Source organism: Cricetulus griseus, chromosome 3 (genome assembly GCF_003668045.3).
Source record: "Cricetulus griseus strain 17A/GY chromosome 3, alternate assembly CriGri-PICRH-1.0, whole genome shotgun sequence".
Taxonomy (NCBI): Eukaryota; Metazoa; Chordata; class Mammalia; order Rodentia; family Cricetidae; genus Cricetulus; species Cricetulus griseus.
The window spans coordinates 48,027,453-48,082,913 of record NC_048596.1 but is presented as its reverse complement, the minus strand read 5'-3'; the positions used below and the strand labels follow the sequence as shown (position 1 = coordinate 48,082,913).

General features: G+C 41.8%; 3 protein-coding genes and 1 long non-coding RNA gene across 17 annotated transcripts; 2 read left to right on the top strand and 2 right to left on the bottom strand.

The window, feature by feature from the left end:
* Positions 1-8,763: 8,763 nt before the first annotated feature.
* LOC113831595 (protein FAM111A-like) lies at positions 8,764-14,099 on the bottom strand. Of its 4 annotated transcripts, none has more exons than XM_027406625.2 (4): positions 13,944-14,099; positions 12,655-12,777; positions 11,320-11,494; positions 8,764-10,788 (listed from the first exon to the last, which is right to left on the bottom strand). In XM_027406625.2, the coding sequence occupies exons 3-4, from the start codon at positions 11,455-11,457 to the stop codon at positions 8,995-8,997; spliced, it is 1,932 nt and encodes a 643-aa protein (XP_027262426.1). In that variant the 5' UTR covers positions 11,458-11,494; positions 12,655-12,777; positions 13,944-14,099; the 3' UTR covers positions 8,764-8,994. The 4 variants fall into 4 exon arrangements, with proteins under 4 accessions (XP_027262426.1, XP_027262427.1, XP_027262428.1 ...); XM_027406626.2 differs by having other exon boundaries at positions 11,320-11,430; XM_027406627.2 differs by having other exon boundaries at positions 11,320-11,430; positions 12,663-12,777.
* Positions 14,100-14,140: 41 nt separating this feature from the next.
* LOC113831597 lies at positions 14,141-16,757 on the top strand. Its single transcript, XR_003483566.2, has 2 exons — positions 14,141-14,472; positions 15,877-16,757. It is a non-coding gene; the product is annotated as an uncharacterized LOC113831597 (long non-coding RNA).
* Positions 16,758-17,387: 630 nt separating this feature from the next.
* On the bottom strand, positions 17,388-41,722 carry LOC100768487 (protein FAM111A). Of its 11 annotated transcripts, XM_035441965.1 has the most exons (7): positions 31,332-32,476; positions 25,403-25,514; positions 24,910-25,018; positions 24,015-24,098; positions 22,539-22,606; positions 19,100-20,024; positions 17,388-17,817 (listed from the first exon to the last, which is right to left on the bottom strand). In XM_035441965.1, the coding sequence occupies exons 5-7, from the start codon at positions 22,563-22,565 to the stop codon at positions 17,798-17,800; spliced, it is 972 nt and encodes a 323-aa protein (XP_035297856.1). In that variant the 5' UTR covers positions 22,566-22,606; positions 24,015-24,098; positions 24,910-25,018; positions 25,403-25,514; positions 31,332-32,476; the 3' UTR covers positions 17,388-17,797. The 11 variants fall into 11 exon arrangements, with proteins under 11 accessions (XP_035297856.1, XP_035297854.1, XP_027262421.1 ...); XM_035441963.1 differs by lacking the exons at positions 24,910-25,018; positions 25,403-25,514 and adding an exon at positions 32,523-32,668 and having other exon boundaries at positions 17,388-20,024; positions 31,332-31,435; XM_027406620.2 differs by lacking the exons at positions 24,910-25,018; positions 25,403-25,514 and adding an exon at positions 32,502-32,665 and having other exon boundaries at positions 17,388-20,024; positions 31,332-31,435.
* A 3,631-nt stretch (positions 41,723-45,353) lies between these two features.
* On the top strand, positions 45,354-52,091 carry LOC100768019 (protein FAM111A). Its single transcript, XM_027406612.2, is given in 3 exon segments — positions 45,354-45,483; positions 46,502-46,612; positions 49,184-52,091. Coding segments are annotated over 3 exon segments (1,875 nt in total). The 5' UTR covers positions 45,354-45,474; the 3' UTR covers positions 50,939-52,091.
* Positions 52,092-55,461: the final 3,370 nt, after the last annotated feature.

Sequence of the window (55,461 nt, the reverse complement as noted above, 5' to 3'; positions counted from 1 at the left end):
AGATAGACAAACCTCTATCCAAACTAACCAAAAGGCAGAGCGTGAGCATGCTAATTAATAAAATCAGAAATGAAAAGGGGGATATAACAATGGACACTGGGAAAATCCAGAGAATCATCAGGTCATACTTTGAAAATTTGTATTACACAAAATTCAAAAATCTACAGGAAATGGACACTTTTCTGGATAGATATCATTTACCAAAATTAAATCAAGAATAGATAAGCAACTTAAATTGACCTATAACCCTAAGGAAATAGAAGCAGTCATCAAAAGTCTACCAAGCAAAAAAGCCCAGGGCCAGGTGGCCTCACTGCATAATTCTACCAGAAATTCAAACAAGAGCTAATACCAGTACTCCTCAAATTTTTCCACATAATATAAGCAGAAGGGGCATTGCCAAACTCTTTCTATGTGGCTACAATTGCCTTGATACCCAAGCCACACAAAGACACAACTAAAAAAGAGAACTACAGACCAATATCCCTCCTGAACATTGATGCAAAAATACTCAACAAAATACTGGCAAACTGAATCCAAGAATACATCAGAGAAATCATACACCATGATCAAGTAGTCTTCATCAGATGAGTGCAAGGATGGTTCAACATACGAAAATCCATCAATGTAATCCACGATATAAACAGACTGAGAAAGAAAAACCACATGATCATCTCACTAGATGCTGAAAAAGCCTTTGACAAAATCCAACACCTCTTCATGATAAAGGTCTTGGAGAGAACAGGAATAACAGGAGCATACCTAACTATGATAAAAGCAATATACAACAAACCAACAGCCAACATCAAACTAAATGGAGAGAAACTCAAAGCAATACCTCTAAAATCAGGAACAAACAAGACTGTCCAATCTCTCCATACCTCTTCAATATTGTTCTTGAAATTCTAGCTAGAGCAATAAGAATACAAAAGGAGATCAAGGGGGTACAAATTGGCAAGGAAGAAGTCAAACTTTCACTATATGATAGTCTACATAACTGACCTGAAAAACTCTACTAAGGAACAACTACAGGTAATAAACACCTTCAGCAAAGTGGAAGGATACAAGATTAACTAAAAAAAAATCAGTAGTCCTACTATATTCAGATGATAAATGAATGAGAAAGAAATCAGAGAAACATCACCCTTCACAATAGCCACAAACAACATTAAATATCTTGGGACAATGCTAACTAAAAAGGTTAAAGACCTGTACAGTAAGAACTTTGAGTCTTTAGAGAAAGAAATTAAAGAAGATACCAGAAAATGGAAGGATCTCCCATGTTCCAGGATAGGTAAGAACAACAGTAAAAATGGCAATCTTGCCAAAAACAATCTACAGATTCAATACAATCCCAAAAATCCAACACCCCTTCATGATAAAGGTCTTGGAAAGATCAGGGATAACAGGAACATACCTAAATATAATAAAAGCAATACACAGCAAACCAACAGCCAACATCAAATTAAATGGAGAAAAACTCAATGAGATTCTTCTAAAATCAGGAACAAGACAAGGCTGTCCACTCTCTCCATATCTCTTCAATATGGTACTTGAAGTTCTAGCTAGAGCCATAAGACAGCAAAAGGAGATCAAGGGGATACAAGTTGGAAAGGAACAAGTCACATTTTCACTCTTTGTAGATGATATGATAGTTTACATGAATGACCTGAAAAATTCTACCAGGGAACTCCTACAGCTGAAAAACACCTTCAGCAAAGTGGCAGGATACAAGATTAAATAAAAAAATCAGTAGCCCTGCTGTACAGATTCTAAATGGGCTGTGAAAGCAATCAGAGAAACATCACCCTTAACAATAGCCACAAACAACATAAAATATTTTGAGGGAACTCTAACCAAACATGGGAAAGACCTGTATAACAAGAACTTTGAGTCTTTAAAGAAAGAAATTAAAGAAGATACCAGAAAATGGAAAGATCTCCCATGCTCTTGGATAGGTAGGGTCAACATAGTAAAAATGCAATTTTTTATTTTTTAATCTTTTTTAAAGATTTTATTTATCTATTAAGTATACAATTACTGCATGCATGCTTGCACACCAGAAAAGGGCACCAGATCTCATTACAGATGGTTGTGAGCCACCATGTGGTGGCTGGGAATCGATCTCAGGACCTCTGGAAGAACAGTCAGTGCTCTTATCCTCTGAGCCATCTCTCCAGCACAAAAATGGCAATCTTGCCAAAAGCAATCTACAGATTCAATGCAATCCCCATCAAAATCCCTGCACAATTCTTCACAGATCTTGAAAGAACAATACTCAACTTTATATGGAAAAACAAAAGACCCAGGATAGCCAAAACCACCCTGTACAATAAAGGAACTTCTGCAGGCATCACCATCCCTGACTTCAAGCTCTATTACAGAGCTATAATCCTGAAAACAGTTTGGTATTAGCACAAAAATAGACAGGTAGATCAATGGAATAGTGTTGAAAACCCTGATATTAACCCACACAGCTACGAACACCTGATTTTTGACAAAGAAGCTAAATTTATATGATGGAAAAAAGAAATAATCTTCAACAAATGGTGCTGGCATAACTGGATTCAGACATGTAGAAGACTGCAGATAGATCCATATCACTCATCATGCACAAAACTTAAGTCAAAATGGATCAAAGACCTCAACATAAATCCAGCCACACTGAACCTCTTAGAAGAGAAAGTGGGAGCTACCCTTGAATGAATTGGTACAGGAGACTACTTCCTGAACATAACACCAGTAGCACAGACACTGAGATCAACAATTAATAAATGGGACCTCCTGAAACTGAGAAGCTTCTGTAATGCAAAGGATACAGTCAGCAGGACAAAACGACAGCCCACAGACTGGGAAAAGATATTCACCAACCCCACATCTGACAGAGGACTGATCTCCTAAATATACAAAGAACACAAGAAGCTATTCTCCAAAACACCTAATAATCCAATTAAAAATGGGGTACAGATCTAAATAGAGAATTCTCAATAGAGGAATCTCAAATGACCAAAAGATACTTAAGGAGTTGCTCAACATCCTTAGCCACCCGGGAAATGCAAATCAAAACAACTCTGATATGCCATCTTGCACCTGTAAGAATGGCTAAAATCAAAAACACCAACTACAGTTTATGCTGGAGAGGATGTCAGTAAAGGGGAACAGTCTTTCATTGCTGGTGGGAGTGCAAACTTGTACGACCACTTTGGAAATCAGTATGGCAGTTTTTCAGGAAAATGGGCATCAGTCTACCTCAAGACCCAGCAATTCTACCTCAGGATTCCAGCATATACCCAAAGGATGCACCTACATACAACAAGAATATCTGTTCCACTATGTTCATAGCAGCACTATTGCAATAGTCAGAATCTGAAAGCAACCTAGATTCCCCTCAGCTGAAGAAAGGATAAAGAAAATGTGGTGCATTTACACAATGGAGTACTGCTCAGCTGAAAAAAAAAAACAATAGAATTTCCAAGGCAAATAGATGGAACTAGAAGAAACCATCCTTAATGAGGTACCCCAGTCACAAAAAACAATCATGGTATGTACTCACTCATATATGGATATTAGATATAGTGCAAAGGATTACCCGTCTACAATCCACACCTCCAGAGAAGCCAGGAAACAAGGAGGACCCTAAGAGTGACATACATGATCCCTGGAGAAGGGGAAAAGGACAAGATCTCTTGAGCAATTTGGGAGCATGGGGGGAGGGGAGAGGGAGTTAGGAGATAGAGATGGGTAGAAGAGGAGTGGGGAGGAGGACACAAGAGAGCAAGAAGATTGAGTCAGGGGAAGAATAGAGGAGAGCAAGAAAAGAGATACCGTAATAGAGGGAGCCATTACAGGTTTAAAGAGAAATCTAACGCTAGGGAAATGTCCAGAGATCTACAAGGATGACCCCAACTAGGAATGTAAGCAATAGTGGAGAGGCTACCTTTAATGCCCTTCCCCTATAATGAGATTGATGACTATGTTACATGCCATCTTAGTGCCTTCATCCAGTAGCTGATGGAAGCAGAAGCCGACACTCACAGCTAAGCAGTGAGCTGAACTCCTGGAATCCAGTAGTAGAGTGGGAGGTGTGATGAGCAAAGGGGTCAAGACCTGGCTGAGGAATCCACAGAAACAGCTTACCTGAACAAGGGAAGATTATGGTCCCCAGTCTGACAGCTGGGAAACCAGTGTTGGCTTAATTTGGCCCCCTGAATGTGGGGATCAGTTAGGAGGCCTGAGCAGTCTTTGGGGCCTCTGGTAGTGAAACAGTATTCATCCCTAGTGTCTGAATGGACTTTGGGAGCGTATTCCACAAAGTAGGATACTCTCTCAGCCTAGACATACGGGGGAGGGCCTAGGCCATCCCCCAAATGATGTAGTAGACTTTAAGATCCCCCATGGAAAGCCTCACCCTCCCAGGGGAGCAGAAGGGGGATGGGGTTTTGGTTGGGGGCATGGTAGTATGTGAGGGCTAGAGAACTGGGATTGACATGTAAAATAAGATTGTTTCTGATTTAAACAAAAAATCTAGAGAAAAAAAGAATATAGTAGAAGCTATGAGAAGTAGGAAGGAAGGATATTGTTTGGTAATATTACTAGGTTTATATGTATATGTAAGCACAAATACACATATGAAGACAATGGGTGGAAATATCAAATATTCTATTTTGAAGCAGTATGAAAATATCATCAAACCTAATAAAATTACTTTTCCCTGGTCTCAAAAAAAATAAATAAATAAAAAGGAAAGGAAAGCATTAGGATGCTCAGAGCAGGATTTAGGAGGCAACAATGGTATCTCTGGGTCCACGAACACATAAAGAAGACAGGAAGCTGCATTAGGGAATGGCTGCCATCACTGTAGCTCTTTACAACATCAAAAAATGCCAGATACTGAAACCCTGACTTGCTGCTGCTACAGCTCAAGGCACCTACAAAACTTATGGCCACACACCAACACAAAGGGAATCCACACTGTGAGTTCTACATGTTTCTGTGACTAGGGTTGTTTGGAGATAGAGCAGGAGAAAGCTGGCCTGTATTTTATTTCCATGGTTCTCTCTCTCTCTCTCTCTCTCTCTCTCTCTCTCTCTCTCTCTCTCTCACACACACACACACACACACACACACACACACACACACTCACACCCCTATTTGCATGGATGAATATGTAACAATAATAATTCAGGGAGGAGAGATCACAAAATTTGGGATGGAATATTGGGGAACCCAACAATAGTTGAGGGATGAAGAGGGAGGCATAAAAATTATGTAAGTTGAGTACTTGTATATAAAATTCTCAAAAATAAAATATTAAAATTTAAAAAAGGAACAAGGGTAGGAAGAATGATTACTAAAATACCAAAAACTGAAAGCATCTAATTCAAGTGTTTGAAGGTGTCACTTTTGTATATAGTATTCATGATGGCAAGGATGCCAAGAGGTATGCTACCACTCTCTAGAAATACCACTCTCTAGAAATACCACTCTCTAGAAATACCACTCTCTAGAAATAATAACAATAATGATGGAGCATGGTGAAGACTAAGCCTGTTGTCATTGTATGACACTGCAAAACATGATTGGCATCTAATATGTTAAAGCTCTTTTTGAAAAAAGTTCACTAATATCTATGTTTAAAAAGAACATAATATAATTCAAATTTATTTGTCTGTGCATAGAAACTCTCAAAATGCATCTCTTTGGAGAACATGCTGTCCTAACATCCTTGTCACATCCCACTGGAATACTGTAGTCAAATTCCAACTATGTAAACAATTCTGAGGCAGTGTTCTAATTTGATATCTGTTGTGATAAATATCATAACCAAAAGCTACTTGGAGGTGAAAAAGGTATATTTCGTCTTATAGCTGACAGCCCATGATGAAGGGAAGCCAGGACAGGAACTCAAGGCAGTAATCTGGAATAGAGACCACAGAAGAAGGCTCCCCAGGCGTATGGTCAGCTAGCTTTCTTACATACTCTAGGCCATTCTGCCCAGGAATAAAACATCCCTAGGTGGGCTGGATCCTCTTATATCAATCATCAAGACAATTCCTCACAGATAGGCCCACAGGCCAGTCTGATCTGGACAATTCCCCAGTTGAGACTCCCTTGGATAACTTTGGAGGATGTCAGTATGATGGTTGAAACTAAGTAGGACAGGCGAAAATACAAAAGTTTTCAATTCTTTTGTTGTGTTTGTTCTTTGAAACACTATGTAGGCGCTAGGTGTTGGTGGCACACACCTTTAATCCCAGCACTCTGGAGGCAGAGGCAGGCAGATCTCTGTGAGTTCGAGGCCAGCCTGGTCTCCAGAGAGAGTGACAGGATAGGCTCCAAAGCTACATGGAGAAACCCTGTCTAGAAAAAAACAAAACAAAACAAAACAAAACACTGTGTAAGCCGGATAGATAGGCTTTGGGAAACTTGCAGTTTTCCCTACTCTGCCTCTGGAGGGCTAGGAGTATGGCATGTGTTGCTTCTGAATGCACAGGGAAGGAGTAGGTGTGGTTATTAGGGTTCTTTGTGGTGAAATAGGGACACAGATAAGCAGATCGAGGCTAACCGTGGATTTCCCAACCTTCTCCTGATCTGATCACCCCGCCTATGCTTCCTGCCTGGCTATTAGCCAAACATTGTTTTATTCATCAACCAATAAGAGAAACATATATACAGAAGGACATCCCCCCTCACACACATATATACTACATTATATGTATTATATATCAGATATATAATACATATAAACACATACATACATACATACATACATACATACATACATACATACATTAGAAGCAAGGTAAATCAAAGTTTATTCCAGGTAAAAGAGATTCAGAAGGGACCAGGTGCTGAAAATTCCTGGGATGGTAAAAGCAGTAAGTCCAGGAGATAGCATTGGAATACCGATGCCAAGCAGTGACACTCTCAGATGCAATTCAGGAGTCCCTACCACAACAGTCTCCTTGCAGGATCAGAGCAAATACCAAGTGCTGCAGGCCTGATTGACTTACTGCTGTAGGTCTGGCTATCCATGAAGCTGGTGGCTGCACACACCACTGGGGGTCACCAACAGTTGCAAGCAAGAAGGCAGGTACGTGATGTTGGTATAGCAAAAGTTACATTTTACTGTGCAGGGATTTATATGCTAATTTCCTAACTATGAACTTAAGGCATTCTCCCAAAGGCTGTTCAGCCATGTGATGTATTTTAGCAGTCTAGTCTCTAACAGTAGGCTCTTATTTGAGGGTCAGGATCGTAGAGAAGACTCTCCAGTTACAGGGCAAGTCAAGATGGCATCTCTCCAGTATCTTCAACAGTCCTGAAGATATGCTGAGTAGAGCATTGCTCTTGGTCTCTGCTTTTATACTGTCCTTCGGGTGCCATGGAGCACTGTGTTTATCTTGAGTAAATTATGTCACTAGGTTTAGGCTATTAGATGCAGATTTGGATGTACTGGGGTTCCTGACTATAGTATTTTAACATGTCTAAGAGGCCCTTTTCACTATGTTGGTCACACCAACACTGTGATTTTCACACACTAGCTTTTCTCTGGTCATTTATGTCAGAAGATGAAGAAGAAAGATGGCCCCCCATTCTTTCTATCTCTGAAAGTTCACTTGGTGCGGGAGTTCCTGCAACATTTACTAACGGCAGAGAAACAGCAAGAGGCAAGAAGGAAATCCAGTTTGGCAAAACTGAGCTATTCTGTCTGGTTCAAACTTCTGTTTTTTGTTTGTTTGTTTTGCTAATTTTTTCTACTTTTATTATTAGAAAGAAGATTATTTTATATGTCAATCCCAGGTCCCTCACCCTCCCTTCCTCCCCTGCCCCCAAACCAACTAACGCCCTACCCATCCCATACCCTTTCTACTCTCCAAGGAGGGTGAGGCCTTCCATATTCAAATCTGTCATATTCTTTGGGATAGGGCCTAGGCCAACCCCCTGTGTCTAGGCTCAGGAGTATCCCTCCATGTGTGATGTGCTCCTAAAGACCATTCCTATGTTAGCGATAAGTACTGATCCACTACAAGAAGCCCCATAGATTTCCAATGTCTCCTCACTGACACCCACATTCAGGGGATCTGGATCAGTCTCATGCTGGTTTCCCAGCTATCAGTCTGGGGACCAAGAGTTTTCCTTTGTTCAGATCAGCTGTTTCTGTGGGTTTCACTAGTCTGGTATGGATCCCTTTGCTCATCAGTCCTTCTCTGCATCTGGATTTCAGTTCAGTTCAAGGTTTAGCTGTGGTGTCTGCTTCTACTTCCATCAGCTGCTGGATGAAGGCTATAATATGGCATATGAATTAGTCATCAATCTCATTATCAGGAGAGGGCATTTAAGGTAGCCTCTCCTCTATGCTTGGATTGTTAGTTGGTGTCATCTTTGTATCTCTCCAGACATTTTCCTAGTGTCTGATTTCTATTTGAACTAATAATGTCTCCCCTATTATATTATCTCTTATCTTGCAAGCTTCTGGAGTCTGACTCCAAGCAGGTTATTTTTTTTTTTTTACATATTTAAACATAGTACAACTTTAGAAAAATGTTATTCTTGCTTTTATTTATTTTTATTTTAGAAACACTCTTATTAACATATCAATACCAGTTCCCTCTCCTCCCATCCTCCCATGCCTCCCCCTCAATCCCCCCAGTAACCCCCCACCCACTCCCCAAGGAAAGTGAGGCCTTCCACAGGGGATCATCAAAGTCTGTCACATCTTTTGGGGGAGGGCCTAGACCCTCTTTGGTGTATCTGGGCTGCCAATAGTATCCCTCCATAGGGAATGGGCTCCCAAAGTCAATTTGTGCACTAGAGATAAACACTGGCTCCACTGTTAGAGGTCCCATAGATTGCCCAGGCCTCCTAACTGGCACCCACATTCAGAGACTAAGAATGGTCAGGATAATGGAGATTCGCTTGAGACCTGGCTTTACCTTATGTAGCATTGCTGTAGAAAACCTAATTCAAAAAGGAATAAATTTTCTCCAGCCTTCAAAACTCTTCACTACACATTTCTACATCTTGTTCATTTATATAGACTTCATCGCACATTTCTATGTCCTGATTTGCAAAAACTTCATTATACCATATTTTATGTTTTTTTTTAATATCATCAAGGATGGATTCCATCATTGTGCCAAACTCAATGATATTATAAACTCCGTTTTCATGCTCACAAATGAAGCCAGCAGTGTGCATGGCCACCAAAGAACCTTTACAGTCAAATACTGGCGATCCAGAAGAGTCACAATAAAAAGTATTATAGGTAAAGTCATTAGGTTTTTCACTCATTTTGGGGAAACTTCTGTTAGTATGCAAAAGGAGGAGGTGCTTCAAAGAATAGTTATGATCTGCTGCTTCTGCTCCATGAACACATTGTCGATTTTTCTCTTTTAGTTTACCTTGAGGGATCACTGTACAACGATCAATAACCCTTTGTCCATTTTCATAGCCAATCATAAATGCCAACTCACTGGGATGTGAAAGAGCTATTCCATTATACAGTCCGGCAGGCACTTGTTGACCATTTTCCTTCAGTTTCAGGACAGCATAGTCAAGAGTTACATCAGATATGATAAACGAGGGTTCAATGCAAAAACAACTGTTGAAGTTTGAGTTTGGCTCTTTACAATATTCCTCATCAAATGTCACCCTTACACATTGGCTAATTAGATCTACACACTCAAGTGGCTCTTTTCCTTCTCCCACAATGTCATTTAGCACATGTCGACAAATGAAAATGTACAGCCCTCTAAAAACAAAGCAAGTGGCACTACCCCTGTTTCCATTATTGTCCCAAACTATGAGCCCAGTGGAATCAAGGAACTGTGAAAGAAGTTTGACCATTTTATCTGGAATAGAGCTTTTTGTCAGTTCCCTGAACTTTCTCTTATGGGCTTTGAAAAAAGATTGTTCTTTACTATTTTCTCTTTCTTCCTTGATAAATGCTCTCATTTTCTCACGTTCTCTTTTCAATGTGGGGTACAAATTCACAATGTATCCTTTTAACTCACTGAAGTTTCTGTCCTCTAACTCAGATTTCTGAGCTGCCATGGCCACCCAAGGGCTCTCCTTTCTCTCCACATCAATCTGAAACAGCTTGCCCTGTAACACATCAACTGGCTGGGTGTTTGCTATGGTGGTGTCATTGTTAATGAGTCGCCAATGGGCACTCTCCACAAAGGAATCAAACCTGCCATCCTTCCTCAGAGTGCTCTTGATGGTCTCTCCTTTGAAGCCATAAACACAGAGTTTGGTCCCCTCCTTGTGAAGTTTCCTGCACCTCAGAATTCTTTGCTCCCTATTCCCGACTGCATGTATGTAAAATACAACACACTCAGCAGGTGACTGGTCAAAGCGACCACACACTTCATTATTTTCTTTCTCCTCACTTTCAGTTTTGGAAAATGTAATGAGGACATGGCTGCCATCTGGAAAACAACGGAGGGGCATACCAAGGTTTATGAACCCTTCTATTCCTTCTATGCCACATACCAGCATTTCTTTGCCTGGGTGTCTTTCTATCTCTCTTTTGACAGGGTCAAGGATGTTCAGTGCCTCATATAAGCTAGCTGTCTCCTCCTGGATAAAACAGGGCATACATGTCTTGGCATTTACCCCCAAGGTGATGTTGATTTTTTTAGTTAGGGGAGTGGTCGGATCTTGTGGAGTTTTCTTAGAAGAACAGAGTCCTTGCTCTTGTGTGTTAGGTATCTCATTTGTTCTTTTTCGGGATCCCATTTGCATTTGCAACATCTTGGGATCATTCTGTTCTTCTTGAAGGACCTAAAAAGAAATGACAGATACTTTAAAATTTGGATTCCAATTCTAATCTTTAGTTTCTTGCATTAGTATGTAATTAAAGAAACAGTGAATATGCTTAAACCATGATTTAACTCAAGATCCAAAATACAAGTCTAGCCCCCACTAGGTTATCTATCAGATAATCTCTTCCTATTGCATATGGCCCCTTTCTCAAACAAATGGGCAGTAAGAAACACAATTGTTTTCAAGAAATTACCTGTCTATCAGCTTCCATAAATCCTTTTTCAAGTATTTTATTTTCAGCAATGCAATTTTTTATCTTTGCCAAACATAGCAAACGATGGTATAGCAGCTCACAACTGTCTATAACTCCAGCTCTAGGGCATTGGATGCAATCTTCCAGCTTCTACAGTCACACACATTTCTATGAATGTAATATTCCCAATACTAACAAGAGCCATTCTTAGCAGGAAGATTATGTGGCCTAGGATCTAGCCAGATATAGTCTAGTATGAAGACATCCCACAAATACACAAATGTTTACAGACATACCCGAGGCTGATGGTACTTGATTTTCATGTTTTTCCTTAAATCATGATGGAAATCCTGAGACCTGGGCTTGCTATAGCTCATGGTGGCTTGGAGATGAAACAGATGCTCCAACTGAAACAGTATTTTCAAAAAGTTCATATTACAGTAGTATCTTCCCAGCCATCACATAGTGTATCTAGGGGGAAAAATGCCTGAAGTTCCAAATCATATCTTTCTTCTTCAATTTTCATGCTCCAGGAAGGTGTTAGCATCAGGTAGTTTATCGACCAAGCATAATGAGCCAAATAGTAAAAGCAAAGCACTGTATGTCAGGCATTATACCAAAATATCAAAATCTTAATAGAAATGGTCTCTAATGGTTGACCAACAGAACTATCACGGAACACAGGTTCCATTCGGATGTTTTTGTTTGTTTCAGACGGAGTACTCTGGAAAAGAAGGTGAAGTGCCCTAGTCCAAATCTTGAAACACAGAGGACACAAAAACATACTAATTATTTAAGGAATTCTGGTCTTCATTGAAGATAGAGATGGAAAGGGATAACAAATTGTAGGAGAACAGGAAAGGGAAAACTGGATAGTACCCAGAAAAGAAATGAAATTTAGCAAGAGTTATCAAAAATCAGAAAAATGCAAAGAAAATGGTATTTAGGAGCCTTAGTTACTGCTTTCGTTTTCTTTTTCTTTTTTTGTCTGATTGTTAATTCAGAGACAGGGTTTCTCTACGTAGCCTTGGCTGTCCTGGAACTCACTCTAAAGACCAGGCTGGCCTTGAATTTAGAGATCCACCTGCTTCTACATCTCAAGTGCTGGAATTAAAGAAATGTGCCATTTGCTTTAAAAAGTCCCCCCCCCAACTATTTTTCTGTTGGTGTCCCCTCCCAAATAACGAACAGTTTAAATAAAATATTGGTTATTTTCTTTCCCCTGCCAACCTGGAAGGCCTTTCTAACCTGAGCACTCCTCAGTTATTCAGAAAGAATGATGTCCTGGACTCTCTGGTATCTCTAGAAGGGAGCATTCCCCCTCTGTGGTCAGCTTCATAGCACACACAGTCAGCCTGAGTATCAGATTCTCAAGAGCCCATGTCTGCTCTCAGTGTACTTGTTTTACTCAAGGATAAAACCAACCAAACCAAACCACAAAAAAAAAAAAAAAAGGACAGATACAAACTACAGTATTGCTACTTACAGGTAGATTTTGGGGAGGCCAAACCTAAAAGCTTTTCAACAACTGATTATATAATCACAAAGGTTCCTAAACTGTTATTTTTACGAGTAGAAATAAAAATATACACAAACCACAGCAGAAGCAAAATGACTAATACAGTATTTACTTTCTTGCCTCTGAAACCAAGAGTGACCGCAAGGGAAGGCTGAGGTGACTTCACTACAGAACACACAGGAACTGTGGATGTTGACTTCCTAGGTCCTTGGGGGGGGGGGGGTCTCCCAGAATCCTGTTGATAAAACAAATCTTGGATTACTGCTCTTGGGGTAATGAGAGCAAGCACTTCACAGTCCTAGCAGTACTGAGAGAGAACACAGTCAGGCTGAGACGAGTGTAGGCCTGTGGGACTTTGTGCCCTTGTTTAACTCGGGCTTTAATGCGGGGTGGGTGGGTGGGGTGGTGGTGGTTAGGATTGGACAACAGATTCGGATTGGTGTCTATACCAAACCTAGGATTTAGACCAGGATTAAAAACTTGTGATGTAAATTGTTCTTTGATGTCTTCTATGAAGAGTGACTGGATATTTGTGCATACTAGTGGAATAAATGATAATTACATTTGCAACTTTTTGTAGTTCCCTGGCAGAACACTCCTCAACATTAATGATGATTTAAAGAGCAGGAGACTAAGTCAGGTTACTGTAGTACCCTGCTACAAAGAACCAATGGCACTACTCTACAAACTGAGCATGCCTAAGAACGAAATCGGCTATTGTCACTTACATCTTGTATCCTTATTCTAGCCAGAGACCCACTCAAGAAAATGTATTTGCGGGTATTTGCTACACACACATTTAGACCCTGAGAAATTAATTTTAGGGACATTTCCTGAAGTGAGTCACCTGGTTTACAGACCCTTTTTTTTTTTTTCTATTTTTATTTAGATTAGAAACCAGATTGTTTTACACATCAATCCCAGTTCCCTCTCCCTCCCCTACTCCCCTGCCCCCCACTAACTCCCTATCCCATCCCCTTTGTGCTCCCCAGGGAAGGTGAGGCCGTCCATGGGGGAACTTCAAAGTCCGTCATATCATTTGGAGCAGGGCCTAGGCCTCCCCGGTGTGTCTAGGCCAAGAGAGTATCTATCTTTCTATGCGGAATGGGTAACATATAAAGGGAGAACAAACGCCAGGTTTTAACACCAGAATGTGTTCTTCCTTGAGCCCTGGTGTTATTTTAGTCCCCCAAAACTGCAGACAGATTTAAGTGGTGCCGCGCTCGATGGCCTCTTCGGGACCCACAGCATGCAAGTGCACTGCTTTTCCTCCCTGATGCCCGTCTGAATGCTATTTTCTTTCTTTTTTTTTTTTTTCTTCTTCTTCTTTTTTTTTTTTTTTTTTTTTTTGCATTATTCCAACCCCAGATCTAAGTCAGCCCGAAACTAAGAGTAACTCACCTAAGCAAAGAGTTCTCTCCAAATCGGACTGTTTGACGAGGACTCCCGAGGCTGTCTGCCACAGCGGGGCTCCGAGGACGTCTGTCACAGTACGGCCTCAGCTCGAGGAAGGCGAGAAAGGCGCGCCAAAGCACGGTAATTAGCATAAGAGAACGACAGCTCCTATTGGCTACGCTTGTGCCGTCTGATGATGGCGGGAAAGGAGTGGCGTACTCGGCGGCGAGAGCCTTCCTGGCCAGTCGCAGCCGGTTAGAACTGATTAGAACAGGCCTTTCCTCTGCCAGGTTCCTCTTTATTCGTGAGTATTTGAACATCCCCGCGGTCGGTAGAAGACCAGATGTAGATCTGATCGTGGAGCTAAGGGGAGGAGCCAGGGTGCAAGGGTTCCCGCCTTGCCTCTACCCGGGCACACAAGGTGCCACAGGCAGGAACTTGGTCCGCGGGCGTCTTGAAGTCCTGGCTAGAGAAAAGATGGGGACCCAGGTCCTGCAAGTACATTTGCTGCAGATTCACTAATCCCTGTGGCCAGGTAAGTGAGTGAGTTCCGGGGAGGAGAGAGCCACAGCCCCTGTAGGTGGCAGCTGAAGGCTTTGAGAGTCAGGAAGAAGCTACAGGTGCCTTCAGAGAAAATTGACTTACCATGAATCTGTTTCCCAAAGGCACCCGAGTGCCTACTGCGGTTTTCGGTCCTAATGAAGATCATGGTGCCCATTCCAGAACCACAGATGGCAAATGTGCTGTTAAGCATTTGTCATGTCTCGGTATTAACTGAGACATGATATAAATATAAAAATAGACCACTATACGAAAGGGAACTTGGTACGAAAAACATGAGATATCCAAACACATGTAGTTAATATGCATTGAAATCATAAGGTTTTGCAATTGAGTTAAATAAATTATAGAACAAAGAAAGTAAGAGGAGCAGGAAGGAGGAGGCATTTCTCTTTTTTGCTCTTACCCCTGGGTGATGCACGACTGTGCTGAGTAGAAGTTAGTTTCTTCCTTCCATTTTATTTTTGGTTTTGAGATTTATGTAATTACATCATTTCTCCCCTTCCATTTACTCTTTTCAATTCCTCCCATGTACCCCACCACGACCACCTTGTCCTTTTTAAAATACATAACAAAATGTGTGTGTGTGTGTGTGTGTGTGTGTGTGTGTGTGTAAATATGTTCTGTTCAAATATCAAATAATGGTATGTATGTTTTTAGGGGTGATCATTTGGTTCTGTTCTGGCTGGATGCCAGAAATGCCAGGAGTGCACCATGGTTCTTGCTCCAGCTTCTTGTTACATTTCTTCTCCATTTATATATATAAAGGAGGTTATATTTATATAATAACCTTTAATGCAAGCCCCACTGACTGGAAGGTACACTAAGGTCATGACTGAACTAATAGGCACTTGGACGCCTTTTGGGTAGGCTGACTGGCCTGAATACCCTCTTTGGCTTACCACAGTTTCTGCCAGAAGTCCTAGGAAAGCCCGTAGACTAATTGTTTTATGGTGTCCTGTTTCCTGGGATCTCTGTGTTTTTCCCTTCTTCCTCTAATCTGATATTTCATCTTCTTTCTACAAACCATCCTCCCTTGGGCTGTGAAATTCCCTTCTTGACTTTAGAAGACACGGGCTTGGAGTGGTTCTGGTGGCTGATGATTTATCAGGCATCTTAGCTCATCAAGTTATACACCCCTGAGGTGGGACAGTCTCCCTTGCATCCAAGAGCTGCTTGTCCACCATTTCAGAATCACAGCAGAACCATGTCTCTCATTTTTCTTTTCCTCTCTCCCCACCCCTTACCTTTTCCCCAAGATTCTAGAAATTAAACTCAGGGCCTTGTACATGTGAGTTAAGAATTCTACCACTGAGCTGCAATCTCCCATCCTTTTCATTCATTGAATTCTTTTTCCTTTTTTTTATTTCTACACAAGGTCTGACTAAATTTACCAATTGAGCTATCTCTTCAGCCCCTCTATCTTCCCATTTGATCCTATACTCTAGAATTCTATCATACAGTACAAACTATGTCTCAATGGGAAATATAACATCGGAGAAGACCAGAGCTCTTCACAACAGAAAGCTTCCTTTGCTTATTACTAATTGTGGCCATAAACTTGGATCTATGACCTCACTCACCGTGAGACTATATAATCATCGTCATACGAAACAAACAGGCGAGGGAGGTACTTGGAACTACAGCTTTCAAAACCTGGACACGAAGAAGCACAGGATAGGCTCATCTGGTCCTCTACATAGAGAAGAAAAGAGCTAATTTCAAGAACTATTTCATTTACTGAACCTGTACATGGATTTCCAGCCACCTTTAGCAAGATGGATTTTTTATAGAATATTTACCTTTGTTTTCTATACATGCATGTTTCCCTGTATGTATGTTTGTGCAGCACATGTGTGTCTAGTGTCCTGGAGGAAGGCAGAAGAGGATGTTGGATCCCCTGGAAGTGGAGTTACAGATGTCTGTGAGCTGCCGTGAAAGAGCTGCAAATCACACTGCTTCTAACAAAGCTGCAAATGTTCTTAACCACTGAGCCATCTCTCCAGCTCATGTTGGATTTCTAAAATGCTGGGAATTTTGTTATATTCTTCCTCAAAATATTTTCTCAAGCCATGCAGGCAATGCTGGTCCTGGCCTTCAATTCCAGCACTCACGAGGCAGAGGCAAGTGGATCTCTGTGAATTCGAGGCCAGTCTGATCTACTGAGCAAGTTTCAAGATAGCCAAGTATACACAGAGAAACCCTGTCTCAAAAAAGTTTTTTCTCTTCCAACAATAAAGTTCTGATATGGATGCATTATGGCTTGTTTCAACTTTGAAAATTTGTCAAGAGATGAGCTTAGATAAACTTCTTTTAGATACCCAGAATCATCGCTAGGTACCAGATTCATAGTGTCTTCCAATGTGGGGTCTGTTCTGTAGTTTTCCCAAGGAGTCTGTCTCTATTCAGTTCACATAGACACAAAGAATTTAGCATGTTTACTGTCTAAAAAATTTCCCATTTCTAAGTTTTTTCCACTTTTTATTTGCATTAGAAACAAGATTGTTTTACATGTCAATCCCAGTTTCCTCTCACTTCCCTCTTCCCCTGTCACCCCCCAACTAAAATCCTACCTATCACATATCCTTTCTGTTCCCTAGGGAGGGTGAGACCTTCCATAGGGGGGCCTTAAGAGTCTGTCGTATCCTTTGGGATAGGGCCTAAGCCCATCCCCGTGTGTCTAGGCTCAGGGAGTGTCCCTCTATGTGGAATGGGCTCCCAAAGTCCATTCCTATGCTAGGGATAAGTACTGATCTACTACAAGATGAAACTTTTTTTAACTTCATATCCACTCTAGACTGTTGTCCATGAATTATCTTACTACCTTTTTAGTGTCTGTCCTAGTTAGCTTTCCTGTTACTGTGATAAACCACTCTGACCAAAAGCAACTTAAGAAAGAAAGAGTTTATTTCACTTTACAGGTTACAATCAAGAGAAGCCAAGGTGGGAACTCAAAACAAAAGCTCACGGAACGAAACACATGAGTGCTGCTTACTGGCTTGATCAGCTCCCTTCCTTATACAATCCAGGACCACTTACCTAGGGATGGGTCTACACACAGTGTGCTCGCCCCTCATACATCAATAAGAACTAAGAAAATGCTTCATAGATATGGCCACAGGTCAGTCTGATCCGGAAAGGTCATCAGTAGTATTTCACTTTTTCCAGATGACTTTAGGTTTAAGTTGACAGCTAAAGATAATTATGAGTTCTCTTAGGTCAGACCACAGTTGGCCAACTTTGCAGAAAGCTTTTTCATGGTTTCACTTCTCAGGCATTTTTGTGAAATTCCTTCATCTTCAGTATCTTTCAAGAGCCACTGCAAAGTAGGGATTTGAACTGAGAACCTCAGAATAGCCACTTCAGAGACATTCTCAGGTATATGTATCCTTGAGTTGTGTCCATGAACATCATCAATCATATTAAAATGATTCTCTGTAACTTCTGAAAGTGCTGCTTAATCTTGGACTGTGTAGAGACCCAATGACTTCACCGCAGGCTACAAGTACAGTGTGCTCTAATTAGATGGAGCTTGAATTTAAAGCAAACATGAATCAACATTGTTTTGTTTCTTTTTAGATGAGTGTTACAAGAGAGAGAAAATTTGTGGTATGGATTTGGGTGGGTGGGAAGGTGGGGAAGATCTGGAAGAAGTTGAGGGAGGGAAAACCGTGGTCAGAATATATTGTACAAAAATTTTCAATTAAAAATTCGTGATATATATATATATATATATATATATATATATATGTATATATTAGACTAAAACTGACTGAATTCTCAGTCCTGAGTCTTCTAGACTCAGTATTTCTACATACTGTTGAATACACAAATTTCATTGTACCATCTTTCATGTTTTTGTTTAATATCATCAAGGATGTGTTTTATTGAAGAGCCCAATTCAATGATACTAGAAACCCCACTTGTATACTCACAAATGAAGCCAGCAGTGTGCATGCCTACCAGTGACCCTTTAGCATCAAACACAGGAGATCCAGAAGACCCACAATAGAAAACGTTATCCCAGGTAACAACACCAGGTTCATGGATTTTTTTCTGGAAACTTCTTTGGGTGTACATATAGATATATGGTATAGAATCGCTGCCACAGAATGCTTCTCTCCCCTGAATGTTCTCACATTTCCTCATTTGCTCATCTTGAGGTATCACAGTACAACCATCAACAATCTTATACTTGCCATCTGGGTGACCAATCATATATATAAACCCACTAAGTGATCCAGAAGGTGTTCTATTACAGAGTCCTGTAGGAATGTGCTGTCCATTTTTCTTCAGTTTCAGGACAGCATAGTCAAGAGTTACATCAGACACCTCAAACCAAGGTTCAACAAAACAATAGCTGTCTTCCTTGCCGGGGAACACTTGAAAATCAAATGTCACTCTTACACACTCACTAATTATATCTGGCCACTTACTTGGCTCTATGCCTTCCCCTACAATGTCATTTATTATATGTCGACAAGTGAAAATGTACAGCCCCTTAAAAAGGAAGCAAGTAGCACTACCCCTGTTCCCATCGTTGTTCCAAACTATGAGCCCGACTGAGTCACTGAGCTGTGAAAGGAGTTTGAAGACTTTACCTGGGGTGGAGTTTTGGGTCAGCTTCCTGAAGTTTTCTCTATGTGCTTTGAATAAGGAGGTTTCCTTGTTTTTCTCACTCTCTTCCTTGATGTATGCTCTCAGTTTTTCCCGTTCTCTTTTCAATGTGGGGTACAAATTCACAATGTATCCTTTTAACTCACTGAAGTTTCTGTCCTCTAACTCAGATTTCTGAGCTGCCATGGCCACCCAAGGGCTCTCCTTTCTCTCCACATCAATCTGAAACAGCTTGCCCTGTAACACATCAACTGGCTGGGTGTTTGCTATGGTGGTGTCATTGTTAATGAGTCGCCAATGGGCACTCTCTACAAAGGAATTAAACCTGCCATCCTTCCTCAGAGTGGTCTTGATGGTCTCTCCTTTGAAGCCATAGACACAGAGTTTGGTCCCCTCCTTGTGAAGTTTCCTGCACCTCAGAATTCTTTGTTGCCTATTCCCAACTGCATGTATGTAAAATACAACACACTCAGCAGGTGACTGGTCAAAGCGACCACACACTTCATTATCTTCTTTCTCCTCACTTTCAGTTTTGGAAAATGTAATGAGCACATGGCTGCCATCTGGAAAACAACGGACGGGCATACCAAGGTTTATGAACCCTTCTATTCCTTCTATGCCACATACCAGCATTTCTTTGCCTGGGTGTCTTTCTATCTCTCTTTTGACAAGGTCAAGGATGTTTAGTGCCTCATATAAGCTAGCTGTCTCCTCATCTGTAATCTCACAGGTTGAATGGTTTATACCAAAAGTGATGGTAATTTTCCTATTTTGGGAAGAGTTCTGAACTTGTGGAGTTTTTTGTTCCAAATGTGATCTTTGGTCCTGGTCGTTGGTCATGTCCTTTGGTCTTTGTCTACATTCCTTTTTCATTTGAGAAATTATAGGATCATTTTGCTCTTTGGAGACCTGAAGAGAAATAATAGACACTTTAGAAAACTTACAACGGTATTCCTCTGATTTTTGTGTAAAATATGTGTCATATTTTCTCAATAAGCAGGCAGAAGAAACATAACTCATCCAGATGTCTCAAAATCTACCAGTTCCAATAGAAAGTGTTTCATTTGTATCTTGTTTATTATTTTAAACAATAGATTAAAATTGATAAGCATAATGCACTGCTTAGAATTTTTTTGTAATTTCTTTGCACTTGCACCCACACAATTGAGAGGCAGAATCTCACTGAATAGTCATGGCTACTGTGGACCTAGATCTGTAGACCAGGCTGGCCTCAAATTCACAACATTCATGGCTCCTCAATAACTTGTTTTAGCCTGCATCTACCACAAAAACACTCACAATTTTTGCTTTTTTATGTCAGTTCTCAAACACCATTAAATATACAGGAGCAACAACAACAAAAAATGCCACTGTTCAGTAGATGAGAAGATCAAGTATGTAATGTTCATTTCCTAAGTTCCTTTCTTTTTCACATTTTAAAAATAATATAATTTAAGAAGATGGAACAAAGATTAACACATTAGAATTGAATACAACAAACAGAAGGAAAACAGCCCAAGAGAAGGCACAAGAATCAGAGACCCACTCGTGGGCACACTCAGGAATCCCATGCAAACAGTGAACCGGAAGAAATGATATATATAGAGGACCTGATGCAGACCCATGCGGGCCCTGTGCATGTTGCTTCAGTCTCAGTGAGCTCACAGGAACTTTGGCTAAGTGCCTTTCTTAATCACATGATAACCAATAAGGAAGTGAGTTTCTGAAATCCAGTAGTTAGTCTAATATTTTTTCCATTAGACTATATGTTCTGTTCTATAAATCTGTACTCAGAACATTCATGTTATGAGACATTATCTTAAAACCAGGAATGGGAAGAGGGAAGGTACTAAGGGGAAATTATCAAAATTGAGAAAATGATTTAAAAATCAAGGCATCTGATTCCTGTGTCTGAAAGGTTAAATTTCCCTGTTGGTGTAACAGGTGTGGTTCACATACCAACGATGTCACTTATGGCAATGGGAATAACAGTGGTGGAGCCTGGTGAAGCCTAAGCCTGTCATCATTAGCAATAACATTGATACCCTGGTTAAAACAAAGCAACTTAAGGTTATGTAAATTTAAAGAAGCTTGTGTGGGAAGCCTCAAAGAACGTCTCTTCAAGCCGGGCATTGGTGTCACACGCCTTTAATCCCAGCACTCGGGAGGCAAAGGCAGGCAGATCTCTATGAGTTCGAGGCCAGCCTGGTCTCCAGAGCGAGTGCCAGGATAAGCTCCAAGCTACACAGAGAAACCCTGTCTTGAAAAACCAAAAAACAAACAAACAAAAAAGAATGTCTCTTCAGTCTAACACACTGAGAACCATTCACGTCTCACCACTTGCAAGAACAGGGATATACTTTCCACTATTCAACTGAGACACCTAAAAACCACCATTAGTTTGTGTATGTGAATGCAGGCCTGAAGCATGCTGGTCCACTCATGTGGAGGGAAAAGGACAATAGTGGGGGGTCAGTTCTCTTCTTACATTCCAGGTATCTAAATTAGGAGGTTAGGTTTGCACTTCAAAGGCTTTCATCCCCTCAGCCATGGCAGAAGCCCTAGATATTTACCTAAGAGTTTCATTTTGATTGTTAAGACACCATATCACAGGCTATCCTGAATTTATGATCCCTTTCCTTCTCTGTTCAGAGTTCTGAGATTAATCATGTGCCTGGCCTGGTGTGTATGAGAGAAAACAACAAGTTGTGTATGTGGTTATAAGCTTGCTCAGTCTTAGACGAGGACAGAGGAGGGATTGAAAGGGGCAGGGGCAAATCTAAGTTTTCCATAGATATTCTAAGTGTTTGGATCTTCTAGTTTTCTAGAACATGGCATAAAAATAATGAGCTTATATCTTTGAAGGAGCTTCTCAAATGCCTGACACTTCTCAGCCTTCTTGGTTAGCTCAGGGAGCCTTTTAGAATCATGTCACTGAGTCAGAAAGCAGACCTCACAGACCCACACATGCAACAGAGCTTTTAGAAGCAAGTCCTTCTCACATGCCTAACAGGGTTATAGTAAGAATGAATTACAGTCATATCATAAACTACAAAGCACTGTACAGGCAGATTCTTAGGATTAAGTAGATCAGATATACTCAGAAAGATAGTGCCATGCTAGGGAACTTTGCTTTTTCCCAGTTTAATATAACAAAATGAATTTGATCTGTTTTTCCTTATTGTTTCAGGGAACTTTTTATTTTTACTTTTTATTTTAATTGAAGGCTACTTTGATATGGATGGATTTATTCTATGATTCTCTCCTTCAGTGCCATCCTCCAAACTAGAAAGAAGAAAGTGGACAAGAAAGGTCTGTAATACTCCTAATCCACAATAAGACGGCTTCTTGGCAGAAGAACCTTGTGACCTAGGGCCAAGGATGGCTAAGTCTGCTATGAATGAGCAGTATTTACAGACATACCTGAGAAAAATAGCGTAGGATCTCCATATTGTTTTCTTGCACACACCAGGACCTTATGTGAGATACACCTGATGGATTAGACATGAAACAGATAGCTCAGATGAATTGCTAATTTAAAATGGTTTCAAGTATCTTCATAAGTGATATATATTGTATATATATATTCCCAAGGTCCCACACCCCACTTTCCCTCTCTGTTCAGTCTTGTTTCTCACAGGGTGATAACTTCACAGTAAAGTTTGTCCATCCAGCAGAGCCACCCAACATTCAAAGCAAGGTACTGTGTGTCAGGAACCAGAGCAAACACAGCCAAGAGCAGATGCCAATACCCAAGATAGGGTTACAATTGGGGAACGCAAAAGAGTGTTTAAATTCACATTGATGTTAAAATCTGGTCTTCACTTAGGTGGGCATGGAAGGATGGTTAAAATATAGGGGGATAGTTAGGAAAAAAATTAGTACCCTGAGAAGGAAAGAAATTTAGAGGGACATATGGAAAAGAAATGTTGAAAGTTATCTAAAATGATACTCAGGAAACACAATATCTACTTAGATTTTATTTGTTTTGTTAGTGAGCGGTGTTGTTTGTTACTTAGATTTTCAGTGTGTGTGTGTGTGTGTGTGTGTGTGTGTGTCTTTCTTTGTGCTGCTTCTGAAAAGAGAAGGAATGATTTAAACAAAAGAGTTCTTTCAAGCACATGACATTGGTATTGTTAGCCTTATTTCACCTATGAAGGACATGAAACTCTAGAGAAGTTAAAATTTCTTTAAAGACACACACTCCAGAGAATACATTTTGGAGTTTTTATTGTGAATATTTTCTAATAGAAATGGAAAGAACAGAAAGAAAAGGGGGGAATACAAACAGACAGGGGAAAGAATTAGTTACTGAAAATCCAAATATCACTCTCATAATTAAATGTTCTTTTTTTTTTTTCAGAAAATGTCTTATGTTGCTAAGACCGGCCTTGAAAACTGAATTTCAAGTCTCCCTGCCTCCCAAGTGCTAGCAGTACAATTATGTGCCACCATGTCAGGTTCATGTGATGCTTAGGGGTTCATGTATGCTGGGCAAGAAGTCTACCAATGGACAACACCCAGAACTCCACATGCACTTTTAATTTTATCAGATTACACCTAGAGACACGTTGACATTATAAGCCTGTGTCACTTTCTGTCTCTAAAAGTTCATGAATATTTCTCACATAATGACAATGCCAGTTTGTTCACATCAAACATTAACACAGTTGTGGTACACATATCACTTTTACAATTTTTTTAAGACAAGTGTTGCTGTGCTGCCTGGGATGGCCTCAAAGAAAAAGAAATTTTTAAACAAACATACAAACATTTCAAAATCTGGTAATAGAAGGATGCATTAAAAGGTACCCTTACCTATAGGAAGAAAATTAATTAAGAACTTGTGAAACACAATAAAAACACACTGAAAATCTAACGCAATAATGTCTTTCTCACCTTTGGGGACAGAGAGTACTGAAGAAACAGACACACAAGGTTCTAGCTGGAGGTTGATAATGTGCAACGTGGCCTCTCAGAAACCTGTTGATAAAACCAAGCTAAACTTATTTCGATGGAGGTGACAGTTACTTAACAACTGTTTGGTCGTGCTGCAGTAGAAGAGCAAGGCTGAGGACAGACAACGGGATCTGGTATTCTAAACTCTGGTCTAACTCAGGCTATAATGTGGAGGACTGGTAAGCATATCCTAACAGATGAAGACTGTGGGTATACCAAACCTAAGATTTTGAGGCCAGGCCTACAAATAAATATCTGATATTTTCTATTAAAGGCAGTAGCTGTATCTTTGAGAAAACTACTGAAATATCAAAGGGATTTGTAACGTTGTAATTCCTGGAAGAACATTCCTGCCGTGGTGCATTTATGATGAAAACAGGTAGCATAGCTAACTCAGGGGCCTGCTAGGCCAGTACACGTGACTGCACCACCAGGGCATGCTGAACATGCCTGAGAAAGAAGTCAGTTTCTGTCAGCCACTCCCTGCGTACGTTTTTATACTGGAGAGAAGCACAGACAGGAAAACACATTTATGACTATTTGCCGCACACAAACACGGGTTAGTTCATTTTAGGAGGCATTTTCAGTAAAAGAACAGTTACCAATTTTTTAGAACTTGAAGCCTTATTTCTTGAGCATTGAAACAAACAAACAAACAAACAGAAACAAACAAACAAAAAACCCTTTACATCCTTTCTCTTTGACTTTGTTCTTTTACTCGCCTAAGAACTGCCAACACCACCCAAAAGGAACTGCACTCACTCTCCTCCCGACACTTTCTGAAAGAAAAAAGCTGGAGGCTTTTCTGCAACATTCCACTGCCCGCAGGTCCTACCAGGCTTCCGGTCGGCCAGGAGGTGGAGGTAAATCCTCAAAGAGCTGAGTTTCCTGCAAATTCAACTGTCAGGCTTCTGTTATTTTCCTCCATTCGCAAAAATGGCTCACTGCCACAAGAAAAAGCGCGCCTTTTACAAAGGGAGCAGCTGTGACGTGAAACACAGCCTCCGCGGAGCCAATCCCCAGCCAATGCGAACGGATAGGTGGCCTCCAGCCACCTACACACCGCTATCCTAACCGCCCCCCTCCCACCCCCCACCCCACCACCTAGCCCTCTAATCCATAGTTTTTGTGATCCATGGCAAGACCAATCAGGCTGCGCCATGGGTCAATGTCAGTTCTACTTTCCAGATTTCTCTATCTGGGGTTAGAATTGTCTCAAGCTGGCACAGGACCCAAACAGATATGACTGGGCGGGGCTTGAAAACGCGCGAAAAAGCCTGGAACCTGCTACTGTGCAGCCTTGAGCTGGACCCTTGTGAACCACCTACTTGGGGTGGAGGCCTGAAGCTGAACTCTGATTGCCTCATCAGCAAGGGCGGAGAAGTCAAGACTGTTGGTCTGCAGCGCCATCTACTGCGGCAGAGTGTCCACTGAGGCCTGCTGAATCAGCAGGAAGATGGGAGTTAGAGCAACTCAGGATCAAGAAGACAGACTAAACACCCTTGTCAGGAATCAGTTTTCGAAGAGGGCATCAGTCTACGTCGCTCTTTCTCCTTTTTGTTTCCCACAGCATAGTAATTTTTAAAAATGAAACGCTTATTTAATATAGATGAAATTGTTTAACAACTGCACTTCCCATATCCATCTACCATAACAGAAAGAGTAAAAGTGTCTGAGAATGTTTCAGTGAATATAACATTACCAATACACAAGGAGGCAGTGTCTAATTGGAAATCACTTTGTGACTCAGAACATAGAATGGCTGAGCCTACTATGATCATAATGTAAACGTATTTTATAGACACACCTCAAGAAAATAGTGTGCCAAATTCTTATCAGAAGTGATCTCTACTTGCTAACTTCCACAACTGCATGGGAAACAGGCCCTGTGTAGATTTTGCCTTAGGTGAAAGTGTCTCTGGCTAAGGGGCTGATGTGTCCAAGTCCACAGCTTTGAACAGAGACAGAATTCAAAAGCAAACATCAGTTTCTTGTAAAGCTGAGGAATTTGAAAGTGTAGTCTACTTACCTTGATGCAAGAAACCTGTAGAAAAGGAGCTAGGTAAAATGTGGAACCAAAGTTGTAATACAGTACCAAAAAGAACTCAAGAAAGCTTATCTAAAATAATAGTTAGCAACCCAGGTTACTATTTGAGTTTTGTTTGAAGACATATTTCCTCTGTATCTTTCAAACAAACAAATAATTTAAATAATATATTCAAAGCTTTAACTATGACAAATAACACTAGGAAAAGAAAGACCATTGAGGATAGGAGGAACACCGGTCTTCAATACCCCACCATCTAAACAATGCCTGGAACACTGCATCGGTTATGGAATTATCATAGGATTAATAAAAATCTTTTTAAGAACACATAATCCACAAATGAATAGAGTAGGTATGTGCTATGCCATTCCATGTTTTAAGTGCTCACATAGTTTGTTCAGTCCTAAGAGACAGCATTCTACTTTATCTATAAAGAACTGGAAATTCTAAAGAGGTTAGACTCTTACTCAAGGCCACAGAACTCTAGAGAGCATATTCTAGAGAGCTTCACTTATAACATTTTTTTTCTAGTAGAGATGAAAATAAGGGAGGGGACAGAAAGGGGAAGGAAGAGGAGTTGAGTACCTTAAACTTGTGGTTCTCTGACCTGCCCTTCCAACTGCCCAGACTGAAGGCATGTGCACCACATTTGCGTTATGCAGTATAGTTGACCAAACCCAGGGCTTTGTGAATGAAGGGCGAGCTCTCTATCAGCTGAGCCCCTGACGCTTGTACACTCCACATACACTGTCATCCTTAAATCTCTCAGGTCCCCATCCCAAGTCACACTTTTAACAATTTAAACACAGTGAAATTCATGTGTCCCCCTCCCTTGAGACCTCCTTGTTACTTAGCTTCTCAGGGTCTGTTGATTGTAGCATGTTTACCTTTTACTTCACAGCTAATATGCACTTCTAAGTGAGTGCAAGCCATGTTTGTCTTCTGGGTCTGGGTTACCTCACTCAGAATGATCTTCTCTACTTCTATCCATTTGCCAGCAAATTTCATGATGTCATTGCTTTTAACAGCAATGTACCACATTTCCCCCACCAGTTATTCACTTGAGAGACATCTAGGTTTTTTTTTTTTCCAGTTTCTGGATATTATGAATAAAGCTGCTAGGAACATAGGTGAGCAATTGTCCTTGTGATATGGTAGAATGTCCTTTGGATAGATACCTTAGAATGGTATACTGGGTCTTGAGGTAGATGAAGTCTCAATTTTCTGAGAAACTCCCATATTGATTTCCAAAATGACTGTTTAGGTTTTCACACCCACCAGCAACAGAAGGGTGGTCCCCTTTCTCCACATCCTTGCCAGCATGAGTGGTCACTTGTGCTTTTGACCTTAGCCATTCTGACAGGTGTAAGATGGAATGTCAGTGTTATTTTGATTTCTATTTCCCTGATGGCTAAAGATTTTGAACATTGCTTTAAGTGATTCTGAGCCATTTGAATTTCCTCTGTTGAGAATCCTGTTTAGATCTGTACCCCATCTTTTAATTGGATTGTTTGGTTTTCTGATTTCTGAGTTTATTTTTGTTTGATGGGTGGTTTTTCCCTTGGTTTCTGGTTCTTCTCTGGTCTTTTGGACTGAGTGGCCTGGGATTCTGGTGACCACTGAGTCTCCAGGTCCAGTAAGGTGTCTCCACTGAGGTTTCTGGGCCTGTATGACCTCTGGTGTTTTGTGTGCCAATGTTGCTTCTTGGGTTGCACATACCTGTGGTACCTGTGTGGCCTCTGGGGTTCTGAGTATCTGCTTGGTCTCTGGGGCTCCTAGCACAGTGTGGCCTCAGTTAAAGCAGAAGTCTTTTGCCAAAGTTGAGGGCCAGGAATGGAGCTCAGGGAAGGGGGTGAATTGTTGGCTGTTGAGAGGGCTTTAGGGGGTGTTAAAGTCAGCAGGTGTTGTCTTACCTGGTGTCTCTAGATCATAGTAAATTATTTAAAGCATCAATCTTACTACTCCAAGTTTCTTCCTGCATCAATACTACTGAAGTGCATACCTCACCTTTTTTTTTTTTTAAAAAAAGACATCTTCTTGTGTAGCCCAAGGTGGATTTGAACATTGTATTCAGGGTATGGCATTGGCTCAGTGGGTAAAGGATCTGCCACCCACATGAAGACCTGAGTTCAAACCCCAGAGCTCACATAAGCAGACCGAGTGCTTTCTTGTATACCCTCAATATTTCTAAAGTAAGGTGAGAGGTGAAAACAGAACCCCAGAAGCTCCTGGAACAGCTATCCCAGTGTACAAAGAAGTGAACAACAAAGAAAGTCTGTTTCAAACAAAGTATGACGAACCCCTGAAGCTGTCATGTGACTTCCATACATGAACCATGGTACATGCCTGTCCTTGCTCCCACACATCATATAAATACACACAGAGCAAATAAATATACATTTGTCAAAGTAAAAGAAGAAAAACAATGCTATCTTCTTGCCTTGCCTTCCTGAATACCCAGATTATAAATTTGCACCATTACACATTGATTTATTATGCGTTCAAAATCTCTTTTAATTTACACAAAACACTGTTGAAAAGAACAGGGGATTCACCTGCAGAATGTTTACTCCTAGATAGTTTCTTCAGACTGTTATATAACTAATACAGAGAGTCAAATGAAGCCATCTAAAGACTGTGTTTATGTCTCACACCCCACCACAATGGAAGGGGACCCCAAGCTTCCTATATAGAACTATCGGTAATGAGCCACTAAAGAAATCCACTTTGCCTCTCTGGATTTCAATGTCCTGTTTGTGAAAAGGAGGAGCAATTGTAATGATACAATGACATCCTATGAAAACATGCAGACTGGCGTGAGTGCTTCTGAGACTGGGCTCTACTCAGACTGCTGCTTGCCAGTTTGGTGACCTCCACACTAGGCCCCTAGGTTTTATCTCTAAGACTGTACAAATTGGACGTGGTGGCAGGCACCCGAACCCTGATTGTTGTGAAGATTAAAAATAATTCATGTGGTCTCTAAGAGGGGCACATGGATCATCCTGGGAAGGGGAATTAGTTGAGATCTCCTGGATAAACTGGGGATGGGGTGGCAAAGGGGAGGGGGTGAGGGATGAGAGCATGAAGGAATGGGATGGTCAAGTTGGGAGAGGGATAGAGAACAATGGAATTGTTTTTGTTTTTCAAGACAGGGTTTCTCTGTGTAGCTTTGGAGCCTGTCCTGGAACTCACTCTGTAGACCAGACTGGCCTCAAACCCGTAGAGATCCTCCTGTGTCTGCTGCCCGAGTGCTGGGATTAAAGGCATTCGCCACCACAGCCAGGCTGAAAGAGATATCTCGATAGAGAGAGTTATTATGGGGTTAGGGAGAAACCTGGTACTAGGGAAATTCCCAGGAATCCACAAGGAGGACCCCAGCTAAGACTTCTAGCAATAGTGGGGAGGGTGCCTGAACTGGCCTTCCCCTGTAATTGGATTGGTGAATACCCCAACTGTCATCATAGAGCCTTCATCCAATAATTGATGGAACCAGATGTAGAGATCCATAACCAAGAACCAGGCCAACCTCCAGGAATCCAGTCAAAGAGAGGGAGGAAGGAATATATGATCAAGAGAGGTCAAGACCATGATGGAGAAATCTGCAGAGACAGGTGAACCAAACTTGTGGATACTCATGAACTCTAGACCGACAGATGTAGAGCCTCCATGGGACCCAGCTAGGCCTTCTGCATGTGGGAGACAGTTGTGTAACTTGGACTGTCTGAGGGGCCCCTGGCAGTGGGATCAGGATCTATCCCTGGTGCAGGAGCTAGCTTGTTGGAGCCCATTTCCTATGGTGGAATGCCATGCTCACCCTTAATGCAGGGGGGAGGGGCTCACTCCTGCCTCATCTTAATGGGCTTTTACCCTTTGGGAGAGTTTGGGGGAGTTGAGGGGGGATGGAGGAGAGGCGAGAGGGAGAAGTGCGGTTGGAATGTAAACTGAAATTGAAAAAAATGAACTTAAAAAAATACTTCATGTAGATAAAATCTTCAGGCAATGACCACACATGAAGACTGCTCAGTGAACAGTACAGCTGATGCTGTTATCAACATCAACATTTAACCTCAGGGACACGTATTAGGTCGTAGAGACAGGGAAAATGAAAGTTAGAAAATGAGAAACTAGACGAGGATGTTTCCAGCTCTGAAAGCAGAAACTCATTGTTTAGCCAGTCAGACTACTTGAAGTCCTGCATCTGCTAATGACTCATACTATGGACAGTTTTTAAAAAAGTGGGCAGAAAAAAATAGAAATCATGCAGTTCACAGGCTTATGTGCAAATGAAAAGGATCAAGAGGTTAAAAAAAAAAAAAAAACACTTCACTTCTGGTGTCTATTCTGAATCTTATGATACCAAAATATGTGAAGCCTTCACCAGCCCATTTTATAGATGGAGAAGCCAGACCTATTGATCTGAATGAAGTGCTTGTCTTCCCCACCCCATCTTTTCTCCCCCTCTCTGCTCCTCTCTTCCCACTTTTTCCTCATTACCCATTTTCCTTCACCCCCCTCACTTCTTTTTGTCTCTTGTGTTACCCTTTGCTCCCTAGCCAGCTTACTCTGTCTCATTTTATGGTTTTCCTCAGCTAGCCTTGCCAGAAGCCAGTATCACAGTTGATCTAAGCCGGTTCCCAGCTGATCGCCTTGTTCTCTCCATCACACAATGTAACAAGAAGCAGCTATTGTTAGCATTCAGACATCACACTGGCCTGCCCTTGGGGACCTAGCAGAATACATCACCAACCACAACCACTGCCTACTCTCAAATGCGTTAATATAAATAAACCTGTGTGTGCCCCCTGGGCAGTCTGCATGGGTGGTGGTATATCCACCAGAGACGCAGAACAGTGCCACTCAATGAAAGTCAGATTAAGAATACTTTCTTTTCTAGCAGGTAACAGCAGGATTTGCCATAAAGGACTCCACCAGGAAGGGTAGGGTTTATAAAGCCAGTGCCTACAATTACACCATACCAGGGGCTGGCCAGATAACAGAAGTTTCAATTTACTAAAACACTTTATACTGTAAAACAATGAATTGAAAGTACCCACTCATCCCATGTGCTTACCGCCTTACCACTAATGCTCACAGCTAACACCAGGTAATTTGGATCCAGCCTCCACCCCTCAGGGCCGGTTTATAAAAAGAAACTGCAATGGTTTCACCAGGAAAAAAAAATTCGGTCTAGACAGTGAGAGTGTACTCACCCCCTAGAAGTGCTTGAGAGGAACATCCACCCTCAGGAAATCACCCTAGGAAACCTTTCCAGACAAGTGATTTGTTCGTTTTCTTCATTTTATTCCTTTTATTGCTGTTGTCAGCATACAAAATTTAAAAATAATGAGCTTCGTTAAGATACTTAATTGCTTCTTTTCTTTCACTTTAAAAAGTCGGGCCTCTTCTCTCCTAGCTCTCCCACCTAACTCTTCCCGGCTTAGATTTCTGAATTCTTAGAGCTAACATCATGGTAGCCATGCTGGCTAATAGTAAGAGACAGATTGTAGAGAAATTCAGCCACATGAAAATAGCCTATAAGTTAAACTGTTGCAATACTATGTGAAATAAACTCAATTTATATTTTGTTTTGGTGGAATATATATCTTAGACAGGGAAGTGACTGAGGACGTGGTACAGAAATCACTTAAAAACATTTTTTTTTTCTATAAAGAGTGGCTGAGTTTTGAGGAAGCTACAACCTTCTAGTCCCTGGAGGAACATTCCTGGGAAAGTACGTTGATGGTGAGGGTTTATATTGGAGCCAGCTATTCCGGCAGATAGTGCAGCTCTGGGTAATACTGGGCATGTCTGCGAAGGAAATCAGTATCAGTCACGAGGTGGATTTTCATTCTGAAGTGAAGCACAGTCAAGAAAACACATTTGTGGATGTTTGCTGCACACAGCTTCAGACACCAGAAAATGGGTTTGAGATTTTTTTTCATAAAGTTAGTGACAGGATTTACAGGTACCGGTTTTTTAAAATGCTAACACGTTCTCCCTTGAGCACTATAAAATGAGACAAAATTAAAAACCCCTAACATAGCTTGACTTTGGCTTTTGTTCGTTTTAGTCGACAAGGAAAGCAGACCCGCATTCCCCCGCCCCCCTATTCAGGAACGACAGTACGAGTCTATCTCTCTCACTCTCCATCAAGGTGCGGTCTTCTTAAACCTTTTCACAGCCAAATAATTCTCCCCAAAACTCCAGGTCTATTGAAGAACTAAAGCCGTAAGTTGCCTAAAAGCGTCCATTGCAAAAAGAGCTGCGTGCTCTGGTTTGCGGTCGGGACCTTTCCCTCCAGCTGAAGGAATCTTGCCTAGAGAAGACTGGCAAGGTGCAGAGACGTTGAGCTGATCTTTTCTCCATAGCAACTTACTTACTCTGAAGACAAATGGACTTACTGGATCCACCAGGGAAAGTGGAGGGAAGCAGTGGATTTGGATTCAAATCCTAGTGAGCACGCATCTCCCGCTACCGGCTTCCCCTCACTAGCCCTATGCTTTGTCATCATGAGTAGGACCCTTTTTCACAACGAGGCAACTCACTGGTCAATGTGGCTTTCTATTCTCCAGTTTCCTGTATTCTGTTGTTTTTAAAATCTAGTGGGAACGGGGTGGGGGGGAATGGGGGCTGGGGTAGAGGGCCGTGAGATGCACATTGGACTGGGCGAAGTTTGAGAAGTGTGAGCACAGAACACAGCCCTGAAGCCAAAGAGCCTGGAGCTATGCTCCTGCCATAGCTCCTGAAGGTTCCTCGGGAGAATTAGCTTTACAGACAGGACAGGGACGTGATCTCTTTTCTCACAGTCTTAGCTAAGAAGGAGAAGCCTTGGGACCTCCCTCGTCCTGAAGCTCTGCCTGCTTTCAGCAGTGGGGAGCCACTGTGGCTTGGTTCTTGTATTTTAAGGAAGTGGGGAACTTGGGTGACTAGGGCGGTTGTGGGGGTGGGGGGTGAAAGCAAGCTTCGGGTCCTGAACAATCAGGGAGAAGCCATGGATGCCTGTCATGTTTCGATTTTCCAATTGAAGAGCCCAGACCCTCACCCAGACCCCTTGCTTTGACAATTCCGCAGCTGTGACAGGTTGCAGAAAAGACCTAGCAGGATGTAGGCTCCGGACTCAGCAGGATGTGCTGTGTTCCACCCCTCTCCTCCCCCCCTCGCCCCCGTGGACCACAAGATATCCCCAGATGGTAAAAAACCAATCAGAGGCTAGGCTGAATGAGTTTCACTGAGAGGATGGAATGTAGCAACCACAGCAACTGCTATCAGATGTATCAAGTTTCCTGAAGTTGTAGCTAGCTAATCACTTTAGGACAGGTACCCCCAGTCCAGAGGTGCACCAATCCTGAGACTGTTACTATGCAACTTGCAGATTATCCAGACCCCTACTTGCTCTACCTCAAATAAATGTCCTGCCCCACAACAGCTTGAGGTCTCTCCTGCTCCACCTCTGTGCCCGATGGACAAGAGCCCTGAGTTCGAACTGGAAGTAAAAAGACTGATTTTGCCTTTCTAAACACTTAAAATGGAATGATTTTTAATTTAAAAGTAAAATAACAATCTACAACCCTCAGGCATAAAACATTTTCTCAGGAAACATATTGTTTTTTGTCTTTGTTAATTTCTAGTGTGTTGTTCATTAGTTACCTGGCTGTCTTTTGCATTCCTAACTCAGACACTATTGTTCTGTTTTTCACAGACACTGTGTGATTGCCTCAACTCTATTTTAAGCAACATAAGAGAAAGGGACGCATCTGTTACCAGGGAATGCAAGTTGCCTTTTGCTGGTGTCAGTCTTCTAGATAAAATAATTTAAACACAGATTCAGAGGGCTATTTTATTGGTGTTTTAAAGAAAAAGCAGAGCAAGTAAACGACATTGAGCAGTTGATGGCGGCGAAAAGAGGAAGCTGTGGTTTCTGAGTGAGAGATGAAGAAAGCCCGGGATCAGCAGGGGAAGTCTGTGAGCAGCTGCATTTGGGCGTGGCTCCTCGTGGGAGTATAGTGCCTGGAGTGTGGGGGCAAGCTAGCTTACAGGATGTGGCCCTGTGTCTGAAAAGGGGAAGTGGGCATTGTTTCTGAGTCAGAACTCCACAAAGTAGGCAGGCTTAATAGCAAGCCATTGCACCCAGAGGAGAGTTTCAAGGGTCTCTAGGCATGTATCTCCTTAAAGGATTGGTTATTCTTTCCATCTTCGGTTATATCATGACTTTGGTTATATCATGACTCTGAAGTTACTTTTTGAGGGACATTTTTTCTATCCAGATGATTAGAAGGTCCATAGGATTAACTCTTAAGGGAGTCTAACTTACAATTCTTTGGAAGTTTTAGTATGTCCTGTTGTTTCCTTGCAGCAGGACCAGCGATAGACTCAAATCCCATCCTTTTAACCAAAAATCAGGTAACAGTGCAGTTCAAAAGGAATTAGAGACATTTTCAGAAATATCAGTGAAGTGTAACTAACTTCTATGGACAAGATGGAAATGATAAAAATGACTTACCTTTCACCTCAAATAAGTAAAGTTCAAAAGGGGACATGCAAGACTCTGGAAAAACAGTTGCCAAACATTAAACATCAGGCAGCACAAGAAAGTCACCTCTGATCCCAGAAAAGAAAAGACATGAGCACAGTCCTATTTCTGTCTAGTTAACCGAGATTTCCAAGGCATAGCTCCGGGAAAGCAAATAGGCAGAGCCCACAGTCTGCCTGCACTGGGAAGCCACAGTGCAGGAGGAAGGGCAGTGAAGCAGAGAGAGCCTAGGAGGTCTTCGGAGGATATTTCCTGAAATGTTAACCTACTGCTCATCAGTGAGTGTGATAGAGCGGGAAAGAATCCCCCAGAAGAGTCAGAGGAGACAATTCCTGAGGCTCATAGAAAGCTGGGAATTGTTTTCCCAAAGGTCAGTCCAGAATTCACTGAGGAATCAAACACAACACTGCATTTGTAGATAGGGCTTATGGCTGTTGGATTGCTATCACTCTAAGGAAACATTAGGGATAATTAATTTACAAAGACAAAATACTTATTTTAGCTCATAGTTTTTGAGTTTCCAGTGCATGGTCCAGCAGCCCTGTTGATTGCTGGGGTGCAGCTCCCTCACTGCAGGAATAAAATCATTTACATTATAGCTCAGGGTCCCACAATTCTCCTCGAGGGAACACCTGCAAAGGCCTAAGGACCACTCACAAAGGCCCACCTCTCAAAGGCACCATTTCGCTACCTCCAGATAGTGCCATCCTTGGTACCAGGGTGTTGTTTTCCTGTGTCCTGTGAAGGGATGTCCAGGTTCTTTGTCTTAAGCAAAGGATTGAACAAGACACAGGTGCAGAAGTAGTAAAAGTATAAATTTATAATATTAATAATGAGAGTAAAAGCCAGCAATACACTCCACAGGACTGGAGAAGGTTGTGGCAAACAAGGAGCTCAAGAACCCTATGTTCTGTTTGTTTTTCTGAAAATTAAAAAAAAGTCCTCTTATTTTTTTGAGATTATGATATAATTTCTGAAAGGTTCAGGGTTTAATGCTGATAGGCTCTACCTCTTTAAGAGACAGACCCTGCCCCCTGACAATAGTCAGGCCATGAACAGGAAATCATGCTATGTCATCACTACGTCACCCGCTACGCATTACAACCTGCGTGAGGACTCTGGGCATGCGTGGAACCTCAGTGCGCATGCACAGTCTTCCCTTTAAAAGTTCCAACTTTCCTGTTGCTCTCTCCTTTACTCTCTACTCTCTCTCTCTGTTTCTTCTTGGCTCTCACCTACGCGCTCTCTCTGCCTCTCCATGGCGACCGGCCATGGCTGTCAGCCATTACCCCTGTTCCACTTTCTCATAATCTCCCTACTCTGCCGGCCCTCTAATAAAAAACTATCTCATCTGCCTCTCTTTTTCTCTTTTTCTTCAAAAACATAACAATTTCCCCTGTAACGGTTCTTTTGAAAATGTTTTAGTTGAAATAGAATTATATCACTCCCCCAATTCTCCCTCTGGCTATCCTGTCTTTAACAGCACCCCTACTCCACCACCCCCAACACAGAGAGGCTATCTGCTGAATTCTTTTCATGAGTTTAGGTGGAGGGAGGAATCAAGTCCCTGGGTGAGAGGAACAGGGTGGGTCTTTACGCTGTTTGACAGGTGGGCTCTTATCTAATGATGGACAATGTGAACATATGTGGGCAGTACTTTCCCTGATTTTCACCTTATGTGTGTCCTATCACTTATGCAGGTGAGATGGTAAATAGGTATTGTCCTCTGACCGGGAAGTGCTGACCACAAATTACTCACAGCCAAAGGTTCTATGGATACAGGAGAAATCTGAAGTGGTAAAATTGATGCTAAAAAGGTTTTACTAATAAACTGGCTTAGAAATATTAAGTCATACAAAGTAGAATTTAGATAAAGGAGGACTACCCAAAATACAGCTGAATGGTAAGTAGTTTACTAACCACGATTGTTATTATCTGTAAGAAAGAAAGTTCTGTACCATAGTTGAAGTTTTGGTTTGCTGAGAAAAGTTTCTGTTAATGTTTATTCACCAAGATTGACCTCCAATTAGCGTCCTTTCTCATAACAAAAGAAGACAACCTGACTTCCAACAGGCCATTAGGGCCAGCTCCATATGAAAGGACAAGCCTCTATGGGACAGCCCAAGGAGTCACGAACCATCTTTAAATCTTGGTCTGCCTTTAAGTCCCCTGTGCTCTGGTGGGAAGAAGTATAATTCCAAGAGAGGGGCAAGATGAACCTAGGTAACAGCTACTTGAAAAGAGCAACATTGGTGTATTTAGGAAATGATTCTGGCAATATCTTTGCTGTGTAAATCTCCCAAGTGAGCAACATTATGAATTTGTATGTGGAATGCATAACCCTAAGGTGTATGTTAGTAAGTTAGTAAAATCTGTACCTTATGCCAGCTCTTCTTTGATCATTAGCCATCTGTGTGACCACAGGTTTGGAACATTGATGGGGGTGTGTGGGGTGACTGGTGAATGCCCCTTACCTAGAATCCTGACTTTTGAGATGTTGGCCAAAGAAGAGGAGAATATGTGTAGCTGGCTGGTCAAGGTGACAGGGTGATCAGACTTTGATCACTCATAGACAAACACATGTTTATGTAAGAGTTGATGGTGGTGTTGGAATCACTAGGTGTGTGTTTCCAAATTTAGCATAAAACACACAGTGAAGCTACAATCTAGCCTAAGTTCTGGGCACTCTCCAGGGTTTGGAGAGAGTAACTGTAGAAACTAGAATTGTCAAAATAATAATAATAGAATGTTTAAAAAATAAAATAAGGGGAGAATTGTAATAGTTTCTTTAAATGTTATTCCTAAAATCTGAAGCAACTGGCCACATAATCACAGCTCAGCAGGGACCTTGCTGATCTTTCATTGTAGATGGGTAAAAATTTAAGGATCATGAAAAGTAAATATGGTAGGGAGAGACAATGTTTTTGAAATTTTCTGGAAAGAACCATGGACAGGACTGTTAGCACATACCTGTGCAAATCATCCAGTGGGCCACAGACATAGTCTGGATTTTATCACAAATGTGTGAAATCTATTCTAAAGGGAGACTATGGAGCTGAGTAATAATATAAACTGAGTTATATTGTTAAAAATCACTGGTGGCTATGTAGACTACAAACTCTGGGGTTGTGGTAGATGTGGAAAAGGGCAGATAGTTAGATATCTGTCTTGGGGCTCCAAAGATGTTGGGGTTCTCAAGGTAGTAGCCATAGTTGGAATTAGCATTTAAATGAAAGGGACAGCCTACAGAATTTCTTTATGGAGAAAATGACAGCACAGTGTTGATTCCTGATGTGAGCAACTGGAGTGATAAAGTCTTCATTGGCTGTTGCATAAAGTCTGAGGAAGGAGCTGGTGTGTGTGTGTGTGTGTGTGTAGTATATATGTATGTATGTATGTATGTATGTATGTATGTATGTATGTATGCATGCATACATACATGTGTCCATGCTTTAATCAGCTCCATCTAAAAGATAAAAGCTGATGTGGAAAGATTCACTTTCAGTAGATAATGGTGAACAGTGAGTGTTCAGGGAGGGCCAAGGTGGGACAAGGACTGGACATGTGAGGAAAGAAAACAGATAACAATAAACAAAAGGCTAGCAAAAGAGAGAAGCTTGGACCCATGACGGTAAGCATGTTGGTCATTTACTGAGAATTGCATTGCAGGCTGGTGAAAATTAAGGCACATGTTGACAGGGAGCTAATTCCCATCCTTATTGCCACCCATTCTGGTTTCTTGGGTGTGGTCTAGTTCTGCCTCCTGGTTGTTCTTGTTTGTTCAGTTCTATTGGCACTCAGTGAGTATGTGCTTTCTGGCTGTCTTGAAGTTTGGTTACTTGTTGAGCAGCAAGCATCTGATGCATCCGTTCTGTTATCATGTTAATCATCAAGGAACATTGCTCAGAAAATTAGTCTGATGTCATAGTTTTAGAAACAGGCTTCATTTCCAATTGAAGTGTAAAGCTAAGTCTCATGGACAGCCTGGACTAGCTGGGTCACAACTTTTAGCGCTGGAGCAGCTTTGTTTGCCTTTTCATAACTGTTCTCTCATGCCTTTGAAACAAACCCTCAGCAACATGGGAAGAGTAAGTAACAGAGAATAAATAGTTACCAAGAAAACCTCCCCTGGAGATAGTGCTGGCCTTGAAAAGGAACATGCTTCTACATTTCTCTGACATGATGCATCTCATTGGCTCTAGGCATGCCCATAATAGTTTTGGCCAAGTGAAGAATGTTGAGCTATTATTCTGTTGTCAAATCCACAAACCAAACAAAAGAACCTGGCAAAGTCCCTCACATAGCTGGGATAGGTGGAAATAATGAAATAATGGGATAGTTAAGGGGTAAGACCAATGCTTTTTAGTAGTGGCTCCCTCATGAGGCCTGGAAAGAGGCTTCCCTACCCCAACAGAGCAAGCCATTTTCGGTAAGTAAAGTTGCAGGTGTGTTCTGGGCAAACAGAGAAAAACACTTTTGCCTCTATAAGAGCAGGATATCACAGAGACAGTGATTTATGAGTTGGTCTTGGTAGGTGAAGGATAGCATGATGGATAAGAACTCAAAGTGTCATCCCATGAACTAAAGCAAATGTGCAAAAAACATTGAGAGGGGCCTTCTGGGGATGGGTTACAGACAAGAGCCTGGACGTCCTACTCTGTTCTGGTCAAGCACAGAGTAATGATCTTTTACTATCCCCTGGTGAATTAACAACTAGCTCACCTCTTTCTTTGCTGCGAAGAAACTGCCTTCATTTGCAAGAGGATTGGTGTATTAGTCAAGGTTCTCTACAGCCATAGAACTTATAATATGACTTAATATATATGTATACAAAGAATTTATTGAAATGATTTACAGGCTGCAGTGCAACTAATCCAACAACGTCTAGCTGTGAATGGAAAATTCAAGAATCTATTAGTTGCTCAGTCCTGGGTGTCTTAGCTGGTCTTTTGCATATTCTGGAATCCCAAAGAATCAGACTCCAGTGCTGGTGAAGGAGTGGATGTGCTGGCAAGGCAAGGGCAAGGAGGCGAGAATGAACAAACCCTTCCTTCTTCCATTGACCTTACATAGGCTTCCGGTAGTAGGTATGGACCAGATTAAAGGTGTGCCTTCCAGACTCATGATCCAGATTGAAAAAAATAAATAAAAAAGCCTGTGTCTTCCAGCCTCAAGATCCAGATCAAAGGCACGTTGTCTCCTTCCTATAGATCTGGATCACAAGTGCGCCCTCCATTTCTAAACTGTAGTTCATCCTAGATATAGTCAAAGTTGACAACCAAAATTAGCCTTCTTAACTGGGATAGGGTCTCTAAACTCCCAGCTACCACCAGACCTGAAGTCCCAGCATTTGAACCTTCCTATATGTATTCCTTCTACTCCTGGGAAGACAACAGGCTATATGAGGGGCTGGAGGTCTGGGCAGAGGTCAGAATAGACCATAGGGTCCCCTGAAACTGGAGTTACAGATGGTTGTGAGCTTCCATGTGGGTAATGGGTATTGAACTGGGGTCCTTTGCAAGAGTAGTAAGAGCTTTTTAATGCAAGTCTTCTCTCCAAAGCCATCTTTCTTCAAAGCCAAAACGTTTTAAAAAATGCTCTTGAGAAGGCCAGTGCTAAGTGTGAGGATCAGAGTTCAGATCTGCAGAATCCCTGAAAAAGCCCCAAAGGCATGATGGCCTGCCAGTCACCAGTCACCTGACTGAAGGCAGAGACTGGGGATACCTGGCCCAAGCTGGCTAGCCAGACTAACAGAGATATCTAGCTTCTAGGTTTTGTGATAGTTCTTGTCCCAATAAATAAAGTGACCCAGGAAAACACCCAGGGTCAATTGACACACACACACACACACACACACACACACACACACACACACATTCTCTCTCTCTTTCTCTCTCTCTCTCTCACACACACACACACACACACAGAGAGCTCCTTATTTGAGTAATGTTTCTGTTGTAAATCAATCATGTGAAAACTTGCCAGGATGTGAAGATTTTTGTATACATATGTTACTGAAGCATTGTTTGTAGTGACAGAAAGCTGTGAACAGTTTGAATAGTGTGTGGTGGGAGAAGTGCTGACTGAATTACAGCACCTCATTCACCCCAATCTCCAGTGTTACCATTTCAACATATGATCAGTGTGTGTTTTGATGAGCTAGTTCTTGCTTTTCCTTTAAATTATTTTTGGTTTGCTTTTTTTGTTTGTTTGTTTTGGTTTTCAAAACAAGAGTTTCTCTGAGTAGCCTTGTCTGTCCTGGAACTTGCTTTGTAGACCAGGCTGACCTTGAACACACACACACTCACACAGACACAGACACAGACACACACACACACACACACGCACGCACGCTCACACACACACATACCACACCACACTACGCATCTCAATTCAGACTAACGCATGGCAAATACTTAACATCATATTTAGGATGTATATTTCTGGAATGGGCACTATCTTTTTTTAGTGGTAGAAAATCGATTTATTAGGCCATTAAGATGACTCAACATCTGCTGCCAGGCCTGACGACCTGAATTCGATCCATGAAACCCGCATGGTAGGGAAGCATCAACTCCTTAAAGTTGTGACACGTGGCATGCGCATGAATACACATAACTCACACAAATAATGCAATACACTTCTAAAAATTAAGATAAAAAGACCCCTCTGTCTTTGCCAACCTTTTGCAGCTTCTTCCTGATTGTTCAACACTGAAGCTGGTCTCCTGTAGGGGATGTTGCCCCCTAGAAAGGTCCTGGGCCCTCCAACCTCCCTCCTCCTCGCTCATCCACTTGCTGCCTGCAGCCGCTGATGGCACTGCAGTACCTGCTGCCAGGGCTCTCCTGCCTTGCCCCGCAGGCGGGGAATCCCTGAAGCTGGGTGGGAACCCTCCACCGATTCCTGGCTCCTTGGCTTCTCGCCCCGCCCAGTCAGCACACCTCAGTCGAGTGTGTCCTAAGAGGGGGTCCTGGAGAGGAGAGGTCCACACCCACTCGAAGGACTGCTTGGCTGCTTTGACAGCGCGGCCATTAAGGACCAGGGCGGGAGCACTTGCTCAGGTCTGGATCCGCGCTCTGAGCGCAGCCAATGGTCTAACGCATAGCCGGTTGATGGTTAGCGAAAGGACCAATCCGCAATCTCTCCACCCGGTGAACAAAGGAATCAAATGATGGTCTGCTTTCGGTTTTTCAAAAAGACGCGGATTCCAGCCGCTGGAGGGAAGGTACCCTAGCGCGAAAAGCCGGTGAGTAAAAAGCCCCATTTCAGATTAACTTCTTCGTGTCAAGATGTGCGTAGCAAACATTCACCAATCCATTTCTTTCTTTCTTTCCTTTTCTCCTCCTCCTCCTCCTCCTCCTCCTCCTCCTCCTCCTCCTCCTCCTCCTCCCTCCTCCTCTCCTCCTCCTCCTCCCTCCTCCTCCTCCTCCTCCTCCTCCTCCTCCTCCTCCTCCTCCGTTGTTGTTTTTCGAGACAGGGTTTCTCTGTAGCTTTGGAGCCTGTCCTGGCACTCGCTCTGGAGACCAGGTTGGCCTCGAACTCACAGAGATCCGCCTGCCTCTGCCTCCCAAGTGCTGGGATTAAAGGCGTGCGCCACCAACGCCCGGCTACTAATCCATTTCTTAAAGTCTATTTCTTTTTAGAATAAAAATACGCAGACTAAGTAACAAGTACTGATTTCTTATTCAGGCATGCAACCTAGCATGTACCGTGGAAGCGGTCTATACACAAATAGCTGGCTACTACATTAAACTGACTTGTTTGTCTGCTGTTTTCATCAACATAACTGTACTAACCCAGAATGTTCTTCCAAGGACTAGACGGTAGCAATCGCCCTTATTTTTCATTAGAGTAGAGTTCTCAAAGATAAAACTTCCAGGAATGCTCATTTTCAGGCCCTGTGTCCTTTCAGGGCACGGAGAGGGAAACTCAGTAAGAGCCAACTTAATGTTCAGTGCTGGAGCCAAGTGCAGCAGACGCTGGCTATGAGCAAAGGAAGGTGGCAGGCCTATGAACAAACTGTGGTACTCTGCAAGAGGGCTCCAGACTCAGGCACACAAGGGAGCCTCTGGGAGCTTCTCAGGCAGGAAAGCCCTTGGGGCCAGAGGCAGGAGGACCCAGGCAGCAGAGGTTTGTTTTCAGCGAACCCCCCTTTTTTTTGGCCCCAGAATGCTAGAGTGAAAGGCATGGTGGTTGCTGGGAGAGGCTTAGATCAGCTGTGGTACTTGTCTCCAGAAAGCCTTTCTGAGAGAATCGTTAAGTGGGGAAGAATGTGCATGTGGCTAGTGCAGAAGAAAGAGACCTAGAGAGAGAGAGAGAGAGAGAGAGAGAGAGAGAGAGAGAGAGAGAGAGAGAGAGAGAGAGAGAGAGAGAGAGGTGAAGGTGAGAGAGAGAGAGAGAGAGAGAGAGAGAGAGAGATTGGGAAGTAGGGAGGGAGGTGAGAAAGGCTAGAGAAAAAAAAGGAAGGAAAAGAGAGAAAGAGGGAAGAAGATGGAGAAAGATTCCCGGGAACTGTCTGGGAGGCTGGAGGTGGGGCCCTGCACAGGCTGTGTTGATTTATTGTTTTACTGAAGAAAGAAAACAAATCTAGTTAGTACAGTGGGTACTGTCTCCTGAAATTATAATGTGGGTTGGTCCAGCACAACTGCAGGCACTTCACACGTTAATATAACATGACCCAGCATGGACACTGGAAGTCATTTGCGTGGGATAGATATGAAATGGTTCATATTGCTTAAGTGTGTGAACTGTAAAATTCATATTCCTTTTTCCTTACTTTATTTTTTTTTAATATGAATCATAGTATGAGTCATCAACAGACCCGGAACCTTAACTTGTTTTTCTGGTTGAACAATAAATTTCTAACTCAAGAGATCATCTAGTCCAGTTCCTCAAGTTTTCAGTCTCTTTCATTTTCTACAGTCCATGGAGTGTTCTCTACCAGTCATGTTCACTGAGCAATCTACCGCATATGGCCGTTGTCTGAAGACTGTGTGTGTTACATATTTTTTGATCTTCACATAAGTTGAGGATCTTCACTCCTCAGAGGCAGAAAATAGCCAGTGTGCCCCGTGCCATGCAGCTGCTGAGTAGCAGTATGAGACCTGTGCGTGTTTTCTTAGAATGCCCTTGTCTCGTTTATAGTTGCTGCTGCTTTTCACAAACAGGAAACTAGACCCAGGCAGGTCAGTAGATTTCTTTCATGGCTCATTAGCAGTTGTTAGTGGTAGAAATCTAGGGCTTAGGCTCCACAGTGGAGGGTCATGGACATCATGGTTAAGATCTGCTTGACTTAGTGCTTCAGCTACACAGTAGTGAGAAGGGAGTCAGGGGTGGCCGTCTGCAGACAACCTTTGTGTCTTCTTCTGATAATTTTCTAGGTGGAAACAGAGTGTGAATTCATGATTAAGTTGGTGCTATGGTGCTCACTTAACTCCTAGCACTGAGGAGGGTGAGGCTGGAGGATGGCAGTTTGAGGTCACCCTGGGCTACAAAACAAGATTTATTTTAAAGAAAAACAGAGTCAACAACACAACAAAACAACCCCCAAACCGTAAGCCCCTTGAGCCACACGAGTGGCCAGGCCTCTCCCCTGAGGACCTATAACTGCCAGGTTCCACCCACAGAATAATCTTAACTGCTGGACCCTGTCCCACTCTACAGAGTAAAAAGCCCAATCTCTGGAGGTGAAATCTCCACTCTGGAAAGTTCCATCCCCTTCCCAAGAAGCTCTTCATAAGCCCTGTATCCTGTTCAATTTGCTGCTGTTTCTCAACAGAGCAGAGGCAGCCACTCTCCTGTTTTTGTTCCCTTCCAATAAATCTCTCTCTCTCTCTCTCTCTCTCTCTCTCTCTCTCTCTCTCTCTCTCTCTCTCTCTCTCTCTCTCTGAGACAGGGTTTCTCTGTATAGCTTTGGAGCCTATCCTGGCACTCACGCTGTAGACCAGACTGGTCTTGAACTCTCAGAGATCCACCTGCCTCTGCCTCCCTAGTCCCAATAAATCTCTTGTGTGAGGTTTGTTGTGTGTTGTGACTTTGTGGTATTCCTTGGCTCCTGGCTGTCAGGGACTGTAATGCTTGCAACAACAGCCTAACCCCAAACTTAAAAGGTGATGTGTGTATTTTGATGTGACTAAATTGGCACTGTAAGTATATAAGAAAGTGCTTAACTTGTAGAGACAGAAAAACGACTTAATGTTAAAATCTTACCTTGTCTCTGTCATCTGCTAGCTAAAAAGACACTGTAGGGTTAGAGATGTGGTCCAATTGGTAGAGTGTTTACCCTTCATGCAGTGCACGAAGCCTTGGGTTTGGTTCTCACTATCACATGTGCCAGACGTTATGACACATAATCCAGGCAGCAGAAATGTGGAGGCAGGAGAATCAAGGGGTTCAAAGTCCATGGCCAGCCCGAGTTTCATGAGACTTTGTCTCAGAAAGGAAAAGATATATAAGTTGGAGAGGAAACCTCTAAGAATAGTTATTTGCTATATGATGGGTATTTGGAAGTTCATTATATGATTCGTTCCTGCCTCCTTCTTGTCATTTTCAGTTAGAAAATGATATTACAAATTTTCCAAAGTATACTCACTGGAGTTTTGTGATTTTTGAATGGAAGTTTAACCTCTCTAGAAAGAACCCAACCGTCAACCTTTTTTTTTTTTTTTCAAGACAGGTGTCTCTCTCTATTGCTTTGGAGGCTGTCCTGGAACTTGCTCTGTAGACCAGGCTGGCCTTGCACTCAAAGAGATCTTCCTGCCTCTGCCTCCCCAGTGCTGGGATTAAAGGCGTGTGCCACCAACACCTGAGAACCCAACCTTTTTATGCGTAAAGTAAGAGTAATAATACCTATCTAAGCAAGCTTTGGAGAATTGTGAGAGGCAGCTTGTGGAAAGCACTGAGAAGATGGCCTTGCTGGTCACTGTCTGTCTACGTACTCTTTGTGTCTTTCTAACTGAAGTGTTAGGGTCTGCCATATGCTAGGGTTGTTCTGATGGTGACTTACTGAAGACACATGAGCTTGCTGCCCTCGGTGGTGCTTGTCCTTCTAGTGATATTTAGCACAGCTGGTGGTTCAGTGTTGCATTTAAACTGCTCTTTCTCTTTTGCAGAAACAGCAGGGGAAAATGCCACTTCAAACATAAGCACTAAAACAGTAACTAATGCTCCTGTCATTTTGGATAAACTTTTCAGATTTCATTTTTAAAATTTAAATTAAAAATGATCTTATTTTACATACCAATCCCAGTTCCCCTCTCCCTCCAGCCCTACCACTCCCCCCCCCCATCTTCCTATCCCCCATCCACTCCTCAGAGAGGGTGAGGCCTCCCATGGGGATTACTTTTTGATTATTTCTTCCTTTTTTTGTTTTTTGTTTTTTTTGTTTTCAGGTTGCTAATGAGTTCTCTTCCTGACAATTTCCCTATCTTTATCATTTCCATATCTTTTAAACAAAGACCAGATTTTAACAACAATGTTGGTTGAACATAGTTTTGAGTTTCCCAGCTGCAAACCTTTGACAGGGTATCTGCATTTGAATTTTCTGTTTACTTTAAGCTGTGTGTTTGGATATATCATCTCCCTTGTCAAACATATAGTTTCCCTCAATAAAATCTATATAGAAGCTGCCTTCGTGGTGGATATATCATCTCCCTTGTCAAACATATAGTTTCCCTCAATAAAATCTATATAGAAGCTTTTTCTTTTGTTCTCATTTTCTTTTTTTTCTTTTTCTTTTTTTTTTTTTTTAGCTGAGGACTGAACCAGGGCCTTGTACTTGCTAGGGCAAGAATTCTGCCACTGAACTAAATTCCCAACTCAACTTGAACCATTTTGAAGTTTGTGTTTCAGCTGAGCCACGTGTTTCATCTCAAAGTCACCATGAGCTGTAAGAAGCGCAGATCACAGAAGATTCCATTCAATGCCAGGAAAAACACAAAAATCAATGACTATTTCTCTCCGGTATGTCTACAAATATTGCTTGTGGGATATACTAGTAGCTGTCTTAACTACCATGGGCCACATAGGATTGACTGCCAAGAAAATGCCTCATTGTTGATTGGGACAGTGACATACTCTAGTGACATTTCTCACCTACTACATTTATTTTGGTGAATGGCAGTGTAGATGAGGAATTGTAATCAGCTTTTAGCTATATCAAAGCAGTGTTTAATAAAAAGTATTGCAATCATATCTGAAACATTAATAAAATAGATTAAATGTAGTATGTCATGTCAACATGTGGAACAAACAAAATGGATCTCTTTAAGTGATCAAATGTTATATATCATAGCAACCTGTGAAACAAAATTAATAATATTTAATAGCACTAAATTCAATCATAACAGTCTATATTTGCTTGGTACTTTTTACAAAGGATTTTGTATATTTATTCTTACCACAAACTTCATAGGCAATTGAGGAAGGTTGGTCCCAATTGGTTTATGGAGACAAAAGAGAGAATAGAGTCTCTTGAGCATGTGATGACAACTTGGGCAAGTTTGCTGAGATATTTGGAGCCTTCTCCTCTCTGCCTCTAACGTGACAAACAGTTGTGTCATCTGAGACTAAACTGTTCCTTTATTATATCAAGATAGTTGAGAAGCATCAGGCATTTGATGTACAAAGTCAAAGCCTTTTTCTTGTTTCTTTGTGTGCCAGTTCTAGAAAGCCAGGTATCTAAATAGCTAGAAAACCTGTGACAAGCAGAGATCTGTTTATTTCTGTCTTCCTCCATAACATCAAGCTCAAGGAACACAGACAATCCCTTTCCCTTTCAAACTCGCCAGGCCAGGCACAATGCTGTAATCCCAGCATTCCAAAGGTAGAGAATATAAGATTGTGAATTTGATACCAGAGTGAACTATATGATGCCTCAAAAAGGAAAAGAAAAAATTTGACAAAAAGTCCATATCTATCCAGTAATATTTAAATATATGAAGGTCTATTTCAGTACTCCCATGGTTATGAAAAAGAAGTTTTGACAAAATCTAGACTGCAGGCATTTATTTTGAGATATATTTTGAGATATGCAGATATATAGATTGCCTGGATAGAGTAGATTTATATTGCCTTACATTCTTTTCGTCTGTTTAACTGAGAATGTTAGTGTCACTACAATTGATGAGCTTGGTTAATTTAACCAAGCTCCAACATTGCTACTCCTATTACCAGTGAGTGACTTTGATGGCATATGAACCCATTGCCTAGTGGCATCTTTCTCATACTGAATATGACTTAGGAAATGACCCTTTCAGACATAGTTATCAGCCACTGTCTTAATTTCTTTTTCTACTGATGTGACAAAATACCCTGACAAAATCAACTTAAAATAGGAAAGATTTATATGGCTCACAGTTTCTTACAGTTCACCATGTCAGGGAAGTCCCAGCAGTAGGACCATGGGAGAGTTAGTTATGTTGCATTCACAGCCAATGGTAGAGATCAGTGAATGCATGCTCCCTTCCCCCAGCGTCTCAAACAGTCTGGGATTTAACCCAGGGAAATGTTGCCAGGTTTAGACTGGTTCTCACTGGGATTGATGTAATCAAGATAACACCACACAGATGTGTTCAGAGACCCATCTCATTGGTGATTTGAGGTTCTGTCAAGCACACAGTTAACAATAACTGCCACAAACATTTTTTAGTTTTTATTGAGACTTTCCTATTTACTGAATTTGATTTATGTCCTCTCATTTTCCCCTCTCCTGGTTCTTAACTAAAGTCCCATAAGAATGGGAGATGATGAAAATTTACAAGAAATATATGATCCAATAAAAAGACAAAGGGAATAGTTTCCATTCATTTCTTGATAGATGCTGCCTGAATCACGGTATTAAGAAAATATGAAAATTATGAGTTTGAAGCAAACCTGGGCTACATACTGAATTCCAGGGAAGTCTTAACTTTATAGCAAGACTCTATCTCAATAAAGCACTAATTATTGAGCATCTGTTGCTGTTGCAGAGGAACTGGATTTGATTCCCAGCACCCACATGATGGTTCATAAATACTGGTAACTCCAGTTCAAGGGAATCTGATGCCTTCTTCTGACCTCTATGAGTGCCAGGCTTGTACATGGAGCACATGCATACATGTAGGCAAAATATTCATATATGTAAAATAAATACATTTAAAAAAACAAATTAATGATAAATAAATAGCTTAATAAACTGTTATTTCAATACACTTTATGTTTGGATAAGATAAAATGTATATTGCTGAAAATAATAAGAATGACTTGAAGTACCATACAGGGAAGCTTGTAGACCTTTGAGTATCTGAATTACACTTGTGTCTGTTCTACTATTTGTTAAAAAGATGCACCATGTGTAACAAGAGGAGCTTTTCTGACTGATGTGATAGGAAGTTGAGGTAGTATTTTGGATCCCAAGATGTACTCTAGTTTAATTCTACTTATTGATCTTTTGAGGTTGGTACTGAATTTCCCACAGGAATTGTGTGAGTTGGTACTAAAAAAGGAAATATGACCAGAGTTGTCAGTTACAAAGAATCCACCATTTATTTTTAGGTGTCCAATGAAGATCAGGAAAATTCCAGTATTTCTCAAGTAAAAGTGGACTCTAGAAAAATGCCAAGAGATATAACCAACATCCAGGACCAAAGACCACTTTCATCCAAGAAAGTTCGACAAGATCAGACTCCTCCCTCAAATAAGAAAATTTTAATCACCTTGGATGTGAACCACAGGAAGAACAAAAACATGAAACATGAGCTCTTACATAGTGAGACAAGTAGCTTATATGAAGCCCTCAAAACTCTCAGTGCTGTGAAAAAAGAGATAGATCATCATCAGGGCAAAGAAATGCTGGTCTGGGGCAAAGAAGGAATAGAAGGGTTCATAAACCCTGCCATGCCCCTCTGCTGTTTTCCAGAAGGCAGCCACGTGTTCATTAGGTTCTCTCTAAGTAAAAGTGAGCCGGAAGCAAATAAACAATTGTTTGAACCACAGGACCAAGCATCTACCAGTTATGTCCGATTTTACATTCATGCAATTGGGACTAAGAGGAAAAAGATTGTGAAGTGTGGAGAACTTCACAAAAAGGGGAACAAACTCTGTGTCTTTGGCTTCAAAGGAGAGACCATCAAGGACACTCTGAGGAAGGATGGCAGGTTTCTTTTTGCAGAGAGTGACCATTGGAGGCTCATTGGTGAACTGGACACCATCATAGAAAACACCCAGCCAGTGGATGAGTTAGATGGCAAGCTCTTTCAGGTTGAGGCTGAGCAAACAAAGAATCCGAAGGTAGTATCTGTCACTCAGAATTCTGAGTTTGAGAACAGAAACTTTTATGAGGTAGATGAACGCATTGTGAATGAGTACCCCACATTGGAAGAACAACGAGCAAAACTCAGAGCATACATCTAGGAAGAAAGTGAAAAAAGAAAGAAGAGTGTTTCCTTATTCAAAATACACCAAGAAAACTTTGGGAAACTGACAAAAAATTCTACTTCTGTTAAAGTAAACAAACATCTTTCAAGGGTCAGCGACTCAGTTGGGTACCTGCGGTGGGACAATAATGGAAATGAGGGCTGTGCCACCTGCTTTGTTTTTAAAGGATTGTACATTTTCACCTGTCGGCATGTGATAAATGACATCGTGGGGGAAGGCACAGCGTCAAGTAAGTGGGCAAGCATAATTAGTCAATGTGTACAGGTGATCTTTGATTTTGAAGAGTTCCCACCAAGAAAAGACAATGCTTTTAGTGTTAAACCTTGGTTTGAGATATCCAGTAAAGACTTTGACTATGCTGTCCTTGAACTGGAGGAAAATGGACAGGAAGTACCTACTGGACTGTATAATGGAATAGGCCCTGCACCACTTACTGGGTTGATTTATATCATTGGCCATCCAGATGGAGAAAAGAAGTCTATTGATGGTTGTACAGTGGTCCCTCAAGATAACCGAGGAAGAAATTGTGAGGAGAATGTTCAGGCAAGAGAGGCAGCAGGCTACCAGTTTTCTATGCCATATATCCACATGTACACCCAAAGAAGCTTCCAGGAAATGCTTCAAAACCCTCATGTGGTTACCTACAACACTACTTTTTTTGGAGGGTCATCTGGATCCCCAGTGTTTGATTCTTATGGTTCATTGGTGGCCATGCACTCTGCTGGCTACACTTGTGAGTATCAAAGTGGAGTTTCCAATATTATTGAGTTTGGTTCTACTATGGAATCCATTATTGCTGATATTAAGCAAAATAGAGATTGGTATAATAAAATCTTTGGAAATTGTCAGGATGAGGAAATGCGAAGCCTATAGTCCTAAGAGAATGTAATCTATTTTCCAACTTTAAGGGAATTGCCTACGGTGTTGTTATTCTGCAGACAATAATGTTTTATGAACTTTCAAAATGATTGATTTCACCAAAAAATGAGTGTTCAGATTACTTCCTGTGTACTAGTATCTTTCTTCAAAGGTCATGAACAACAATACAAAAACATCGGAGTTAAACTATTTAAGTAAAATAACATAAAGAAGATTAAGTACAAACCAGGTCTCAAGGGACTTAGTGTCAGGAGATGCAAAGATGTGAAAAAGTTCAGATCATAGAAACTGGAGTTGTGGGCCAAAGAGAGTGAGGGAAAAGAAACCTATGGTTCTCCTGGCAACTTGAACAGATGTTAAAGGCACTGTTTCATTGGCTTCTACCTGTATCTTCCTTCTCTGCTGACCAGAACTCAGCCAGGTCACTGGGGCACAGGTTTTTCAGCACCCAGAGTTCCCTGAAATCACTTGCCCTTCTTTCACACTGGCTTTCTGGCTTAAGACTTGAATCTGGAATGAACCTGCAAGGAATGGTGTGGAAGTCATTGAGCAGGGAAGGTACAATGTGCCATACAATATGGGCACCTGGGTAATCCTGGAAATGAGTTATGGAGAGCAAACACTCGAAGAGACTGTTTCTACTTCATGGTATTTACCATGGATTGGGCCAGGAGGACACTACATAGACTAGAACGTTTCTCAGCAGTTGACACTCAAGCCTTATTCCCTTAAAGAGAAAAGAAGTCATGGTCAGGAAACAATCTCACAACTGTTAAAATCAAGGAGAACTTATGCACTGAAGTCAGCCAGAGGTCTTAGATCATCTGAGGGAAGGGGGAGGAGTGGGTGAGATGGTTTGGGAAGATTGCTAAGAGACTGGATTCCAGTATTGCATCAGTCTTTTCACAAGTCCCCTTATTTTCAACATATCCCCTAGTGCTATTGTGTGATGTTGTGTTTCCCCTGCTCTGTGTATCTTTCCAAAAGGCAACAAAGGGGGAACCAAAATTTAAAAAGTGTGGTATCTACAGTGAGTTATGAAATTTTAGATGCAACAGGAGTAAAGGTTATTTGTATGGTATTCCCATTGGTTTGTTCCAAATACACATTCTCAATGTTATAAACTAATAAAGGTGGTTTCCATAGCTGTCTGTCTTTAGCTATGCACTTCTTAACTCTTACCAGCCACAAGTACCTCATTATTTTCAGGTTCTCTTGGGGGTAGGGTCACTGCAGGTATCACCACTGACAGGGAAAATCAATCTCCAAGATGTTAGAATGAAAACTGGGTGCAGCTGGAATTCATCAGTCATATGGGATTGAAACTTCCAGAGAATCTGACCCAATGATTTTATTTCCTTACACATTTAAACACAGCAGAGTTTTGGGGATAAACTTCCATGTGACAGTTCTCATAACAAAGCTTCAGAGATGGTTATATAAAAATTCCCTTATAAAGCACCCTGTTTATGTTTTTTTTATTATTTTTGAGACAGGGTTTCTCTGTGTAGCTTTGGAGCCTATCCAGGCACTCTGGAGACCAGGCTGGCCTCGAACTCACAGAGATCCACCTGCCTCTGCCTCCCGAGAGCTAGGATTAAAGGCGTGCGCCACCAACGCCCGGCTATATTTTGTAGTATCTGAGACCTTTATCCTAAGAATGGGTTCCATTGACTGGGAAACAGTGCTCAGGGCTAAGACCTGGAAAGGAAGAATATTTTATAAGCTCTAGGATAGATTCTACTGATGGAGGATGCAAAGTACGTGGTGCCTCTTTCAGGAGGATGCGTTCTATTCACTGAGAGACAAAGCCCACGATTAGGTCCTAAACAAGTCTCAGCTGGGGGCTTCTAATGGCATAGTAAAGGATTACCAGGTTGTCTGACCACTTTCACTCCAGCATTCCAGGTGACCAGGCATCAATGATTTTGTTGAAGAAAATAGGCCTGGAGTGATTGACAATCTTGGTTTCTTCAATGCTTACTCTAAGCCATGCTTAGAGTAATCCAAATAAGGATTCCATATTTGCTCCCTAAAATTAATTGGGAAACATCTCAGATCAAGTCCTTATTTGCACATAGGATTGAGTGAATTGCCTGCTACACTCATTCCCATCTGAGATGAAACAAGGCCACACTCTAACTTCTCAGCTTTCCATCTATGACATTTCTTTTAGATTTATTTATTTTATGTGTATGGGTGTTTTATCTTCATGTATACCTGCACACTAGGTACACACCTGGTGCCTGAGGAAGCCAGAAGAGTTCATCAGATCCTCTGAAATTTAAGTTATAATTGAAGGACTGTGAGCTGCCATGGGGGTGGGGTGGGGGGGGCAGGAGGTTGCTGGGAATTAAAACCCAGGTCCTCTGGAAGAAATATTCAACTCTGGAACCAACTTCCCAGCCCATCAACTTGTAATTTATAAACCACTGTTCTTTCCATTACACACTCAGCACTGTACATTCCAGAACCTGAGAGGATTCCCTGGGATCTGGATGCAAAGTCTGCTAACCAAGAAAGAAATGCAGATGGGGAAGGAAGGGGATCAAAAGTCTCTGTTACTACATCTGACTACTGGAGGGAGGGTGAAGCTAGTGACCCACATGCTTCTTTGATGGGGGAGGTCCTTCTGTGTATGTTTATCTTCTCTATTGGCTGTTGAATAAAGCACTGTTTGGCCAATGAGGCAGCAAGTTAGGTGGGACTAGGAGTCAAGGAGGATTCTGGGAAATGTAGTAAAAGAAAGTCTTGTGATCCAGGCAGGTAGTGACATAGCAGGCAAACTCATTTAAGCAAGGGCAAGAAGGAAGTCCTTTCCCTTTTCTCTTCTTCCTGCTCTCTGCTCTGGAGTTGCCATGTGATCCGCCCACAAGAGAGGGCACCAGCAAAAAGGCGTCCTCGATAAGATAAGTCTTATAAAATACATAGATTTATGATAATTAAGACTAAGTTAGCAAGTAAGAAATCCTAGTCATTGACCAAGAAGCATTTGTACCTAATATAAGTCTCTGTGTGTTACTAGGGGCCCTAACACAGCGGGTGGAACTTGGACGGTCTGGCAGAAAGCGCCCCTGTGATATCAGGCCTGGGGCAGCTTGGCGGATAGAGTTATTGTAACACTTCTTCACTGTTACTCAAGTTTTTCTCTGCTGAGGAACAGGGAGGGATGGACTGTGACTGGGAGAACAAGCCCCATTGCTCCACAGTAAAGGGACACAGTTATGGCTATTGAGTACATGAATTACTAGTGCATAAATAAATCGTGTCAGCAGTAAAAAGCAAGCAAGCAAGCAAGCAAACAGACAAAAAAACAAACTTATGTTCTACATAGGTTTAGGTGAACCCAAACACCAGGAATCTATTCCGTTAAAACCAAGCCAGTTATCCAAAACTGAAGATGAAAACATGTTGGTAATCTCTTTTTATAACTCGGAACCCATTTTTCCTCCACCTCATCTTCGGCTGCTTTTGGGTGGGTGGGGGGAGGAGAAGTGAGACATAGTTCTGAGAGCTTTCTATCTCAAAGGGGGCTCTGGAGGCCACATGATTGTATGCCTGTGTTGGCAGGAATTCAGAGAGAGGCTCAACATCATTGTTTTGATTCATCCAAGGAAGCCACAATATCCTTCCCTTTCCAAAGAGGAGAAAGTATTGATGTGGTCAAAGGCAGCTCATCTGACAGAAGCAATGGGGGTAGCATGAGATGTGGATGACATCTGGGCAGCAGGGTCTTCTGTAGCATTGATAGTTACCTGGAGAGAAACGGACAATCAAGTTTCCTCTTTCTGTCTCTCCTTTGTTGTTCCTCCCACCTCTAGCTACCCCTGACTAGCATCTCTGGTTTCCCTGGGTTGTTGAGCAGGAATGTACGGGATACTCACCTCTGATTTTCATCGTGATTCTGATAGTGGGAGGGAAGCAATAAGATGGAGCTTAGGTGAGACTTTTGATGGGGAAGGAAAAGAAAGGGAATCTAAAACACAGGATCATTTGGGTAGATCCAAATGGGTGGTGTGATGGGTGCTTCAGTACTCAGTGCAGAGGGGAACCTCTTGTTTGACCTCTGCTCCACTTGTAGATTGTCCTCTTGCCCTATGTGTGGGCTAATACAATCTGAATCTGTAAAGTAGCATGGGTAAGCCCCCCTGTGGTGAGACTAAAGTCTGTAAGCCTGCCTAGAGGCCATTTCCTAGCACAACATCTCCCCCTGTCAGACGCAGCCAGGAACTACATTCCTTCCAAACAGGAAGCCACAGGCAAAACTGACAGCTGGACACAGGGAGGCTTTCTTCACTTGGCATTCTCTTTGTGGGATGACTCAACAAATATGCAGTAACTAAGGAAGTATGTAAAAGGCCCTGACATTTAAATTTAAATAGTTTAAGAGCATAGTCTGCATGGTCTTAATGTTATTGATTTTACAAAAAAAAAAAATCATGGGAGCTAGCTGCCTTGCTGAAGGCAATTTTTTTCTTTATCATCCCACTTTCACTAACAGAACACAGTAGAGGCCT

Coding starts and splice junctions, on each gene's coding strand:
- LOC113831595 (XM_027406625.2), bottom strand. CDS start 11,457: ATGAACTTTTTGAAAATACTGTTTCAGTTGGAGCATCTGTTTCATCTC. Junction 10,789..11,319: donor TCAAGTACCATCAGCCTCGG/GTATGTCTGTAA, acceptor ATTTCTTTTTAG/GTCCTTCAAGAAGAACAGAA.
- LOC100768487 (XM_027406621.2), bottom strand. CDS start 22,565: ATGGAGATCCTACGCTATTTTTCTCAG. Junction 20,025..22,538: donor TCCTACGCTATTTTTCTCAG/GTATGTCTGTAA, acceptor ATTTCTCTTCAG/GTCTCCAAAGAGCAAAATGA.